Source organism: Arachis ipaensis, chromosome B10, assembly GCF_059453495.1.
Source record: "Arachis ipaensis isolate K30076 ecotype BB chromosome B10, ASM5945349v1, whole genome shotgun sequence".
In the NCBI taxonomy this organism is placed as follows: Eukaryota; Viridiplantae; Streptophyta; class Magnoliopsida; order Fabales; family Fabaceae; genus Arachis; species Arachis ipaensis.
Genome location: NC_142435.1, coordinates 130,089,034 through 130,161,122, shown reverse-complemented (window position 1 = coordinate 130,161,122; position 72,089 = coordinate 130,089,034). Strand labels below are relative to the sequence as shown.

The 72,089-nt window shown below is 34.0% G+C and overlaps 4 protein-coding genes and 2 pseudogenes across 5 annotated transcripts; 2 read left to right on the top strand and 4 right to left on the bottom strand.

Annotated features, from left to right (window-relative positions):
- Window positions 1-934: 934 nt before the first annotated feature.
- LOC107623140 (protein EARLY-RESPONSIVE TO DEHYDRATION 7, chloroplastic pseudogene) lies at window positions 935-2,155 on the bottom strand (annotated as a pseudogene). Its single transcript, XR_015880282.1, has 2 exons — window positions 1,351-2,155; window positions 935-1,150 (listed from the first exon to the last, which is right to left on the bottom strand). The product of XR_015880282.1 is annotated as a protein EARLY-RESPONSIVE TO DEHYDRATION 7, chloroplastic pseudogene (transcript).
- Window positions 2,156-11,514: 9,359 nt separating this feature from the next.
- On the top strand, window positions 11,515-12,555 carry LOC148581714 (uncharacterized; annotated as a pseudogene).
- A 24,886-nt stretch (window positions 12,556-37,441) lies between these two features.
- Window positions 37,442-41,221, top strand: LOC107623995 (protein EMBRYONIC FLOWER 1). Its single transcript, XM_016326416.3, has 5 exons — window positions 37,442-37,759; window positions 38,107-38,276; window positions 38,771-38,994; window positions 39,352-39,723; window positions 40,248-41,221. The coding sequence occupies exons 3-5, from the start codon at window positions 38,894-38,896 to the stop codon at window positions 40,291-40,293; spliced, it is 519 nt and encodes a 172-aa protein (XP_016181902.1). The 5' UTR covers window positions 37,442-37,759; window positions 38,107-38,276; window positions 38,771-38,893; the 3' UTR covers window positions 40,294-41,221.
- Window positions 41,222-43,621: 2,400 nt separating this feature from the next.
- Window positions 43,622-45,060, bottom strand: LOC107621105 (uncharacterized). Its single transcript, XM_016323143.2, has 3 exons — window positions 44,959-45,060; window positions 44,506-44,856; window positions 43,622-43,702 (listed from the first exon to the last, which is right to left on the bottom strand). Exons 1-3 carry the CDS (start codon window positions 45,022-45,024, stop codon window positions 43,622-43,624), a joined length of 498 nt encoding a protein of 165 aa, XP_016178629.2. The 5' UTR covers window positions 45,025-45,060.
- A 944-nt stretch (window positions 45,061-46,004) lies between these two features.
- LOC148581713 (uncharacterized) lies at window positions 46,005-47,154 on the bottom strand (the record flags this gene model as incomplete). The annotated part of the gene is made up of 2 exons (XM_088492404.1): window positions 46,005-46,066; window positions 46,617-47,154. Coding segments are annotated over 2 exons (600 nt in total), but the record flags the coding sequence as incomplete, so codon positions are not given.
- Window positions 47,155-47,393: 239 nt separating this feature from the next.
- On the bottom strand, window positions 47,394-49,574 carry LOC148581712 (uncharacterized). The gene is made up of 4 exons (XM_088492397.1): window positions 48,754-49,574; window positions 48,349-48,660; window positions 48,158-48,263; window positions 47,394-48,074 (listed from the first exon to the last, which is right to left on the bottom strand). The coding sequence occupies exons 1-4, from the start codon at window positions 49,416-49,418 to the stop codon at window positions 47,394-47,396; spliced, it is 1,764 nt and encodes a 587-aa protein (XP_088348523.1). The 5' UTR covers window positions 49,419-49,574.
- Between the last annotated feature and the right edge of the window lie 22,515 nt (window positions 49,575-72,089).

Genomic DNA, 72,089 nt, shown 5'->3' with positions numbered 1-72,089 from the left:
GAAAAAAAAAATTATATTTTTTGTTTTGTATTATTTAATCATTTTAGAAAATAGTAAATTAATTATACCTTTTAAAAATTTACTATATAACAATTAAATGATACACAGACAAAGGAGAGGAAGGTGGAACTGCAGAAGATGAGATATACTAGAGTACAATTGTGGTGGGTGTAAATGGGGTGGAATATTTTTTTATTTTAGTGGGCTTGAAATGCAACTCGTTATTTACATTGTTTGCACCTTCTATTGTCTACCTAGTAGAACTAGATTATATATACTATAAAACATACAACTATGTTAATTTAGTTATAAATTGTATTATATGTACATTAAAATTAATTATTAAAAATTTTTTAATTATATAATTATAATGAGTTAATATTTAAAATCGTCCCTGAAAGATACCCCGATCTCCATTTTGGTCCTCGAAAGATAAAGTTAATCGAAATCGTCCTCGAAAGATACACGACTTGGTCACGTTAGTCCTTCCGTCAGTTGGATGATGACGTGTCACGTTAAGTGCCACGTGGCACATGATGACGTGGTGGGTGATGCCATGTGTCAGGTCAGTGACACTTGATATGTGAAAAAGTTATTTTTAATCAAAATAGTCCTTAAAAGTTCATATGTAAATCATTTTCATCCCTAAAATTTTAAAAAATAATCAAATTAGTCCTTATATAATTTTTTTTTTATTTTTTCCCCAAAGCCGATTTTTTTTGTAACTAAATGTAAGTCGGTAGGAATCTGCATTCCACGAGTGAAATTAGTATGTATAGTTAAAAGCTCAAAATCACCCAACAGATAGTAAAAGTAGCTCAAATAGCTCAAAAGTCAGATTTAACTTTTCAAAATGGAATTACTTATTACAGTAGAAGCTTCAAGAGCTAAAAACATTGAAAAAGATGTACCGCAAATTTTAGTAATTCCATATGCACAATATCATAGCATAGTTCTTGATTAATATAGAAAGCAAAATCAGTATACTATGTACAGCAAAATCAGTATTATCCAAAATTTCATAAACCTAAGATGCACTCTGGTTCAGTCAGATAAAATACACCACAAAACTATGATGCAACCCACGCGGGCCAATGCTTCCAATATATATTTCAGGTCTTTTCTTAACAGGATCCAAGCCTTCAAGTACCTATGAAAGTTACAACTATATTAAGCCTGTGCCACTTCTAAAGCATATTTGGTGAAGCAACCCACAATAAGTGACAAGAAATACAGGCACTCAATTTTCTTTTCAACACAATAGCACATATCACTTCCAATATGCAGTTAACTAGTTTCATTAAATTGCATTATTAATCCAGATATGAACTAACTAAAAAAAAGGGGTACCTGGGTTTGAAGAGTGAAGAGTGAGAGATGGAAAGAGAGAAAGATGAAGAGAGAGTAGCAGAAGAATGGGGAAGTGGAACCCTATTGCCCCTTTGACGCAATCGTCAACCCATAGCTCAGCAGATCGGAACCGTTCTTATCTTACCCGCGGCTACGCTGATCTTCTTCGTCGGAATCGGAATTGGATTCGGAGCCCTTGGGAGGTCGGAAGGAGAAAAAGTAGTGAGAGTCGTCGACCTTGACGGCAGTTTCGTCCTTGGCGAGGGGCCATTGGATCTTGTCGGCAACGCAGGCGTAAACGGCGACGGCGCTGTCACCCTGCCGGAGGCGGATGATGGAGAAGTCGTCGGAAGCGAGCTCGACGCTGTAGTGGGTGTCGACGAGGTTGAGGATGGCGTCGGGGATCCTAATGAGGACCTCCTTGGTAGCGGCCGGTGGAGCAGACGGCGAATGAACACTGCCATCGCTGCTTCTGGTGTCATTTCGGGGAAATAGGGTTCGGACAAGGTCGCTGAGGTCATCAACGTCAAAGGAAGGGTAGAGAGAACTCTGCTGTTGATGATTAGGTTTTTGGAAGGATGAATTGGCTTCGAGGTTGGAATCGATTACTTCTGGGTAGTGAGAGTTTCTGGGTTTAGGTTTTTGGGAGAAGGAATCCATTGATGAACAGTTGTTTGTGATCGAAATTCGGAAACTTACCCCCTTTTGAAGATAAAACGGCGACGTTTCAACGCCAGTAGGCATCTACCAAAACGACGTCGTTTTGGTTCTTTGCCACCTTGGCAGTTAACGGACCACGTAAGCGGACGTTTGCCATCTCAACTGCGGAGATAACGGAAGGACGAACGTGATCAAGTCAGGTATCTTTCGAGGAGGCTTTTGATTAATTTTGACTTTCGGGGACGAAAATGGAAATCGAGGTATCTTTCAGGGACGAAAATGACTATTAACTCTAATTATAATATAGTTATTTAACTATATATAACCCATTTTATTATTTTATTGTATGACAAATTTATTATCCTTGAGATTATTATTTTAATTAAAAAATATAAAATAAATATATAATAACAAATATGTTATAACTATTTAATGTCAATGGAGTATTTTTGTTTACCTATTCGATTGAACTCAAAGTACGTTATTTACATCATCTTCTTGCATATATAAAAAGGTTGAAATTACTAATTCCGCCCCCTCTTCTCCCACTCTTTTTGGTTTTTACACCTCTCTTTTGATAAATGTATGACATTCACCTAATAAAAAACAATAAAATTAGTTAATAATAAGTCAATATAAATTTTAAATGTATGTACAAAATTTTTGTTTATTGATTATGAGTTAATTTTTGTTGTTGGCAATAACATATTTGATCTTTTTCAAATTGTAGTTTGATATATCTACTTTAATATATGCTAGTATATTATCTTTTTATTTATTAAATATGTTGTGATAATAACAAATGTGATATATATAATATAATGTATTTTAAGAAAAAATTTCTATACTAATAAACTCGACCTTCAATAAAACAAAGATATCAAGCTAAAAGGAAAAGGACACCCAACAAATAGAAGGGGAAAAAAAAGGTTTAGTTTACTAGTAGTAAAAAATTTTAACATCTTAGTTAAACCCAAAAAATAAAAAATCCAACAGCAAACATAAGTGGACAACTGAAAATCCTTTTACCCGAAAGCTGCTACCAATAACTCTTGTCTGGTTATCCTAATTATTGTAAAATTTAGGACGAGAGAAGTGTTCTTTTCCCAAAGTAGAGCATATCTTCTTCTTGTTGTGACCAACCTAATTAATTAAAAGGAGCAATGCAGAGCAACAATTTTGTTAATTTAAAAAACGAAAAGGGTATATAATTAACTAATTGTTTATTTTATAAATAATTCTCAGCTTCTTGATGCACATAACATAATTTCTAATTCTATTGTCATAATTCTAATTAGTTTTTTTTTGTTGTTTATAGTATTTTTTAATTCGACAGACTAAAACTAATATGTTATGAATTTGAATTCTATTTAAAAATTTGTTGAGTCAATAAATTGTTAAGATAAAATTTAAATTTTTGCTATTTATTTAAAAGAATAAATAAATCGATTATTCAACTAACTTAAATTAAGTATAATGTTGACTAATTAATTACTTGTTTATTGCTATTCAGAAACACTTTGCAAAGCCTAAAATCGCGCTTCAAGTCGGCATTGGCTTTTTGCAATTTGTATAATATGTACAATGGATTATTGAGTTACAAAATGAAAGAAACACTTTGCAAAGCTTAAAATCGCGCTTCAAGTCGGCATTGGCTTTTTGCAATTTGTATAATGTGTACAATGGATTATTGAGTTACAAAATGAACATTCTTCATACTATCTAGAATAACCATTCGAGTACTAGTGATAATAAACATCTTCCCAAAAAATTAAACTAATTTTAGGGCTCACCAATGATCGAACTCTTGACCTTTTAAATTTAGCGCTCTAATATTATGTATTGATACCACTCATTCTAAGAGTTTCAACTGATGAAAAAGGGTAACACTAATGATTATATCTCTAATACTCTCTAAACCTCTATTATACACATTGTATAAATATTCCATTGACTCCTCATACTTTCCCTATATCAATTTATTATTACTACTAGTCTACTACTACTACTTTATAAATATACAAAAAAACATACAGGTAATAGAGCTATAGTGGTGTCCTTTCCATCATTTATGCGATGGCCATAGAGCTTCATGACCTGACCACACTTCACACTACTCATGGGTCATGCCGGTTTTAGCTGTCATCATCGCCATTTCATTTCTTTTCTTTCTTTCATTAATTCATCCTACTCACATAGCAACAGCATTTTAATTTATGCTTGCAAAGACATTTATGCTATATTTACTTCCTTTCTTGTATTGGACAGCAATAAAAAATTGACTTATAATTTAAATGACATAATTTTTTTATATTTATTTAGAGATTTCGATTTAAATTTTCTTATTTTTTGATGAAAAAAAAATTCCTTTCTTATATTTAGTTGATATATAAATATATTAGTTTTTTAAATATATTCAGAGGCAAACAAATTTAGATATGGAATTAAGATGAGTAAAATATTTTAATATTATAATTTTTTAAAATATAGAAGATATACAAATCAGAGGGTTTTAGTATATAAATCAAAGGGTTCAATTTTTTAAAATCGAATGGTTCGGTTTTTGTACTTTTAAAAAATTAGTCCAATTTTTACTTCTTAAATTAATAAATCATTCCACATTTTAAAAAACACTACAGAAGCTCACAATTTGAAAAAACACCATTATTAATCAAATATCAAAAATAAAAATCGCACATTCAAACATAAATTAATTTTAATATGATTGCAGATCTTGTAATTAACTGGAGAATAATCCTGATATGGATGTTACAAATCATGGGTCATAACTCGGTATTATACGGTACAAATCGACTTAACGGGCTATAGCACATCTCAAATGATATAGCTTGGAATCCTAACGTGCGGTCAAATACGATAACCTTCGATTTGCTATTCAATGCGAACGGCTACGGAAGAACGTAACCGATCTACTCTAACGTAACTGATCTACTATACATCACCTATAAAGGTATGGCATTTTTATTTATGGGTACACTTGAATTCTCACAACACTAACTTAAGCATCGGAGTGCCTTTTGCAGGTATACTCCCCCTTTGTTCATACCCTCCGTGACATGATATCTCTCTAGACGAAAAGCTCGGACTTCCAAGACTTATAGCTCGGCGTTGGGGACAACAACTCGGCACTGGCTCTCAGAAACCGACTTATATCCAGGTTATTCACCTAAGAACAATTGGCGCCCACCGTGGGGCCGATAACATAAAGTCTTTCCTATTTATCGGCCTTAGTACTGTCACACGCATCCATGGCTGATGCGCCTCCACCTACGCCATCCGAACTTCTTCAGATGGTAACTGAGCTACAACAAATCAACCAACGTATGGCGGAGGTGAACTAACGCATGACAGAGAAAAATCAAAGAATGGCGAACCAGATTGCCGAATTAGCGAATACTCGGATTGAAAACAACAATGATTGTCGTGAACAACCAGAGGATGAAGAGCACCAATCTGATCTGACGCACGTTTCTGAAACAATTCGAGTTGAAGATACTCGGCCTCCACGGAATGAAGAAGCTCGGCCCCCGCAAAACGAGGACGGCCAACCAGAAAACGAGGATACCGGGCCTGATAACTCTGTGGGGCCATTCACAGCCGAAGTTATGAATTTCGAGCTACCAAGAAAGTTCACTCTCCCACTGACCTTAACCCCTTACAATGGGTTAGGAAACCCGAAGAAATACCTCAAAAAATTCAAATCCATAATGATCGTAAACGGTGCTTCCGATTCCGTCTTATGTCGTTGTTTTTCATCTTATTTAGACGGTCTTGCACTTGATTAGTTTTGTTCTTTGCCTGCAGATTCTATCTCTCATTTTTGACAGCTAGCGAAGCTCTTTGAGGATCACTTTGCTGGATCCGCAATCTACTTACATGACTCCGACTACCTGAACACCATCAAATAAGGCCAGAATGAAATTTTGAAGGACTACATGACTCATTTTAGAAAAATCGCCATGAGCATACCTGATCTCCACCCTGAGGTACATTTGCACACCATCAAGAGTGGGCTCCGACCAAGAAAATTCCAAGAAACAATCGCAGTAGTCAAGCCAAAGACCCTGGCCGAGTTCCGAGAGAAAGCAAAAGGGCAAATGGATATTGAGGAACTTCGACAGGCTCGAAGGGCGGACAAACCTTAGTACAAAGATGAGGATAAACCTCGGGACAGCAAGAAAAATTTCAAGCTAACCCCTTGTTATGAGTCATACACCCAATTCAATACAAAGAGGGACGACATCATCAAAGAAATCCTCAACTCCAAGCTAATCAAGCCTCCGCGAAAAGCCGGTACCTATAAGGAGGCAAAAAATGTCAACAAATCCAAATATTGCACTTTCCATCAGAAGCACAGATACACCACTGACGAATTTGTTATCGCCAAAGACCTCCTAGAGAGACTAGTTCGGCAGGGTCACTTGGACAAATATATCAATGGTCACATGCAAAGGCATTCCCCGTTTCCTGCTATCAATTGTTGGATTTTCAGAGAAACGAGTACCGGTGATGGGATCTGTGTGGTTACAAACCACACTAGGTGAGCATCCATTATCAAAAACTTTAGATGTCCAATATTTAATTGTCGACTGTTTTAGTCCATATAATTTAATCCTTGGCCGACCTTTTTTAAATTGGTTCGGCGCTATAGTATCTACAATTCATCTTTGTGTTAAGTTCCCTGTGCAGGACGACCTCATTGCGACCATTCACAGTGACAATCATGAAGCTCGCCAGAGTTATAACATCAGTTTGAAAAAACATAACCGACCTATGGGTCCGCATGTAAATAACATTTGCAGCACGGCCGAACTCCCAGCCCTTGCCGATCTAGACCCAAGGGCCGAGGCTCTCGAAAGACCAACCCCAACTGAGGACTTAGAGAAAGTTTATCTTAACAATGATTCTAACAAATTCACTTATGTAGGAACCACGCTAAGCTCAGCAGAAAAAGCTTCATTTCAAAATTTTCTACAACAACATGTCGACCTCTTTGCCTGGACGCCTGCTGACATGCTCGGCATTAGTCCATCAGTAATTTCGCACAAATTGGCACTAGATCCATCATTCTGACCAATAGCCCAGAAAGAAAGGAACCTCGGTCTCAAAAAGAAGCAGGCATCCTTAGAAAAAATAAAAAAACTTATCAATGCTGGCTTCATCCAAGAAATCTGTTTAACAACATGGCTGGCAAACGTCGTCATGGTAAAAAAGCATAATGGTAAATGGCACATGTGTGTTGATTTCACCGATCTCAACAAAACATTCCCAAAAGATTCATATCCATTACCCTCTATTGACTGTTTAGTAGATAATGCTTCAGGTTATCAAACATTAAGCTTCATGGATGCATATTCTGGTTATAACCAGATTCTAATGCATCCATATGATCAAAATAAAATAGCATTTATTACTGAATATGAAAATTACTGTTATAAAGTTATGCCGTTTGGACTTAAGAATGTAGGAGAAATGGTGGCCAAAATAAAGCTCAGTCACAGCCACCTCAACTACCTCTTAGAAATCTTCAACCAAATACGGCATTACAATATGAGACTTAACCCATAGAAATGCGCCTTTGGAGTATTGGGAGGTAAATTCCTCGGCTTCAGGCTCACTAACCGAGGAATCGAAGCCAATCCAGAGAAATGTCAAGCTATATTAGACATGGCAAGCTCACAAACAATCACAGAAGTCCAACGACTAACAGGGAGACTCGCTGCATTATCTAGATTCCTGCCTTGTTTAGCAAAAAAATCTTTCTATTTTTTCCAAATCCTACAAAAGAAAAACAACTTTAACTAAACTAATGAATGTGAAGAGGCTTTTACCAGCATAAAAAACATTCTCTCAAACCACCAATTTTACAAAAATCCCTTCATGGAGAAAAACTTTATTTATATTTATCTGTCACTGACTGGGCAATAAGTTCTGTTCTTATCACAGAAAGGAACAAACAGCAACAGCCGATTTACTTCATCAGTAAATTCTTATAGAATGCCGAGCTTCGCTATTCAAAGATCGAGAAATTAGCTTTGGCTTTAGTCTTCTCAGCTCGGCGTCTCCGACCTTATTTTCAAAGCCACGTAGTCCACATCCAAATTGATTAGCCATTAAGGCAATTGTTATAAAAATCAGAGCTAGCTGGCCGACTTGTAAAATAGTCTGTAGAACTCTCCGAGTTTGACATCAGATACCAAAGCCGAGGTCCAATAAAGTCTCAGTATATTGCTGATTTTATAACCGAACTCACCGTACCAAGCTCGGAGAACAATCCAACACAGTGGACTTTATATGTGGATGGAGCATCAAACCCCCAATGTTGTGGGGCCGGGGTGTTACTTGAAGATGGAAATGGTATAGTCCTTGAGCATTCCCTACATCTCTCTTTCAAGGCGAGCAACAATCAAACAGAATATGAAGCTCTAATTGCAGGTCTAAGGCTGGCAGCTGAACTCAAAATTTCACACTTAAAGGTATACTGTGACTCTTTGCTAGTCGTCCAACAGGTAAACGATTTCTTTCAAGTGAAGAACCCTCTATTAGCAAAATATTTGGATATTGTCAAAAACATTATTTCTAACTTCTCAAAAATTGAGGTCCTTTACATATCCCGTGAGCACAACAACCGAGCTGATATCTTATCTAAGCTCGCCAGCACACAAACACCAGCTTCTACTTTATATCAGTCTGTGCTACACGAACCGAGTATAAAACTAACCAAATGCTAAGTACTACACAGGAAGAAGATTAGCGTACACCTTACATAGAATATCTGAAGACTGGAGTAATGCCAGACCAAATCACTAATGGTCAGTGATTTTGCCGGCAGGCATCTTTCTTTACTATATATAACAATTCTCTATATAGGCGAGGATTTTCTTGCCCAATTCTTAAGTGTCTTTCCAAGTCGGAGGCCGAACTTGCGCTTGCAGAAGTACATGAGGGTATATATGGCACTCATGTTGGAGCTCGAAGCTTTTCATCTAAAATACTACGCGCTGGCTTCTTTTGGATAACTTTGCAATAAGATTGTAATAACAAAGTCAAACATTGTGACAATTTCCAAAAACACAGCCCAATCACCCACATTCCATCCGAGGAACTCCCCAGCTCCGAGATAAGTTGGCCTTTCAATCACTGGAGGCTCGATATCCTCGGCCCTTTCCCCCTAGAAAAGAGGTAGGTAAAATTTTTGGTCGTCGCAATCGATTACTTTTCAAAATGGATAGAGGCCCAACGCCTAGCCAAAATAACATCAGAATAAATGATCTACTTTGTATGGAAGAATATTATCTGCAGAATTGGCATACCTCGGCACATTATCATTTATAATGGTTGCCAGTTCGCCGATCACAAGTTTACCTCTTTTTTGCAGAATCTCAAAGTCAATCATCACTTCTCATCAGTAGAACACCTTCAAACAAACGACTTACCAGAAGCCGCAAACAAGGTCATTGATGCGTGAGCATCTTTCTTACCTTTTCCTAGTGAATTTGCATTTAATTTGTGAAGTTTTATCAAGAATTAATTATCTTTTAGCCACTATGGATACTACTTTGAGTCTTGTGCAATTATGTTTATTTCAGGTAGCATTCAGATGGATTTGATGGAGTTTCTGTAGAGAAAGAAAAGAAACCACGGAGCTGACCAGCGAGGAGCGACACGTGCGCGTGCTTGACGCGTGCGCGTGATTTGGAGCTGTCCATGGCGACGCGTGCGCGTACCTGACGCGTACGCGTGAAAAGCGAAGTTGCACAGCGACGTGTGCGCGTACCTGATGCGTACGCGTGACACGCGAAGAAGACAATCAACGCATACGCATGACTGACGCGTACGCGTGACATGCGCGACATGCAGAATTCGCAAAAAATGCTGGGGGCGATTTCAGGCCGAGTTTCGACCCAATTTTCGGCCCAGAAACACAGACTAGAGCCAGGGGATAGCAGAGATGCAAGAGAAATTCACACAAGAATGGTTATGCCTACTCCAAGTTAGGCGTAGACCCTACGAAGCAAGTGGTCCCCATCCATCAATTGAAGACATGTTGATTGCTTTAATTAATTCAGATTTAAACTTTATTTTATTTAAAAATAGGAAAAGATATTATTTTAGTTTTACAAGATAGATTTTAAATTAATTAGGATTAGATATAAAAGGGGTTTCCAACAGGGGATTCCAGCACAACATTATTCCATTCCAATTTACATTTCATCAGAATCCTAAATTTTCTCTTTGAATCATGAGCAACTAAACCTCCACTGTTAAGGTTAGGAGCTCTGTCTATTTGTATGGATTGATTCTATTGTTTTCTTTATTTTAATTCATGTTTTGATTTATATTTCAAGAAATTATTTTCGTTCTTTATTTTATGAACTTGGGTGGAACGGAAGTATGATCCATGTTCTAATTGAGTTCTTGTATAACTTGAAAAAGCTCTTTACTTGAACAATAGCTTAAAAACAAATTCTCCTAAATTTTAAATTATTTGAATTTAACGGGATACGTGACATATAATCCTTTTATATTTGGGTAATTAGGATTTCTGTGGCATATAAACTAGAATTAAGCTTCACCCTCCAATTGGAATTAATTGACCAAGGAATTGGCTGTTGATGAATTTTAGAGGAGACTAGGAAGGTCTAAGAAATTAGGGTCTAGTCACATATAGTTTGCCATGAATTGAATCTTGCATGATTAAAATAAATTAATAAGAAAAATCAATCCGAAAAATAGATAACTCTGAAGCCTTAACTGCCTTTTCCATATTTTATTCCTAACCTATTTACTTGCTCTTTTAATATTCTTTATATTGTTTAATATCTTTAAACTCTCAAACATTACTTTCTGTTTGCCTAACTAAGTAAATCAAGTAACCATTGTTGCTTAGTCCTTCAATCCTCGTGGGATCGACCCTCACTCACCTGAGGTATTACTTGGTACGACCCGGTGCACTTGCCGGTTAGTAGTGTGGTTATAAATTCCGCACCAAATTTTTGGCGCCGTTGCCTGGGATTGATAGTGATTAACAACTATTAGTTGTTTGATTGCTTAGATTAGGCGTCTTAGTTTTAATTTTATTTAAATTTTGCTTATTATTTTCGAAAATTTTTTTTAATAAATAGCACTAATATTTTTCCTTAATTTCTGAAATTAAGTTTGGTGTCACATAGTTAATTTTATTTTAATTTTCTTGTTTATTTTTCCTTTTAATTTTTGAAAATTTCTGTTTAATTTCAGTTATCATTTTTGAAATTTATTTATATATTTTATTTAGTATTTTTATTTTATTATTTTATACAAGATACCTCACTGGGACTTCTTTGCACTCTGACGTAGAGAATCCCATCTTTTCTTGTCTTCTATTTGTTTATGCGCAGGAACAGAGACAAGGAACCTCTTTTAGACCTTGATCCAGAACCTGAAAGAACTTTCAGGCGGCGTTTACAACAAACAAGACTTTGCAAGGGTGCAGAATCCAGTATGGATCATAATAATGCTGTTAATGCCAATGTGGCAAATCCGAATGGGAATGAAGAACAAAGGAGAGTACTTGGCTCTTACTCTACTCCTACTACAGATCTTTATGGAAAAAGCATTGTGGTGCCTCCTATAGCTGCGAACAACTTTGATTTGAAGCCACAATTGGTCACCCTGGTGCAACAAAACTGCCAGTATCATGGTCTTCCCCACGAAGACCCAAATCAATTTATTTCTAATTTTCTGCAGATTTGTGATACTGTGAAGACAAATGGAGTGAACCCAGAGGTGTACAAACTCATGCTCTTCCCGTTTGCTTTGAGGGATGGAGCAAAGTTATGGCTAGATTCCTGACCCAAGGAGAGTTTAGATACTTGGGACAAGGTTGTTACTGAGTTTCTTACTAAATTTTTCCCACTAAAGAAGCTAACTAAGCTTAGGGTTGAGGTTCAGACCTTCAGGCAGAGGGATGGTGAAACTCTTTATGAAGCTTGGGAGAGGTACAAGCTACTGATTAGGCAATGCCCTCCGGACATGTTCTCTAAATGGACCCAACTAGACATCTTCTATGAAGGCTTGGGTGAAATGTCCAAGATGTGCTTAAATAATTCTGCAGGTGGTTCATTACACAAGAAGAAGACACCAGAGCAGACTATTGAGCTTATTGAATTGGTTGCTAGCAACCAATATTTATACTCATCTAACAGGAATCCTGTGAACTCTGAGATTCCTCAGAAGAATGGTGTTATAGAAGTAGAAGCTCTTAATGCTCTTCTTGCTCAGAATAAGCTTATGTCTCAGCAAATAAGTCTGCTTACTCAACAGATGGATGGAATGCAAGTCTCAGCTATCAACACCCAAAACCCATCTCAAGAGATCTCTTATGATATGACAGGTAATTTTGTGCAAAATGATAATTATGATTATCCTCACTCCTCTTCTGAACATGTCAATTACATGGGGAGTGCTCCTAGAAATTCTAATAATGATCCCTATTCTCAGACCTACAATCAGGGGTGGAGAAATCACCCAAATTTTGGGTAGAGGGACCAACCTCAGAGACCTCAAAATTTCAACAATAACTCTCAGGGTGGCTTCCAACAGAACAATTACAATAACTGTCAATTTCAGTCTCAGCAGCAACAACCACCTCAGCAGGCAAACTCTAAATCCCAAGAAGATTCCAATTGGGAGATGATGAGGAGTTATATGAAGGAAATTAGAGCATCAATCAAGAATTTGGAGATTCAGATGGGTCAAATAGCCACAAGAGTTAATGAAATTGATCAGAGGACCACTAATAGCCTTCCTGGTAATACAATTCCAAATCCAAGAGAGGAATGCAAGTCTATCACTTTGATAAGTAGACAAGTGGCAAGTATTAAAGCACAAGTTAATAAGGAGCCAGTTGAAAAAGAAGATTGCAAGGGTATTCAATTGAGAAGTGGTAAAGTAGCTGGCTCTGAGACCAAGGTCAATGAAGAGTTAGTTGAAAAAGAAGCTCCAGAAGAGAAGAAGGAAGAAGTAGAGCACGTCCCTCCAAAGCGTGCAGACAACCTGTTCCCTGACTCTCTTGACACTTATCCTACATTGCCAAAGGCTCCTGAGTACAAGCTTAAAATGTCATATCCTCAGAGACTTCAAAAGGAGACCAAGGACAAGCAATTTTCAAAATTCTTGGAAATTTTCAGAAAGTTGCAAATCAATATTCTTTTTGCTGAGGTTTTGGAGCAAATTCCTATCTATGTCAAGTTCATGAAGGAGCTATTGTCAAAGAAGAAGCCTTTAAGGGGAGATGAGACAGTGGTCCTGACTAAAAAATACAGTGCTATCATTCAGAATAACTTACCAAAGAAGATGCCAGACCCAGGGAGCTTTCAAATTCTATGCACCATTAGGAGCACAACTTTTGAGAAAGCCCTATGTGATCTGGGGGAAAGCATAAATCTAATGCCCTTATTTGTGATGAAGAAGCTAAAAATCCAAGAGGCACAACCCACAAAGATAGCATTACAGATGGCAGACAAATCTATGAAGCCTGCATACGGATTAGTGGAGAATATCTTGGTCAAAGTGGGTAAGTTCTTCCTCCCAGCAGATTTTGTGATTCTTGACACAAAGGAGGATGAGAATGCCTCTATAATCCTAGGAAGACCATTCCTAGCCACTGGGAGAGCTTTAATTGATGTAGAAGTGGGTGAATTAATGCTTAGAGTGCATAATGAGCAACTGGTCTTTCATGTCTTCAAAGATATACATTCAACAGGTGAAGAAGAGAGGTGCATGCAGACTGAGCTTATTGATCCAACCCTTCAAAAACCCCTGATGATGCACAGCAAAATCTGCAGTTGGACCCTCCTTTAGTGACAATCAATAAAATTTCTCCTGACATCAAACCTAAGTTTGGTGTTGAGAATATATTATCCACCAAGGGAGAGGGTCCTAAAAAGAAAGTACCCAGGGGATGGAGAAACAAAAAGATCCCCACTGAAGGTTTCTCCCCAGGAATGAAAGTGGTGTTGACTAGGAATCCAGTGTGGATTTATATAGTAAACAGAATCCTCTCTCTAGAGCATATTGAGCTAATTTATGGAGACACAGAAAAGAAGTTCAAAGTAAGGGGTGAAGAGCTGAGCCCCTATGATCCTCCTCTTTAGAGGAGCTGACCGTCAAGCTAGTGACGGTAAAGAAGCGCTTGTCGGGAGGCAACCCGATAATTTCGTATCCTTAGTTATTTTTTGTAGTAGTAGTTTCATTACTTATTTGATTTTTATTGAGTTTTTACTGTTTTTCTAATCATGCAGCTATTTTATAACAGAAACCGAACACTTCAGGCGACACAAAAAAAAAACTACAAGCACACGACGCGCAAGCGTCGCTGACGTGTACGCGTCATATGTGTGTGCGTGAAAAATAAAATTTCACAGAGTTGAGTAGGAGTGGGGCTGGAACTGTGTTGGGCGCATAAGCCGCATCACGCGTACGCGTCCCCGACGCGTGCGCGTCGTTTGTGCAAATGGCCACCCATGCGTGCGCGTCCCTGACGCGTACGCGTGACCCTAAAAATCGGCGTCAATGAATGTTTGGGCAAAGAGTTGTGATGGCTTGGGGCTAGAAGTATGCTAGAGGCACAAAGTTGATCACGCGTACGCATCCCTGACGCGTGCGCGTCCTTTCCCCAAATGGCGATCTACGCGTGCGCGTGCCTGACGCGCACGCGTCATCTGAAATTAGGGCGACGCGTACGCGTCACATGCGACGCCCAAATTAAACCCCTCAGCGCCTGATTTCAAATCATCCACCCCCAATCCTAATCCTCTCTTGTTCTTTTATCATTTTATTCATCTTTCATCTTACTATTTGTTTTTGTTTTCAGTTCTTCTTTGCTTGAGGACAAGCAAACCTTTAAGTTTGGTGTTGTCGCTACGCTTATGGCTTTTCTGCTTACTTTAATAGCACCAAAGGGAGATGAATGTTCTTCATGGAGGAATGAGATGACCACTAGCATAGCTGAGGTGGTTGAGTTCCTTTCATTCTATTTCTCTTCCGTTCTTATTTTTTTTTGTTTTCTATTTTCTGTTGCTTTGATTGCCTACATGATCTTTAGTACTTTCAATTCTTAGAATTAGTTTCATTCTGTTAATTGTCTCATGTACCGCTCACTGAACTTGAATCTAAAAAGAAAAATAAAGTGATGTATTACATGAGAAATTGAGTTTATATTGAAGAATAGTCTCATTCATTCAAATATGGTGGTATTTTCTGTGACTCTGAATGCATGACATGAACAGTGCATAATTAAATTTGAATCAAAGAATGTTGATGTATAAAGAACAGGGATTTAGAGAATTATTATGACTTCTCTGAAATAAACAAAAGTTTAATCCTTGAAGCAAAAGAAACAGCATTGAAAAAAAAGAAGAGATATAAAAGCAAGGTCCAAGGTTCTGAGCATCAATGACTAGGGAAGTCAGACATGATTAAAAACTCAAAGAGTTGTTTCCCTAGTTATATTCTTGTGGTGTTCTTGTGTCAAGTAATCCTTGAGACAAAACATTTAGAGTCGGGATTAATTGCAATTAGAAGAGTATGCCAAAGGCTTTGAGCACCACTGTCTGGGAGTAGCTGAAAGAAAAATCAGAACTTAAAGAGAGTTTCCCAGTTAAGTGTTTGTGGTGTTTCTGTGTCAAGTGAAGCTTGAGACAAAATATTTAAAGTCACGGCTAGGCTCAAGGTGCAAAGCACCAAAGAAAAGAAAAATTGCTGTGTTCAAGGGTTAAATTGAGTTACAAAAGATCAGAGAATTCATAATATTATCCGGATTCTAATTCCGAATGACACTGACATTCTTCTGATTCAAAGGAGAGTGAGATGCCAAAACTATTCAGGATTGCAGTTGTAAACCCCACTATAAGAAGAGATATGAGCTTAATTGAACACGCACTCTCATGCAAATTCACATCCTAAGGTTATATTAGTTTAGTTGCTTAAGGACAAGTAATAATTCAAGTTTGGTATTGTGATGCGTGAGCATCTTTCTTACCTTTTTCTAGTAAATTTGCATTTAATTTGTTAAGTTTTATCAAGAATTAATTATCTTTTAGCCACTATGGATGCTACTTTGAGTCTTGTGAAATTATGTTTATTTTAGGTAGCATTCAGATGGATTTGATGGAGTTTCTGTAGAGAAAGAGAAGAAACCACGGAGCTGACCAACGAGGAGCGACGCGTGCGCGTGCCTGACGTGTGCGCGTGATTTGGAGCTGTCCATGGCAACGCGTGCGCGTACCTGACGTGTACGCGTGAAAAGCGAAGTTGCATAGTGACGCGTGCGCATACCTGACACGTACGCGTGACACTCGAAGAAGACCATCGACGCGTACGCATGACTGACGCATACGCGTGACATGCGCGACATGCAGAATTCGCAAAAAATGCTGGGGGCAATTTCAGGCCAAGTTTCGACCCAGTTTTCGGTCCAGAAACACATACTAGAGCCAGGGGATAGCAGAGACGCAAGGGAAATTCACACAAGAATGGTTATGCCTACTCCAAGTTAGGCGTGGACCCTACGAAGCAAGTGGTCCCCATCCATCAATTGAAGACATGTTGATTGCTTTAATTAATTCAGATTTAAACTTTATTTTATTTAAAAATAGGAAAAGATATTATTTTAGTTTTAGAAGATAGATTTTAAATTAATTAGGATTAGATATAAAAGGGGATTCCAACAGGGGAATTCCAGCACAACATTATTCCATTTCAATTTACATTTCATCAGAATCCTAAATTTTCTCTTTGAATCATGAGCAACTAAACCTCCACTGTTAAGGTTAGGAGCTCTGTCTATTTGTATGGATTGATTCTATTGTTTTCTTTATTTTAATTCATGTTTTGATTTATATTTCAAGAAATTGTTTTCGTTCTTTATTTATGAACTTGGGTGGAACGGAAGTATGACCCATGTTCTAATTGAGTTCTTGTATAACTTGGAAAGGCTCTTTACTTGAACAACAGCTTGAAAACAAATTCTCCTAAATTTTAAATTATTTGGATTTAACGGGATACGTGACATATAATCCTTTTATATTTGGGTAATTAGGATTTCTGTGGCATATAAACTAGAATTAAGCTTCATCCAATTGGAATTAATTGACCAAGGAATTGGCTGTTGATGAATTTTAGAGGAGACTAGGAAGGTCTAAGGAATTAGGGTCTAGTCACATATAGTTTGCCATGAATTGAATCTTACATGATTAAAATAAATTAATAAGAAAAATCAATCCGGAAATAGATAACTCTGAAGCCTTAACTGCCTTCTCCATATTTTATTCCGAACCTATTTACTTGCTCATTTAATATTCTTTACATCGTTTAATGTCTTTGAACTCTCAAACATTACTTTCTGTTTGCCTAACTAAGTAAATCAAGTAACCATTGTTGCTTAGTCCTTCAATCCTCGTGGGATCGACCCTCACTCACCTGAGGTATTACTTGGTACGACCCGGTGCACTAGTCGGTTAGTAGTGTGGTTATAAATTCCGCACCAGTCATCTTACATGATTTACACAAAAAACTTGGTGATGCAAAAGGCCTATGGGCCGAATTAATACCAGAAGTAATCTGGGGATACAACACTAAAATCCACTCCATAAAAAAAGAAACACCCTTTCGTTTGGTGTACGGATCTGAAGCTATGATACCCTTAGAGGTATCTCAGTAATCAACAGAGCTCAAATGGACGACCAACATCAAGCTCGGCAGCTAGACCTCGAAATACTTGAAGAACTCAAGGATGTTGCAACTCTTCGGCTCCGAGCAGCACAACATATCATAGCTTGGTGCCACAACACCAACATCCATCCCCGATCATTCAATCTAAATGACTTGGTTCTTTGGAAAATAGAGCAGGCCCGCCGACCACCATCACATGGAAAGCTCGCCGCAAATTGGGAAGGTCCATTCAGAATTGATGAAATCCTGGGAAATGGAGCATATCGACTCCAATCTTTGAATGGTACAACCATACCTAATACATGGAATGTCTCTTTTTTAAAATAATACTTTAGTTAAAGTCAGGGACAGGCTTGTACTCTTTTTCCTACTACCAAGATTTTTTTCAAAAGGGCGTTGCTTGGAGAGGTTTTAACGAGGCACGCGTACTTGTGCCTTTATAATCAAAGGTCATATCAATATATAATTCAATATTGTAGTTTTGTTCTGTCTTTTTACATACCTATCATTCTACCATTGCCTAAATTCACAAACCTGTCAAGTCGAACCTCCGAACTATATCTCAATTCCGATCAATGCTCGCCAAACCAAATTTTAAACACCGTCAGATATAACGATCAATCAAACTAATGACTAAACGTCATACAACACAAATACCTTAATTGTATTCCTGTCAACTAGATAATACAAATTCCTAACGCATATCATGCAACAAAATTAACTCAGCAAACAACCACATTCGGTTCACATAACAAAACAAACAGACAAATCCAAACACTCCATAGGGAGTACAAAATAACCAACAAGTATCCATAGTCAAATATAAGCTCCTTATACGAGCAAACAAAATCAAACCCAGCATAAAACAAATATGAACAAAATAAAGTTTATTATACAGCCTCTTAAGTGTTTTCATCCTCATCCTCGACTTCTCCATCATTATCAACCAATACCCCATCAAGAATAATCTTCCCTGATTCCATCTGGGAAAAGTCAAAATCAGGAACTAGAAACTTCGCCTGAAGCGAGGCACGCTCAAAACCCTCCACAAATGAATCTAGTATTTCAGTCTCTTTACTCTTCTCCATCTCTTTCAATCTAGCAGTAACTTCGATCACTTGACTCCTCATACTAGAAAGGTTGTTTTCCTTCTTCTTCAAATCCTCAACCTCCTTCGCATAATTCTCCTTCATTAACTCCAACTCTTTTTCCTTATTAGCTAACTTACCCTCTAGATCAGCAATAATATTCTTTTTTAAAGCTAATTCTTCCTTTATCAAATTCAAATCTTCCTTTTGACCAGCAAGCTTCTTATGCTTCACCTCCTGGCTTCGACCTAAGCTAGCCAACCGCAACCCAACAACCTAAACAAAAACACAGTCACATAACACAACATTATCAAATGAAAGTAAACCACACAATCATACCTACATATACTGGCCAATGGAAACATCCCCGACCTCATTGGCTAATGTCACATCTGCCGGCGACTGACAAACCTCGTCGGCAACGACCATATAGGAAAAATCCCTACCCCAAATAGAGGATCCGCCACTATGGTTGGCAACATCATGCAGTTTTTTTCTGATTATCCATAAATGAATGGATTTCCTCAATCGGAACCTCCCCTCCATTTTCATCAGAATCCTCGGATAAGTCAACAATATCTGATTTCCTTTTCTTAAGTATCACCTTCTTCCTTTTTGGGCGAGGTTGATTAACCTTACCCACACCAGCTCCCTTATCTGGTTTTGAAGTCCACCCTTCCTTTTCAGGATTTTTGCTTTTCACCCAAACTCTCAACGTAGCTGCAGACACCCCGGGATATTTTCCACCTGGAATACATACAGATCAACAATTATTAATAGCTCAAATCAATAACTACATAGCTATATCTGAGCACCTCACCTAGATAATCTGCAACGGCTTGTCTATTGTCATTCCACTGAAGTATATCAAAAACCGATATTAACTCTTTTTGGTTAACAAACTCTACCAAAAACTCAATAATGCATTCATTCCTCGGACTAATGGTCTCAGAACCTAATATATTTTGAGATTCTGAGCACCACCACAAAGGAAACCTTTTCCCAAGCTCCTCATCCAAATAAAAGGAAAACTCATTTTCAGCATACCTAACCTTCACAAACATTTCTTTAAACTCCTTGAAAGAGGACTTATACAACTTAAAAATTGCAAATCCTGGCGAACTATTCAAGTTCACCCAGCCACTCTTCCAAACACCCTTATCTTGAAACATTGAGAAGAACAACTCCAGAGTCAGATCTTCCTCCAGAAACTCCATCAACACCTCATAACTTCGTAGAAAAGCCCAACCATTGCGATGAAGTTGAGAGGGTGCGCAGTCCAACTGCCTCAACACCTAACATTGGAAATCTGTGAACGGAAGCTTCACCCTCAACTCTTCCAACACACAACTGAACATGTAGAAAAACTTGAAACCCTCCCCCTTATGAAAAACTCGATCATGAGCAGAACATAGCAGTAACTCTACATGCACACCAGAGCCTTTCCTAACTATCCTATTCACATCAATCTCTTTTACTGCATCTTCATCAACAAACAAAGAAACCCGTTTTTGAACATCCTCATTCACCCACTCATCCGTCCAGTCAATTTTTCCCTTTTTCTCTTTCTCAAAACCCATCACCAATGACCCAGGAAAATAACAGGAGAAGAAAAATAAACTGAAAAAGCTAAATAGAATAGGAAACGTACCTCTCTTACTCATCTCTTTCCCACAGACGCTTTTTTATAATAAGCAAGAAAATGTATCCCATTTGAATTCCAAAGTACTTAATTAACCATGACAAAACTGCTTGGATTTCACCAAACCATCCCATCAGTTACATCCACGATGCAGAAGGCCTCGGGAACACGCACATTTTCACATCCTCATTTAATCCATCTCTCTCTCTCTCTCTCTCTCTCTCTCTCTTTCTCTCTCTTAACTTAATTATTACCATTATTTCTTTAAAACTAAATTATTAATTATCCTTTAATAAAGCATCTTGATCTAGGGACTCCATAACTATCTTGTTTGCCGAGTTATAACTCATCATAAGCTCAACCTGCTTCATTAAAATTACCCACAGGCCAAACTTGGCGGCTATGATATGGCTGTTACAAATCATGGGTCATAACTCGGCATCATACGGTACAAATCGGCTTAACGGGCTATAGCACATCTCAAATGATATAGCTCAAAATCCTAACGTGCGGTCAAATACGATAACATTCGATCTACTATTCAATGCAAATGGCTACCGAAGAACGTAACCGATATACTCTAACGTAACCGATCTACTATACATCACCTATAAAGGTATGACATTTTTATTTATGGGTACACTTGAATTCTCACAACACTAACTTAAGTATTGGAGTGCCTTTTGTAGGTACACTCCCCCTTTGTTCATACCTCCGTGACGTGATATCTCTCTGGACAAAAAGCTCGAACTTCCAAGACTTATAGCTCGGTGTTGGGGACAATAACTCGGCTCCGGCTCTCAAAAACCGACTTATATCCAGGTTATTCACCGAAAAACAAATTCATTTTCGTGTTTAACCAAAATGTGATAGTCACAAAATTGCTGGGAGCATTTTCAAACTATAAGCCAAAGCAAAATTTTTCTTGCGATTTGGGTATTTTAAAATTAAAAAATAAAAACTATAAATCATTCATGGATTTTTATTTTATAAATTATTCTTCCATATTTTGGTAAAATATGAAAAATTTTAATATTTTTGTATTTTATTTTATATTTAAAAAATTCAACACATTAAAATGTTTATTGAACTGCTTTTATTTTTTTATTTTTTATCATTAATTAAAAAAAGATAAATTAAATACATATAAGTAGTAATAAGCGATTTGTGGCTAAATATAATATAGATATGTTCTATGTGGCTTTATCTCAATAGTTTTTTTTTTTTTGGTTAAAAATCTTGACTTAATTAAAGAAAAGTCATTATATTGTTGGTGGACTTAAAAAAATTATTTAATTAAGTAAAGAGAATCTAAAAATTAATTACAAAACATTAACAACTGCTGTAAAAGTATGATGAAAATAAATAATGAGAAAGTTTAGGGGCTAGCACTTTTATTAAAATCTAGCTAGCACTTAACCATCAAAAGAAAAGTAAGTAATTTCACACTATTAAAAATATTAATGATAACTAATTGATGGCTACAAATCACAAAATTTACTAATTCCTAGCACTCCTCATAAATAAATAAGAGTAGAGATTTATGTATGAGAATATAGAAGAATTATATTTTAATGATATTTCAATATAATACTTGGTAATATATGGGAATAAATTTTTTATTGCACAAAATAATACACAACAATTCAATATAATAGTTAGGATAATGTAAACTTATAAATTTGGTGTATCTCAATCTTTTTTTTATAGATAAAGGTTTTGAATTAAATAATAATAAGGTATTATTTACCTAATCTACTTACTAACTAGTGAAAATATATTATGAAGAGCTATGTTCCATTAATTGATAATGTTTCATACTCCAATATGTATGATAATGATCCATTATGACATCCATAATAATAATTGAAAGACGTTTGATGTAGGGAAATCGTCGGTTAGAAATTTTTTCAAAAATAATTTCGCTATAAGTATAGTTCCAAACCGAATAAATAACTCTCAATCAAAGTTTAATTTGTTTGTCACAAGTGCGGCAAACCCAATAAAAATTGAGAGTATTTAAATCTCGAATCGTCTCTCAAAAAATTGCAGGAAAGTGTTCATGTTATTGGTTATGAGAAAATATTTTTGGGGTTTTGAAATAAGGGACAAGAAATGTAAATAGCAAGAAAGTAAAGGAAACTCAAATGGTGAAAAGGTCTTGGCAAGGGTTGATGGTTAAAGTTCACTATCCTTGTCACTAACCACAACATGATAATTACAAGGATCATTCCCACTTTGTCATCTCCAAAATTAGAGGAAAGTCAAGTGAGTTTAATTGATCTTAGTCCATAAGTCCTAGTTAACTCACTAATTAATTTAGTGAGAAACTAGAGTCAATGAAAACAAATTATCAATCACTTAGACATTAGTAACTCAAAGTTACCCAAGTTACCAACCCAAGTCAAAAATACAAAAATCTACTCTAAAATTCAACCAAACATTTGATCAAACACTTGGTAGGCATAAAAAAAAGTATGTTAAAATAGCAAGAAATATAAATTTTACAACTACCCAATGCAAGAAAATGACAATAACAACTCAACTAAACAAGAAGAACATAAAAACATAAATTGTATTAAAGAAAATAAAAATCCAACAAGAGTACATAAACATAAAGGCAACAAAATAATGGAAATAACAAATAAAACTAAGAGAACAAAGATGTAATAACAAGAAATTGTAAGAAAACTAAATCAAAACAACAATTAAAAGCTAAACCTAAGAGAGATCTACCCTAAATCTACCCTAATTCTAGAGAGAAGAGAGAGCTTCTCTCTCTAGAATATAACCTAAAGCATGTTTCTAAAACTACTCCTAATTGCTTTCCATTTGTTCCCTCTTGAATTCTGCATCAAATAGCTTCAGAAATGAGTTAGATTGGGCTCTAGCAAGTCCAGAAATCGCCCCCAGCATGCTTCATTAAGTTGGTTACGTGCCGCTTGTCACGCATACACGTGGCATATGGCGATTTTCCAGGTCATGCGTATGTGTGGGTCACGTGTACGCCTCGCATGGCAGATTTTCAAAACTTTATTTCTTCATGAATTCTCTATTTTTGCATGCTTTTTCTTCATTCCTTCAACCCAATCTTTGCCTTCTAAATCTGAAATCACTTAACAAACACATCAAGGCATCGAATGGAATTAAAGGTGAATTAAATTTGACTAATTAAAGGCCTAAAAAGCATATTTTTAACCATTAAGCACAATTAGGAGAAATTCATGAAATCATGCTATTTTAGTGAATAAATGGGAGAAAAGTTGACAAAATCCACCAAATTCAATAAAAAATAAATTATAAAATTATGGTTTATCAACCTTTCAAGTATAGTTTGTTTCATAAATATCCATGATATAGCTGTGTTATTAAATGTAAATAAGTATCCTGTTTAGGATCTATCTTTATAGAGATCAGATAGATAACATACATCTACATTACTAACTAATTGTGACTTAGATCTATAAAGATAAAATAACCCGATATCGGTCGTTCCACGAAGATATCAAAACACATTTTTTATTCTATTCCAATAACTTCTGGTTAGAGAAGAAGTGTATCTCGCTAATAAGTTTACATCAAATGCTATATTGAAACATGCATTATTCGCAAGATACATTAGTATTACTATGGCACTAAAATATGATACTTTAAGATTAAGTATTTTTTCATTTTCTTCTTTTGGTCGGAATGGATCCTTCTTCATATCTAGTGATCTGACAATAATTATGGATTCTTACTAGATGTAATTCGTTTATATAAAAAAATTTTAAGACTTTTTTTTTGTATAATTCTTTTGATGAATAAATATCCCTTTTGTTACATACTCGATCTGAAAACTGAGACAAAATTTAGTTTTTCCAAAATATTTCATCTCAAATTCTTCTTTCAAAGTATTTATGATTGTTGGGATATTTTCAAAAAATCTAATGATATTTAAATAATCAACATACACAGTAATTATAATGAATTCTGATGCAGATTTTTTTTATATATAAACACATGGATAAATATCATCATTTTTGAACTTCTTTTTCATTAAATACTCTATAAGATGGTTGTACCATATCCGTCTAGATTACTTTAAATCATATAAAAATTTTTGCAACTAATAGATCGAGTATAATCCTCAAGAACTCTCTTTAGATAATTATGATATCTTTACTCCTTCAGAGACTCTCATATAGATATCACAATGACCCATATAGATAGGATGTGATTACATTCATTAGATGCATATTTAGCTTATGATATGCAGATAAGCTAATCAAATATCTCAAGGTAATTGCATCAACTATGAGAGAGTAAGTCTTCTTATAGTTTATGCCAGATCTTTGAGAAAAATTTTGTGCTACAAATCGAGTTTTATAGCGTACAATTTCATTATTCTCATTTTGTTTTCTCATAAATACCCATTTGTATCCAGTAGATTTCACACCTTCAGATGTTTAGACTACAAGTACAAAGATTTCACGTTTTGCAAGTGAGTCTAGCTTATTTTTTATGGTTTCTTTTCATTTTTGACAATTATGTATTCGTCAACTATTTTTTGTTCAAGATCATCATTTTCATGCATAATATTTAGCGTTATACATTATATGCAAATATATTGTCGATAATCATTTTTATTCAGTTATATTTTTCTCATGTAAAGACATAATTTATTTAGATCATATTATTTTGGCAATTTTCAGGTACCTGAACATATTTCAATGTTTTAATTATGTCATGATTTTGGACAACTATAGGTATTCCAACTATGTCTTTATCCTCTTTAATACGAAGAATATTTGTTTCTTTACCACAATTTTTTCCTTCTTTTACGAGAATTTTTATCTTTAGAACTAATATATATATATATATATATAATAATGGAAAGAATATAATATTCGAGGAGCCTTGAAGGATAGTTGAAGCAAAATCGTGAAATTAAAAGTGCAACACTCAAAAATATTGTTTACTTGCGTACGAAGAAAGTATAGGTACATATGCATATATATATATACACACACACATACACACACAATGAGAGTAGAGGGTCAAGGATACAAAATAATCAAACCCCGAGTTCAGCCTGCGAAATTAAGGGTGACCGGAGAATATTTACATACATACATATAAAATTCGAGTCCCGAAATACACAAAAAGAAATCCTAGTTCTCCATGAAATCTCTATGAGGTACAAAAGTAAAATAAGTTTATAAGGAGAGTTTTATACATATGAATATATCTAAACAGAACAAAATATAATATCTCAAAAGTCCCACTTCGCTGCAGAGAACTCCAGACGCCTAGTGAGGTGTCTCTCAATTTGCATCTGAAAAATATAAATATCCGTATGGAATGAGAACCGGAGGTTCTCAGCATGATAATAGTGCTGCATACATAAGATATATGGTCCCGAAAAAGCCAGAGGCAACCCTAAAACTCCGACATTCAAATTTAACTTAAAGTTTATAAATTGAAAACCATAAATAGGGTAAGTTATCTAAGGTTCTAAATCTTAACTAGACTCTAACTAAAACCATGGACTCTTCACCTTTCTCCAGAATCCTCCAAAACTCCGGTAGAACCACACAGACAAGCAAAATAAACAAAGACAAACACAAGTAGATTATAGATACAGCAGGAAGCAAATATAGCAGGTAAGCATAATATATAATCACATAGGCAAGCCTAAGTAATGCACAATCAAATAAAACACAAATATGCATATGATGTATGCCTTTCCTACTGGCCGTGAGCTCACGTGTCAATTACTTTGCTAGAACCCAACCCACCCAGTAGCTAGCCCGAATATCGTCTCTCTGACATGCCTCCACACTCTTGGGATAGTGCTAATCACACTCTCGGGATATAGTGCCTGCCACACTCATGGGATATATTGCCCGTCGCATTTCCTGGGTTAAAGTATTCCCACACTCTTGGGATATAGCGTCCGCTACACTCTCGGGATATAGTGCCTGTCACGCTCATGGGATATAGTGCCCGACACACTTCCCAGGGTAAAGTGCTCCCACACTCTTGGGATATAGTGCCTAACACACTCATGGGATATAGTGCCCAACACACTTTACAAACAGAGAGAAAACTTAAACATACTCAATCATCAACAATCTCAAATCAGGCCTCAATTATCATATTCATCCATTCAATATCATTATGCCCCTATTCATCAATTACATAACATTTCCACATTTCTCCATCATAATTCATCATATCTTAACTTTCTGCACTTCCAAGTTACCACTGCTTTTTATAGTTTAATCTCTTCACTATACTTAAAACTAATATTTAGGGTCTAAAAGAGTAAAAATAGAGGTTTAAAGGTTTAAAATCATGTTTAAAACATGTGCTTCGGGTGCACGCTGAGTATGCAAAAATTTCTCCATGTCTCGGAACCACTAATTAGCCTCCAAAGCATTGACATTTCCGTTAAACTGAGGTGGACCACTCTTAAAGAAGTCAGGAAGGACCATAGACCTATAATCTTGTCCTACGTTACTTGTACCAGGACCAGAGTACCCGTCTTGATGTCCTCGCGCCGGTTCAATTATAAGACTTTCTCTCCGAGTATCTCGCCCAGATCCGTGAGATACCATTTGGTTAGGGATGTCAATGGGGCAGGGTGGGGGCAGGGGATGCCTCCCTGCTCCCCGTCCCCGCCCCCAGAATTAATCCCGTCCCCACCCCATTCCCTGTCATGGGGGATAATTGTCCCCATCCTCGTTCCCTGCGTTCCTCGCAGGCCCCATTCCCCCATCTCCCTATGTTTAACTTTCATATGGAAACTATAGTAAAAAATATCAAAAAAGCAAAAAACAAACTAAAAAATATTATTACAAACACACAAACATATCTTATCTAAGATTATAAGTCCAGAAATATAATATAGAAAATCATAGTCCATAAAATAAAATTTTAAAATATAACTTTCATTATAAAGAAATCAATAAAATAAAGTCTTTAACATCAAATATTATTTCATTGTTAGCATACAACTTCCAACAAACATCTCCATGTTCTTTGTTAAAACAACAGAGACATAAATATGTTAACATACAGTAACGAGAATGGAAGCAAACACGCAGACACAGAAATGGAGAGGGGAAGGATGCCACGCCTGAAGAGAGAGAATGATGCGGTGAAGCTGCCATGGTGACGGCGCAAGAATGGCCGGTGGCGAGCTGTGAGGGTTTTGAAGTTTGAACAAAATGGAGAGCGAGTGAGTGACTGGAGTCTGGAGAGTTGGGGCTTGGGTAGGAATAGAGAGTTAGAGACGGCGCAGCAACAAAGGTGAGAAGGGAAGATAGGGTTAGGGTTTTTTAATGGGTGAAATTACTTAAATACCCCCTATGTTAGAAATAAAGTAAGGGTATTTAAGTAAGTTTAACAATTCGGGAAATTATCGGGGATGGGACGGGGATCCCCGCTCGGGTCCCCGCGCCTGTCTTGGTGGAATTTTTCTCCCCATCCCCATCCCCACGGGGAAAATTCCCCACCATCGGGGCCCCATTCGGGGTGGTTCCCATGGGGATCCCTGCCTCCTGGGGATTTTGACACCCCTACATTTGGTCCCTGTTCACACCAAACAATTGATATCAAAGTGATCAGTCTCAATATCTCAAGTTTAGTGCTTTAGAGTCCCAAATGCATGCTCACGAACAAGTATGCTATACATATTAGTCAGATATCCTAAGTAGCATATACACAGAATACAGAGTATGTCCCAGAAGTAGAGTCAGTCCATCCCTCAGGCTCTACAGGAACAAACTGCTCTGATACTATAATGGAACACCCTACCACACAGAACTTTACACTTAAGTCGTAAAGCTGAGGTGGTGAGGTATTATGACCTCTAAAATAAAATATATACATAATAATAGTTGAAAGAAATTTATAATGAGAAGCCTTGAAGGAAAGTTTAAACAAAAGTCGCAAACTGGGAAACGTAACGCTAACGTAAACGAAAACTTGCGTACGAAGAAAAGTAAAGATACCTATATATATATATATATATATATAGCAATGGAGTGTCAAAAGATACAGGATATCAAGCTCCTAACTCGTCCTGCGAAGTCAAGGTTGGCCGGAGAATATTTACATATATATATATGTACAATCCCAAGTCTCCCAAAATACTTAAAATAAACCCTAGTTCTCCATCAAGCCTCTATGAGGTACAAAAATGAAACATACACAAAGGAAGTCTAAACATAAATAGATATATACACATACATAGCCCAAAATTAAAATACATCAACCGATGTCGCCTGCAAATGAAACTCCAGACGCCTAGCGAGGTGCCTCTCGACCTGCATCTGAAAAAGACAACATATGTATGAAATGAGAATCGGGGGTTCTCAACATGGTAATGGTGCCCACAAAAATAATATATAAGGTCCTGAGAAAGCTAGAGGCAATCCTAGAACTCCATCACTCAGATTAAAAACGTAGAGTTATACTTTAAACCAAAAACCAAGTGAACTATCTATGGTACTTAAATTCTAGTCCAATTTTAACTTAACACCTCAATCTCTTCTTCCTCCAATCGTCCAAACTCCAGTGGAACTACCCTCGTCACACCTCTGTCATACGAGGGGTCTCTCAGTTGCACAGACATACAATTCAAGCAAGGAAAGCACAAATAAGATACAAATAAATCAGATAGAAGTTAATTATAGTTAAGCAATTAGGCAAACCAATATAAAAGCATACTCAAACAAATCATACAAATGCACATGATGTATGTCTGTCCTACTGGCCGTGAGTTCACGTGTTTGTTATACTGCCAGAACTCGACACATTTTGGTAGCTAACACGGATGCCGTCTCTTGTCTGCACATCTTCAGGAGGCATAACATCGGGAGATTAGTGTCCTACCACCTTCTCCTGAAGGCAGACACCAGGGGGAATGAATCGGGAGACATTACAAGAAAATGAAATATTTGTAACAAAAAAATTGTATCAAATTTAAAATTATTACAAATTATAGTTTTTTTGTAACAATAATTAGTTATTGTTACAAAATAAGAATATTTTGTAACAATAAAAAAATTTGTTACAAAATATTTCAATATTTTATAACAACTTGATTTCTTTTGTTACAAATTATGTTGGCTTTCGTATCGAATTATTATTTTGTTACAAAATATCTATTTGTTTCAAAAGCTCTAAATATTTTGTAACAAAAAAATAATTTGTCACAAAATTCAAAGATTTTTTGTAACTAATAAAAAATTTTGTTTTAACATACTAAATGTAAGACTTTGTGTAAGGCCTAGAAATTTTAGAAGATCTTATTAAGAGCTAATTTAGATTTATTTATCATTAAGTATTTTAATCCTTGAAATTATTTTATTACAGATAATTAAAATAAATTTTGATTAATTAAGTTTAAAATAATTTAAGGTTTTACCTGATTTTATAATTATCAAATTATTTTTTATATTTAAATTATAAAATTTAGCAAATGTAAAATAATAAGAATTTTATACGATTCGATTTAAATAATTGAGATTTCAAAATTTAATACTAATATTTTTATAAATAAAGAAAATTAATTATATTATCTTATAATTTCAATTAGAGTATTTGATTTCAAATCAATTAATATTTTGATACAAGAAATAATATTTTAGAATAATTTTAGAGATTTTTAATTAGTTTTCAGATTAATCCAAAAACCCCAATTTACCCAAAATTCCTAATTTCACTTTTGTCCCAAATTAAACCCTAACCCCACTCATCTAACCCTAGCCACCATCCATTCTATTTTACCCTAATTAACCTACGGAAGAAAGAAACAAAAATGAAAGGGGAAGGAGAAACAAAGGAAAGGGAGAAGAGAGAGTGCTTGGGATCAGAGAGGAAGAGAGCGACGGAGAAGAGAGGGATCGGAAGGGAGGGGACCGCGTCCTGCCGTGCCGCCACCGCCACCCCGTTATTGTGGCCGTCGTGGAGCTAAGTCGCGGAGAGTTCACGAGCGAGAGAGAGCGACGTGGAGGGCGAGAGTCATGAGCCTGGGACAGCCGTGACCGTCACAGCACCGCCATCCTCGCGTCAGTTACCGCCGCTGTCAGTAATGAAGTCCGCCGCCGCCATCCACACCTCTGTTGCTGTCAGAACCGCGCGCCGCCGCTGGAAAGATCTTCGTTGCCATCGTTGAAGCGAACAAGAGAGAAAGAGACGTAGAAGGAGGAGCCGTTGAAGCGAGCTTGCTTCTGTCATGTCCTGCCTAGCCACCGTCATCGAAGCCTCATTGCTATTGATTAAGGGTTTTATCGAGGAGCTCAAGGATAACGCGCAGAAGTTGAGTGGAGCCGTCTTTCCACTGCTGAAGTCATGCTTCGATTTCTGTCCTGTTCTGCCCGGATCCATTCTCTATTCTGGAACTGGAACTGCTGTTGCTGATGCTGAAAACTGTTGTTGAGGTATTGAATTAGATAGTTGAATTCTTGAGGATGTAATATCATTATCCGTAGTCTGTAATTTCGCTTGATCTTGAGTTTCAATTGATGATTCTGCTTCTGAATTTCTGATTTCGTGTTTTCTGTGGTGTCTACAATGGAATTCTGGATTTGAATTTTTGCTTGAAATGCTGATTCTGGACTTTGATACAGTGATTAATAGAAAATTTTTGTTGATGAACTTTTCTGGATCTGGTGCTGAGATGATAATTTTGGCTTTGAAATTTCTGAAAATAGATTGCTCCAGCGTTCTTCATAATACTTTGCCAAATAAAAAGCATCACGAATAGTTTTAGGATCATCAAAGATAATTTCTCTATGGATATAAGTTTCCAATCCATTGAGAAATGTCTTCAATATTTCAGCAACATTCAGATTTACTCTTTGAACATAACAATTATGATTGGTGCTGAGATCATTGTTGCTGCTGCTCCAAGAGGAAAGTTGTTGCTACTAGGAATTAAAAACAAACGAAGGGTTTGTTGCGTTTAATTACCAAGTTTCGGCTAATTGAGGTAGGGGATTTTATTTTGAAATTAACTATAATGCCATGGAAGTCTAGGATTTAATTTATTAGAACTTCTGATTAGGGATATTGTTTTTGATTATCAGAACTTGTGAATATTAGGGCTGTTGATTAGTGTTCTGTGTAGTTTTTTTTTGGTTTGTTACTTTTTTTTTACTTGTTCTGATTAGTAATTTAGTATTATTGGAACTTCAAATTGTTACTTGTTTTTTTTTTTAATTTGTTCTTAATTTAGTTGATGCTAGATTGATGCCCAACAAAATTCATTCATAATAATAATTATTTACATGTTCATACCATCGATTGAGTTGTTACTCTTGAGTTGTTATTCATGATTGAGTTCATACCACCACGAACTGTTGATGAATTCTAACAAACAGCACAAAATAAAAACTGTTACTGAAACCACCAAAGATATTTGCCTCTTTGTTGCCGGCATGGGACTTTATGCAGAGTCTAAAAAGGTATGTAATTTCCGTCATCCAGCTTGCTTCATGATCATTGCGTTTATTTTTGGAATTCACTTTGAGAGGTTTATGAATCATAAAATTGTTTGAAGCTCATGAATGTATATTAACATGAACTTTCATATTCATCCAAATAAAGTAAAACTTTAGCTGGATTATGTATAAGAATTTTGACTTTCATGAAAAACCACTTTCAAGTTATTCACTGAATTAAGCTATTACACATTTTTATTCCCTATTTTCTTTAGGTAAGTTAAGTCTTTCCCTTTAGAGAGTTCTATATTAGTATACATTCTATGGAGGTTATTGTCAGTTGTTTAAGATAAATTTTATTCATTAATCATGTCAGATGGTGCTTATCGGTCCCTCCTTTAGAAGGTCGTACAAACGAAATAATTAAAGTGATGTAAAGTTGGTACAACAAAAAGTTATGACAATAACAAATAGTATCTTATTGTTTAGTTATTCCATATATTACCTATGCAACAAATTGCATCAATGCAATCACTTAAGAAGTCCTCTCGTGGCAAGTGGTAGAGAAAACCTAAAAAAAATAAAAATAAAAAATATTTAAAGACTTGGCCTTATATGTATTCTTATATATTTCCAGAACTACTCCAAATGTTTCACATTATATTTGTCACTTTGCCTTTCATTATATTACATGATCATCACTCATTTAAACATCATTCAATGTTGTGTAAATATCAGATTAACAACAATTTTATACTAACTATCTTTTTATTATCACATTCAATTATCTTATAATAGAAGGTATTTCATTGTTACCCTCTTTTTTTTCTCCTGCAGCTATTCCTTAAACTACTTGATTGTCTGCTAGAATACTACTCCTATGTATTGCTTTACTGGTAGTCCTGGCTTCACTAACTTCTATAAGGTAATAAATAAAGGCAAAAAACAAAGATGTTCCTAAACGTCTTAATTATTGTTCTATTGTTTTATACTTTTATGATATTTAATAAATTTCTTAAACTAAAATGCATGTTTAGATCTGAGTCATGATTATTGTATCAACATGTCCTATTTTATTGTACTTCTCTCCAAAGGTTATTCATGATAAAAATTTTAGAGTTTGTATTCATTGTTGAATAATACGAGTATAGTTTTTTGTTTTTTTCTGTGATTTTTAAAGGAAAAATAAATCTTATTTTTTTAAGCTAGTGTTTTTTGTTTGGCGGTCTTTTCAGGTGTGTGGCACTTATTAGAACTTCTCCATGAGAAATGAGAAAGGAGCTGTATGAACATGATAGAGTTTGTAATTTGTAGTTTATATTTTGGAGATTGATAATTCCTTATTTTTCTTGTCCTATGTATCTATTTAGTTTATTAGGGTTCTTCAATGTGTCTTGTTAGTTTGTACTTTAAAGTTTATATGTTGAAGATTTATAAAACAATCTTAGTTAATGAAAGATATTTGAACTATCTATGTTATTATATATTATATAAATGTTGAATTGTTAAGTAAATTAGTTAATATATTAATTAATTAAAAAATATAATTTGATAAATTATGTGTGTAATTTGTATTAAAAAAAATTATTACAAAATAAATAGTGTTTTGTAACTAAAGAAAAAAAAATGTTACAAAATCAAGTTATATTTTGTAACAAAATTTTATGATAGGAAAAAATAGATTGTCACCAAAAATACCTTGAAGATCAAAATTTGTTACTACTTTTGTAACGACTTTTGGTTTTTTGTATCAGAAAAATTTGTTACAAAATATCACTTTGAATTGTAACAGTTCCGTTTTTTGTTACAAAAACTTTTTGTAACGGGACATACTGCAATGACCCCTTTTTTTGTTACAAAATCCTTTTGTTTCAAAATTTCAATTTTTTGTAACAATTTTTTTGTTACAAATATTGCTTTTTCTTGTAGTGAGATTAGTACCTTACCACCTTCTCCTAGTGAGGCCATGCCATATTAGTCGGGAGATTAGTGCCCTACCACCTTGCAGATAGAGAGAGAGAGAATGTGAGGAAAAACGTCGAGGGATTAGTGCCCTACCACCTTTCTTACATCCCACACAACACAACCACAAGGAATGCGAGGGAATGAATCGAGGGATTAGCGCCCTACCACCTTCCACATGTCCAACACATCATAACCACAGAGAATGCAAGAAAAAAGATCGAGGGATTAGCGCCCTATCACATTCTCCACATCTAACTAATAAATATCATCATTTCCACTAATTATGTCTCATTCATTTGCACACTTCATCAACCACAAATCATTACTCAAAACCTTTCTTCACTGTCAAGTTAACACTCCCTCAAGGTTCTCCCCTTTCACCAAGATTAAAACTAAGTAAAAATAGAGGTTTAGAGGTTTGGAATTATGTTTAAATCACAAAAATACAATATTTTTGAAAACAGGGTCCCACGTACGCATGCCATGTTGCATGTACGCGGGGATGTCATTTACCCCACTTGCGTACGCGACTATTGTTCGCATACGCGAGCCCCCCTGGATAGAGGAGAAGTCACGCGTCGCGTGCCACTCACTCTCATACGTAGCTTGCAAAATTCATCTCTCACGTACGCATGCCCATACCCGCATGCGCGAGAACGTCTGGACAGAACTAAACGTTTGCGTCGCGTGTGTGCTCGCGTACGCATGCCCCTAAAAATGGTAAAAAGCTGTTAAGTTATGCAGAAAGTACTTTTATACTCTAAACTTTCGATGTGCATAACTTTTTCGTTAAAAATCATTTTTAGTCCGTTCTTCAAACGACGTAAACTTCATGGACCTAATTTTCATTCAAAACAAGTTCAGAAAATGAGGGATTCTGAAAGTCGAATTATGGCCTGCCGAAGTTCGATCAAGAATCAAGTTTCTTTACCTCTATTTTGACAACTTCTTAACTCAATTACCAATAACCGAAGCTTCAAAGCATTATCAAAACAAACCAAACCATATCTCAACACTCCTCTTTCACTCCATAATACACCACCTATATAATTTCTTAAGATTAAGCTCCAACAATTCATAATCAATACAATTTTATACTCAATCATCAATGTATCATTATTAATCATCAAAATCATCATTTCACCAAAGATTACCCACATTAATCAACACAAATTCATAACAAGTTCAACATTTTCATCATTTACTAACCATTAACATGCTAACATAACCCAACATATCCTATGGTCATCTAGCCTATATTTTCACAAGACATTACATATTATCCATAAGAAACCAAAACTATACCTTGGCCGATTCCTCCTTGATGCCAAAGCACCTCAAATATCTCTGTTCCTCAAGTGTCCAAAGCTCCGAATCCTCACTGAACGAAAATTCAACCTCCACAGTTTGTTTTCTAGTCACCGATATCACAAAATTTGTCTCCAAAATATATATCTCACTCTAATTCCACATAAATACCACAAAATCAAACTAGGGTTTATAAACATTAATGGTTCACAAGAGTTAGGGGTTCCTTACCTTATCGACAAATCCACAAGGCTAATTTGATCCTAAACACCAAAATCACATAATCTCTCAAAATCAAAATCTCAAATTTTTTAAATTAGGGGGAGAGTGGCTGAGTGAGAAATTGCTAGATTCTTACCAAATTATTCTGTGAATTTTGTAGAGAATTCTGAGACAAACGTGTGGCCACTGATGACTCATCAATTGGAGCTCCGGATTGAAAGATAAGTGAAATTGAAATTAGAGCAAGAGTTTGGGAATTTACTTACGTTCTTCCCCACTTCTCTTTAGCTTTTAGCGTGCTTCTTGATACGTGAGCATCTTTTTTGTATTTTTCTTAGCAATTTACATGTGAATTTGCTATATTATTATGAGATTTAGGTGTTTTAATCTACCATGAAAGCTACTTTGAGTTATTTCGCAAATTGATTTATTATAGGTAGCATTCGAGCGAGTTTAGCAGAGCTCAGGAGAGCAAAAAGATGAAGAAGCGCAACAAGAGGTGACGCCAAACGCCATGTCATGGAATAGGGGTGCACATGGGTCGGGTGAAGCCGGGTTTGATGTGACCCAGATCTGGCCCGAAATATACACCGGGTCTATTTATTAGACCCGAACCCGGCCCTAGACCCGATGAAACCAATATACTTTCGGGCCACAATTATACCGGGTGAAAACCGGGTAAAAACCGGGCCGTTAACATTACATTACGTTGATACCTTTTTGTAAGCTAGCATGTAAAAAAATTCAAATTTCCAAGACTCCAACTATTAGTTAACATGGTAAAATTCACTTAGAAAAATATAACAAGAACCAACCCTTCTTCAAAATTAAAGCATAACCACAATCAATACTAATATTGTCTAATAATACCAAATATTTAAATCAATACAAATAACACAATCTTATGTATTAGTCTAAAGTCTTATGTATTCTAAACATAAAACATTAATTTATAGTCTTATAATGACTAATAACACAAAATATTAAGGTTTACAATACTTAAATTCCACATAAGAATAGTCATGATCTATCACTAATAATACAAAATATTAATTGTGTATGATGACCGGGCCGACTTCGGGTGACCCGAGCTATGGCCCGGACCCGACCCGAAATAATGACCGGGTCTATTTTTGAGACCCATACCCGACCCTAGACCCGATGAAATCACACCAAATTAGTCCCTAAAGTATTCGGGACCGGACCGGGCCTTCGGGCCGGGCCGGGTCTGTGCACCCCTATCATGGAATAAGGGAGTAAGGGAGATGGTGATAGTGGTAAAGGTGGTGGTGGTGGTGGAGGGTGAGATTGGAGTTTACAAATGTAAAGGTATTTTTGTTCATAAAAAATGAAAAGGACGATTTTAATACCAAATGAAACGTTGGGGACGATTTTAAATCCAAAATAAGATTAAAGACGAATTTAATTTTGACCTTAAATCTTAGAGATCAAAACAATACTTATCCCTAATTTTTAACGATCAACTAACGTAAAAACAATTTTATTTGAGCCTTTTCATTTTAAATATAAGAAATACTTGAAAAAAATTAAATAGCTACTAAGAAAAAAATAGAGAAAATACTCTAAAACTATAAAAATTTATTATTTTAGTCATTATTTTTAGATATTAATTTAATTATTTTAGTCTAATAATCTAATAATATATTTTTAGTCATTTTAAATATTAATGGTTAATTAATCCTCAAACATTTTTCAAAAAATAATTGACGACATGAATAAAATTAAAATTTATTTTAAATGTATTAAATTAAATTAAATATAGTTTTTCTGAAAAAAATTATAACTTTGGATATAAAAGATATACTTACTTGCCAATGAATAATAGCTCAAATGTCATAATTTCCCCATACTCAATTAAGAGGTTGCGGATTCGAGTCTCATATCTTTAGTTTAAAGAAAAAAAAGATATATTTACTTTTTTCATAATACAATATTCTCATTTTATTTTTTTATATTTTTCCTCTTAATTTTTTAATATAGGGACAACAAGGATCCTTTGTCCCAAAGACTAAAAAGACAGTAAAAAAGAGAAAAATTCTCTCTCCAACTCTCACACTTTCAGACACGCACTCTTTCTCTCTCTCACATCCCGAAACAATCGAAAGCCCCATCTTTTATTTCTCACTCCTGCTCTCTCCTCACTTTCTCTCTATAGGGTTTTCGTGATTTTCGCACTCAAATTCTTCTCTCTGAGCTGCGAATCGCATCGCCCAGCTCAGCTCGGTGCCTTATCGGAGTATAGCTCTATCAAACGGCGTCGTTTTATGGCTTAGCCGTTGAAGAATCGATGACCAGCTTCGCTAGAGAGCGAGATCGAGTGCCGTTGCCTTCAGGTGAGTTCGCATGCGCCATTCTTCGTCGTGGTTCTATTACCCCCTTTCTTATCGCTTCATTTTCGGTTCATTATTCCGGGTCGATCTTGACCCGGTTTTTCAGTTACTGACAACCGCGTTTTTCGAATTCGGGTTTGAGATATTAACTTGACTGTACTGTTTATGCTGTGTCCACTTCGGCTCCCGACCGTTTCTTTTTTTAATTTTTTATTTTTCCATTTTCTGGTTTTACTTTATTGTTGTCGTTTCGCGCTTTTTCTAATTATCTTCTCTCCCACTGTTATGTGTACTTTAATTTCCTGATTACTGATTAATTTGAGCTAATTATGTTTAATGCGTGATTGCAGGTTGCGCTTCTGAGCCCTAATGTTCCCAATTCGCTGGTTGTTTGGGGTCAATTTTTCTTTCTTGTTGGCTCTTTGGCGTGTTTTCGGGGTGATTTTCTTGAACCACTTCCCAAACAAGCTGGTTATGGTGGTGAATCTTGCGATGGTTGAACTTCTTGTGAAAACCCTAGGTAATTTGCTTTTTGTCTTATGAACTTCGTGTTCGTGTGTTTTGTTTCTTGCGTTGTGCTTCTATCATTCAATTCTTGGTTATGAGCTTCTGTTTGTGTTGTTTTGTTGAGTTGAAAGCTAGGGTTTGTGTCTCTCCGGATATTGGAGGTTGTTATTTTATGTGATTATTCACTGTGTATGGCGCTTTTGTTGGTAGTGGCTTACTTTATGTTTGTTTTTGGCATTGTTTTAGTTGTCTTTCACTTAAGTTTGTAGGTAGATTTGCATGAACCCTAATTAATAGTTCATTAAAGAACATGGGTATGATGTTATCACATCATATATATTCTACTGTATATTGTATATATATATACAATATATATATGTTATTTCTGGTGTTTTCCTTAAATGTGTGGAAGTCCGTGACTCTTATGTGATAAATAATGGCTTCATTTAGTTCTTATATTCTTTTCACTATTTCAAAATTTGATTTGGATTTGCTTTGTGTGAATAGGGTACATTGGATTTGTTGCTCTTGCTTCTTGAAATTCTTGGTTTTTTAGTGTGCTTGCGTGAATGGCTGGTTGTCGGGGCACATTTCAAAGTATATCCTAGTAGTATTGCTGTTATCGAGTTAATGATGGGGTCTTTCGTCCAAGTTAACTCAATCTCCATAGATCTTGCCGATGCTATTGGGGATAAGGCATCAGCTGGAAAATGCCAACACTTCTCGATACGGTAAGCATTGATGCTTATACCATCTTATTTTCTCAGGAAGAAGGTTTCGGAACTTGAGGCTATTAGATGATATCATAATGTGATTTAATTTTATTCATAACATTTTAAAGTTGGAAGCAAATTAATTAATGGCTGGTTAATAAATGGCAACAAGGATAGGTTGAATTAAGCGGTTCATATCTAAGTATAGAAATTTGTGGTTAACATAACTATGTTTGAGACTGTTTAGTAATTAACTTTGATAACTCTCATCATTTTCTCTCAAAATTTAATGAACCTTTCTAGAAATCAGAAATAATTTTTTACTTCCCTTTCAGAACCCATAACACCATAATATCTGATTTGGTGATGCTGCAGTGGTTATGTATCTGAAATAAGAAAGAAAGACTGGAAAAAATGTTGGCCATTTCCAGTAAATGAGTCTGAGGAAAATCCATCGCTTCCACCACTTGATGTACCAACATACAGATGTTTTGGTTGTGAGAGCTGTCATCAAGAAAGTGTAACTAAGGACATGGATAAAGATGGCCAAACAGACTTTAATTGTTGCAGTAGCGGTTGCAAATCTGATACAAACTGTGGTAAAGCAGCTGTCAAGTCACTGATAAGCAGCTGTCAAATATACATCATCTTAAAAGGAAAGATAGTGAAATCAATGCTTTTGGAGGGCCTAGCATTCCTTCTAAACACACAAATTCTATCTCTGCAGGAAAAGGAGCTCATCTTGAAGTAAGTAGCTAGTTAAATCCCCACAGGATGCTTTTTGATTTCATATTCTGTCAAATGAGCATAACTGAAAATGAATTTTATGTTATGCTAATTTATTATCATTCTGTGAATAATCTCTGAGATGTTTTCTTGTAAATAACTAAATATTTCTGCTGCAGTTATTTTATAACTATTTATTTATTTTTGGAAATGAATTGTTAATAGCCAATAAAACTTTGAATGAGCTCATCAAAAGAGATTTAAGTATAAATGAACTGAGTATAAATATGATTCATGATTGGGCATAATGGTGTCATTTGATTCATGTAGGCGACTCCATCTAGGGGGATAAGACTTTCTTATTGTATTTGTTATTAATACCTAAATTTCTTTCTTTCTTTCTTTTCTATTATAGTATATATTCCTTTGGTTGTTTTAGACGTCACATTGTGTGCAACATGCATGAATGTCTAATAGTTGGAATCTTGAGACAATCAAGTATTAATAGCAAACATGTTTATGAGAAGATTATCAATTCTTTTCAGGAAATCGCAGGTGCAAGAATCAAAGAGAAACCTGTTGAAGGTGTAGAGAATCTAGGTAGTATGAAAAGATACGGTGAAAAGACAACAGAGTTATCCGAGGCTGGAACATCGATGATATACCGATGGAAATTGTGGAACTTATGGCAAAGAATCAATACGAGAGGTGTATTCCTGATGTTGAAAATAGAAGTTCGAAGTTGGAAAAATCAACTGTTAGAAAGAAAACAAATGACTTTCTTGCAGTGCCATGCATGAGATGGGGGTGAGGTTGTTAAAAGAGAGTCACAAGGATAAATCTCATGGAATACCTAAGAAACACAACATGGTAGAAAGAGAGAATTTGAAGCCTTGCAAAAGAAAGTCGGTTCACTATTTTTCAATTGATGGAAACAATTTGAGTATGAATAAACTGTGTCCACCCCAACTGCCCTTTGAATTTGAAGTTTCCCGATCCCAAAATAAGTCACTAAGTGGATTCCAGTTTTCACCTATGGGTCCTTCTCACCAGCTTGATAGTACTCGAGGTGGCAAGTTTAATTTGAGTCTTGAAGAGTGTGGATCCTCTAATTTCGAAGTATAGGAGGATGTAGTTTACATAAGATAATCTTACAGCAAGATGGTGAGGCTTCTCGTACTTTTTGGACATCTTTGACTCCAACCCATATATATCTTCCTAGGATATGATCACCCAAAAGGGTTGTTTCTCACGCTGCCACTAGTAAGATGGACATGACTTCACTCAGGTCTAATTTACTTCATAAGCAGAACATGAAGAGACATGTTGATCTTAACTATATAAATCTCAAGGTTGCTGGTCTAGATAAGTTGAATAGGAAGTCCTGGAACTTTCCGCAGAATAAATTGTGAATATTCATATCCTTGCAAACACAAGGGAATGGATCATCATCAAAATTTGAGGGGTTCTCTGGATTTCTATTCCAATGAAACAATACCTGCGATGCATTTACTTAGCCTCATGGATGTAGGAGTCACGTACACCATTAATGTCAGTGGTATAAATGGTGAAATGCTTAAAAGATCTCCTTGTCCTGTTGATTGCAATAAAGGTAAAAACTAAATTGGTCCCTGAAAAATTTTGGTGCTGACAAAATAGTACTTGCCTTTTGTTATTGACGAAATGGTCGTTGAAAGATTTTAAAATTTGACAAGCGTGCCTCCGAGCTTGCCAAAGTACATCTCTGGCGAGCACGATGCTGACGTGGCCACCATATTTTAATGATTTGGCAAACCCCCCAACCCTAATCCTTCCCCTCCCCAATGCACTCCCCCTCTCCCTCCCCAACGGATTCTCTTGCTATCGCACTCTCACGCTCTTGCTTTCTCGTCGAACAGTGTGAACACGAAGATCTTGATTCGGTCCTTAGGCTTCATCGGTGTTCCTTTGTTACTCTGTGCACGTTCTATCAACCCCGTGTTGTAGATCTTCGCATTCTGCATTCTGAGGAGTAGCAGTGTTGCCACCCTTGGAAGGCAAATATTGACTCTGTAACCATTATTTATAACCGTTATTTCCAAGCTTATGTTTCCAAACGCTAGAGCATCAATGGCGGATCTCGCAGGAAGGTAACAATGTCAGTCATTATGGGAACGAGGTTCATGGCGAAAGTGACGAAGGAAGGAGAGAAGGAAGAAGCAAGAACCGGCATGCTGTGTGTGACCTTAATCTTGCGGTCAAGTCTGTTGGCGTCAAGGTGGTCGTCATTGTTGTCTACTGTGGTGGTGAGGTACTCTCGCTGACGGCGATGGTGATGACGAAGGTGGCAGGCATGAAGGGGAGGAAGCGGGTGAAGAGTCAGGAGTGTGCAGCGGAGATGTCAGAGCTAGGCCCATAGTACTCAGAAAAGGCAACCCTCTGGTTATTGAGGAAAAATTATTTGTCAGAAAAACCACATAATTGTTTTCTTAGCTCTCCTACCTTTGTAGTTTTAGTGATTTTTAATTGTTGAATTTAATTATATATTATATATTTTTATAATTAAGATGTACGGTTAAAAATGACTTAAACACCGTTATACTGTTACACTTAAAAAATTTTGAGAAAAGGACAAATAGATCCCTGGCCTTTTGTCTCGCGGACATTTTCGTTCCTAACCATTGAAAAATACTTTTAAGTCTCTAACCTTCACAAAACATGGACGGATCAGTCCCTAACGAAGGTATTTGGACGGATCAGTCCCTGACGGAGGCATTTAGACGGAGGGACTGATCCGTCCAAGTTTTGTGAAGGTCAGGGACTTAAAAGTATTTTTTAATGGTCAGAAACGAAAATGTCTACGGAACAAAAAGTAAGGGACCTATTTGTCATTTTCTCAAAAATTTTTTAGTATCGCATTTCCTTTATAGTACATCGCGTCTACGGTCGTTATCAGCAGACTTTTCTTTTGAGAGGTTATTATTAATTTATTAGTTATGTGGTTGTTTCTTTCTTATATTAATTTATTCAGAGTGGGGAATAAAATAAAATAAATGAGTTTTCTGAATCATAAGTAAATGCGCGAGCGTTGATACATATATATGAAAAATTTTATGGCGACACACTACAAAAAAAAAAGGTTAAAATGGCGGTTTTTTATGGGAATTACGGCGGTTATAACCGCCATTATGACCGAAAACGGCGCTTCCAAGAAACGCTGGTATTCTGGGCGCCATTCTGGTTATTACGGCGGTTTTCAGAAAACCGCCGTAATAACCAGTGGATAATACGGCGGTTTTTTGACGGTAATAAGGGCGGTTTTAACCGCCATTTTAACCAGATAAAATGGCGGTTTTGTTTTTGTTTAAAACGGCGGTTACGAACCGCCATTTTTACCAAGATTTAATAGCATCCTTCTCGTTTAAAATGGCGTTTCTAACCGCCGTTTTTACCTGGATTTAATGGCATCCTTCTCGTTTAAAATGGCGTTTCTAACCGCCGTTTTTACCTGGGTTTAATGGCATCATTCTCGTTTAAAATGACATTTCTAACCGCCGTTTTTACCTGGGTTTAATGGCATCCTTCTCGTTAAAAATGACATTTTTAAACCGCCATTTTTACTTGTATTTGATGGCATCCTTTTCGTTTAAATTGGCATTTCTAAATGTCGTTTTTACCATGGTTTAATGGCATCCTTTTTGTTTAAAATAGCATTTAAAATGAGATTGAAACTACGTATTTAAAGTGACATTTTTAGAATCTCATAATAACCAAAAAGCATAACCTTAAATCAAACATCATAACAAGATTTTTAATTCATACATAGTCTCCGAAAATAAAAAATCATAATCCAAAAACAAAGTATTAAAGATAACATTTTTCAATAATGTCTTAACATATATCTATAATACTTAATACATAAAATCTTTATCATACAAGATCATGCTTCTTTGTTGCTCGCTCCAGAAGACCTACTTCCTAACTCTCTTGGTGATGGAATCTCACTCTTTTGATCCAATCCCTACAACAAAAATATAATTATGAGCACAATAAAAAAAGATATAAAACTAAATCTAAAACTATTAATATGAAATTATTCAATCAAAAAAGAAAACTCACATACACTAACACAGTTTTTTATTTCTTTCCACCCAACAATAATCTTAACAAATATGGGGCTAACTGAAAGAATATTACACATGGAATAAGGTATTAAGAAGCAATATAGCAGTATTAGTCTTTTGTTGGTAGGCTTTTAATTAAGAAGCAATATAGCAGTTTAATTAAAAAGTTAATTTGATATTGACATGTAAGACATTATATTATATCAAGCAATAAGGTGCATGGGATCAAGATATAAATTGCTAAATCCGGTGAGGTCCAAATTAAAGAGGACCTACTTGCTAAATTTAGTTGTCGTCCAAAGGAGAAAGACTGCACAAGATACTGACTTTTCATGCCATCATTCAACGTTGAAGATGGAAAAAAGAGAAGAAGCTAATGGTAGCAATTTTAGACTTTTATGAGAGAACAAGGAATAACAGGAGTTAACATTATATTTTTCTTCTCAAAAGTAAAAAATGATTTGTTGACTTCTTTATTCCTAGGCTCATGGCATCTAAAAAAACTAACAGAAATATTTAAGCCTCAACAAAATTTATTAAGAGAATAATACTGCCCATCTTTCCACTTTGTTGGTAGGCTTTTAATTAACAAAGTTAAAGCTAGCTTTCAAAGTCAAATTTTAAAATTGACCCAGATTCCCTTGAGAGTCCAAATATTACACATGGAATAAGGTATTAAGAACATAAATTGTATTTGTACCTGTGAAATTTGTTGAGTAGGAAACATTCCAGCCAATTCCACTGGAATTTTACCTCCTTCCTTAGAAGCAATATAAGATACTAGCGCTTGCAATTGCGCTTTAACGGTATCCAACTCTTCTTGCACATTTGGACCACAAGTAGATGATGTGCCAGCATCATTTGAAGAACCTAAATTCATCTGACTAATTCTTGTAGTGTTGTTCTTGAAAGCAATTGTTGGAACAGCTCCCATGCCTAAACCTCGAACACGACCAGGGTGCTCTTTCCCAAGAACTACTCCAAGAGCATCAAGAGGAGAATTAACGGTTGATTCCACCGCTTGTTGACTGCTATATGCTTCAATCTTCTCCTACATATATAAAAAGAAAGAGAAAGAATCAAACATAATATTATCTTATAAAAAAGAAAGAAAAAGAAATACAAAAAGTTACTTATTGCACTTTAGTCTTACCGCTATTTCTTTAGCCTTTTCATTAACATAACTTCCATCTATTTTCTTGTGAGTGATGTCCCACATTTGAACCCTACTAACTTCTTTTCCCGTCTCTTCCGTCTAAAATTCAAGAAAAGTAGAAAGACTCAATCAAGAAATATATCATTCAATAAAAAGTATACATAAAATTAAGTAACTAACAGCAACAATTCTCAGCCAAACTAAACATAAAATTAAGAAATAATGGCAGCAAACTAAACATAAGCTGAAGATAGCAGTTCTCATCCAATTCAAACAAAACCATATAAATGATTACCAATTCAGCCTTTCTTCTTGCAATTGATTTAGCACCTGAAGTATGAGGAATTATTTGTTTTTGCCGAATTTCTTGATTCCTCTTACAAAGATTCTGCAAAATAAATTTGGACACAATTAAATAGAGTCAAACATGCATTCAACATATAACATGCATTCAACATATCACTGGTTCATTACCAACTCTATATAAAATAAAAGACGAGCAGGCAGCAAACTATAACTAAAGGCTTTTTATTACCAACTCTATATAAAGGCCTTTCACAACATTCCATATGAATTTAATATCCTATTTACAGCAGCAAACTATATAAGGCTTTTTAGTGGGACAACATTTAACTAGGAAAGTAAGTACTTACCTAAGTTTCAGGCTTCAAACGATATTCTATGAATAAAGCCCATTGATCAAGAGCAATATCTTCTGGTGTATTATTTATGATCTCGGTTTTACTCAACCTCGGATCATAAAACTCATTCCAAAGCTTTATCCTATGTTCCCTCCATTTTTTGCCAAGCGATTGGAGCAGAAATCGTTTGGCCAAGCTATCACACACTTTGAAGCAAAATTGAGCCTTTAATATGGAACAAAGAATATATATTAACTAAAAAATATAACTAAATAATGACAAAGAAATAATCTTTAGAGTTTAAGTAATCTTTTTACTTGGAAAAAAATATTCCATTGATTTTCAAAAAAGCTCTCTGGAATGTCTGACCACTTATCAAAACTGATTGGAAATGCTACACAATCAGTGGCCAATTGCCCACAAACTCCTGCAAGGAGTCCGGCTGCTTCTCCTATTGCTGCATGCTGTCTATCAAAATTGACAACTATGCGCAAATTTTCTGGCAAATTATGCACATCTTTCACTAATAAATGAAGGCGTGTAGTATCTTCATATTCATCTAAAATAGATAAATAAATATAAATAAATGAGTAATTGAGCGACTAAAGAATAAAACATATGATGATAGATATATATTATAAAAGATTGATTCTTGTGGAGGGTATAATGTAACAGCTACATATATAATACTATATATTATACATCAGAATTCAAAATCAAGGTGAAAATAGGCTAATATTAGTAATATCCACTGCAAGATAAATATCATTATTAAAACAAGAAAATACTATAATATAAACAAGTTGGATCAAATGTATTTGCCATCCGTATAAGCCTCAGCCACCAATATACAAATTGAAACCCAATAGGCCAATATCCAATATTTTCTTCGGTTGTGTTGGGGGCTTCTTATTATATTAGGTTGGGCCTTTAAAAAAAGAGAAAATAAGACAAGACCATATAACCCAATTAGGAGCTGTCTAATTCATTTAAAAAAGAGAAAATATTACATACCTATGGCATCAACAGTCCAATAATGCTTAGATTCACGCCCACGTTTACGTTTAGGTTCGGATGGATGCTCAGATATAGTTGGAGCAACTGATGATGGCTCAGAAGAATTTGAAGCTGCCGACTTGTCTCGGGAGGAACTTGCAACTGTTGTCGACTTATCTCGGGAGGAATTTGTAGCTGTCAACTTGTCTCGAGAGGAATTTGAAGCTGCCAACTTGTCCCGGGAGGAATTTGAAGTTGCTGACTTGTCCCGGGAGGAATTTGCAGCTGCTGCCGACTTGTCTCGAGAGAAATTTGCAGCTGTTGCCAACTTGTTTCGGGAGAAATTTGCAGCTGCTGCGGACTTGACTTGTGATGCATTTGAAGCTGCCGACTTATCTCGGGATGAATTTGCAGCTGCTATTGACTTGTCTTGTGAAGAATTTGCAGCTGCTATTGACTTGTCTTGTAAAGAATGTGCAGCTGCTGCTGCTTTAAGCAGATTCTTGTACCTCTTTTGCTTTGCCATATCTGCATAATAGATTAAATAAATAATTAATAAATATTTATGTAAAATTTACAAACAAAAGTTAAATTGAAAAAGAAGAAATGTAGACAAAAATTATTAATAAACCACTTTGAAGACCTGGTTTGAAGACCTGGTTTGAAAAATAAATAATTAATAAACCACTTATTAATAAAACTCACCTACTTTACCATCTTTGGCTTAGCTCAATTTGAAGACCTGGTTTCATACACGGTGATTCTGAAAGAAACTGAATTAATTTAATATAATAACTATTCTGACATGTGTTCGTCTTCTCCAATGTCATTATCTAGTAGTTCATCATCTACCTCATCTCTTAACAATGATAGATTATCACCATTTTCAAATAAAGAATCTAAGTTTTGCTCTAACCATGGCTCATTCTCGCATGCTTCATCATCTTCATTTCCCCCCATATCATATGAATCTCTTGGCTTCAAATGCATGACAACACTCCAATCTTTATTCACTTCATTATTGACAAAATACACCATTCGAGCTTGTGAGGCTTCAATATACGGATCATCCTCCTCTTGGTCACCACTGTGTATTACTTGTGAAAAATTAACAGAAGTAAAACCCCAATTATCCTTTCTACAGCCCCGTTCTCTAGTGGTGTCAGCCCATTTACATTTGAATAAAGTAACCCGAAATTGGCCATTGTAGTTTAGTTCTATAATATCTTCTAGTTTGCCATAATATGACAAATCAGCATTCCTAACATCAGCATCACTAGCGCTAGCAACACAAGGAGTTGAAGACATTAAAAAAACTCCACTATTCTGGGTCTTTAACCCATTGTCTCGATTGGTAGTTCGAAAGGAGAACCCATTAATACTAAATGTAGAAAACCTCTTGGCATATCGTGATGGACCCCTTGCTAAGTATCTCAAATCCTCATGCACAGTATTCATAATATCTGGGTTCATAAACTATTATGATAGAACAATATATTAGTTATTATATCCACAAATACTAGCTCAATATTAGCAAAAAATATCACTTCTCTATTTACCTGCGCAGGAAACCAAGTAACAAAATCTTTATTGACTCTTTTTTCTATCTCTACATTTGAAGGCCTTCTACCCTTAGATCGTCTTCGTACAAAATCTTTGAAGTCACTGTCAGATATGAAAGTTTAACTCTTAACTAAATGACTATTTTCAAGTAAATAAAAAATATGTATGAAAATCCTTAAGCACTTACTCAATGAACGGTTTGACATATGGACAATTTAAAACCACATATCGATGTGCTTGTTTTTTTTCCATAGGTGACAACTCAAATACTGTGAAAGCTCCCTTTGAGTTTCCTATTTGTGGAAAAAGGGAATCCACATGTGTACTATAATTATCATCCGGACGATCATCAACACGTGGTGGCCTATTAAATCTTGTCTCAATCCCTTCTAAGTATCGAGAGCAAAATGTAAGAGCTTCTTCAGCCACGTATCCCTCAGCTATAGAACCTTCTGATTTAGCTTTGTTTCGTACATAGGACTTCAAATGACCTAAATACCTAGTTTGTATAATTAAGTGACAGGTTAAATACCTAAGCAAGATATAACTAAATGATAGGTTAAATGAATAATGATTGAAAAGAGATATTTACCTCTCAATAGGATACATCCACCTATAGTGTACTGGTCCTCCGAGTTTTGCTTCATCAACTAGATGACAGGTTAAATGAACCATGATTGTAAAGAAGGAAGGAGGGAACAACATTTCTAAATGACAAAGGGTAAGGATTATTCGAGGTTGGAGCTTCTCAAGTTCTGTAAGACTTAAGCTTTTAGAGCACAACTGTTGAAAGAATGAAGACAACTCTATTAGCACTGCAGTAACTTTATCTGGCAGCACATTACGTATGGCAATGGGTAATAGTTGCTGCATAAGAACGTGGCAATCATGGCTCTTCAATCCAGAGAGCTTTCTTTGCTTCAGGTCAACACACCGTGAAATATTACTCAAGAGACCATCTGGTACTCTAATATTCTTTATAGTACGCAAGAATATATCTTTCATGGAATTTGACATTGTGAACAAAGATGGATGATATCTCCCATTTTCATCTGGCCATAAATCTTTTCTTATACCCATTTCTTTAAGATCCTTACGAGCTTTGAGATTATCCTTTGACCTTCCAGTCTCATTGAGCAAAGTGTATAACACATTGTCGCAAACATTCTTTTCAATATGCATAACATCTAGATTGTGGCGCAATAAGTTAGACTCCCAATAAGGAAGATCAAAAAATATGCTTTTCTTCCTCCACATCCCCGATTCATCTTCTTCTTCAACAACTTTTCATCGAGTCCTCTTACCTTTACTTGCCTGTAGTTCCTTCCCGAATGAAACATTGATGCCTTCAAGTTGTTCCAATATTTCTGACCCTGTTAGTGCTGCTGGAGAATCCCTCAACTCAACTTTTCCGTTAAATTTTGCACGACTTAGCCTAAACTTATTGTATAGGCAATGCTATTTATTTTAATTTTTCTCATTTCTTTTATATGGATACCAAATAGCAAGACTACAACACCAGTAGGCCCCCTTTAAATCACAAGAACACAAATCCAATTAAGGCAGCTAGGCCCTGATCAATAACAAATCCAGTCAGCTAGAACAAGGGAGAACAGAACCAATAACTGCATTAGTACTAAATCATAGTACCAGCAATATGTACTATATCTGTAATTAAAATAATAACCATACCTTGTGGATTTAGGAGGAACTTTCGATATTGAGAGTTTATCAATGTCGCTTACTACCAATTCTTTTCAGGAGTACCACCACAGTCACTGCAACAAAAATCTTTATGCTGCAAATATAAGAAAAAATAAACAAGATTGAGAATAAGCATGGCACAGTAGAATAATTTGAATAACAAAGTTAATTTAAAAATAAAAGTAGCTGCTTCTACTAATTTTCATGATGTGCAAAAAAAGATACACTCCTTTTGCATATTGATAATTCATTTTCGGTGCAATTGCAACAAGAAGAAGTATCTATTGGAAGTTGGAAACAACATCCAATATGTGCAAGATTAACATAGTAAAATAAAATTAATCAGGAATATAATTATAAAGCTATAGATGCAGGATAATGTAACAGTTTTCAAATCATACCTCTGATTAACCACCAGTGTAAACACTAGAATGCTGATGTTACATTGTCATAAGGGTAAACCAAATTTATAATGGTTCAACAACATAGAGACCAGTAATTATTATTATCAACTCAAGTTAATTAGTTCTATAAAGATTTAAGCTATAATTTAAGCTATAATTTACAAAACAAAGCTGGAAAAAGAAGAAATAGCACTCACATCTATGAAGCTATTCCCCTGCGCTAGGTTTCCATCATCAGACACTGTCCTTATCGAAATTCACATCACATTTTAACAGTTACAACAAATTTTTGAGTGAGAAGTGAATCCAAAAAGAAAGAGATATATATATATATATATATAGAGAGAGAGAGAGAGAGAGAGAGAGAGAGAGAAAGAAGTACCATCAATGGAAGGAAAGGGAGAACGAAAGAGAGGCACTAAGGATTTTGGCAGAGAAGGACAGCAAAAAGCTAGAGGAGACCTCACCGGAGGAGATCATCGGAGGAGGAGGAGATCCCGCCGGAGGAGATCGTCAAGGAACGCATAGGATCGGAGATCGCCACACAATGGAAGCAGTAGTGTATGCAGGCATCTTCAGCAATGACCCAGTGTTTCTGAAATTAGGGTTGGAATTGGACTTTTATATATATGGGAGATACGGCGGGTTAGAACCGCTGTAATGACCCAAAATGCCACCAAGAACAAATCACTTAACGGCAGCAACAAAAAACACCACAATATCCAAATATTATGGCAGGTTTTTAAAACCGCCATATTATAAATGTCATTTTAAACTTTTTTTTTGTAGTGACATTAGTTTTAGTGACTAATATAAATTTAACTTATAAATAAAATATTAATATATTTGACTTATAAATAAAATATTAATATATGACAAAAAAATTAAATTTAAAATTAAAATAATTTTTTCTTTCTTATAATTTTTATGATCAAAATAATTTTTTAATTATATTTATAATTATTATTTTATTATTATTTTTTAAAAAAATAATTTTATTTTTTTTATAATTATTTTTACTAAAATAAAATTTTTTATAATTATTTTTATTTTTTAATTATTTTTTATTATTATTATTTTTAATAATTTTTTAAAAATAACACCAAAATTATTTTTATTATTATTTTTACCAAAATAATTTTTTATAATTATTTTTTCTTTTTGTAATTTTAGAAAACTAATACCAAAATGATATTATCTCTCTCTTGTAATTTGTATGATTATTTTTAAACTAACACCAAGAGAGAATATTATTTTGGTGTTAGTTTCTCAAAATTACAAAAAAAAAATAATTATAAAAAAATTTATTTTAGTAAAATAATAATAAAAGTAATTATAAAAAATTATTTTTTAAAAATAAAAGTAATTAAAAAAATAATTTTGGTATTAGTTTTAGAAATTATTAAAAATAATAATAATAATAAATAATTAAAAAATAAAATAATTATAAAAAAATTATTTTAGTAAAAATAATTATAAAAAATTATTTTTTAAAAATAAAAATAATAATAAAATAATAATTATAAATATAATTAAAAAATTATTTTAATAAAAATAATCATAAAAAATTATAAAAAAGAGAATCATTTTGGTCTTAGATTTAATTTTCATAACATGACATGTGTTAATATTTTTTTTATAGGTCAAATTTACAACACTTTAATCACCAAAACTAATGTTATTATAAAACTCTCCATATATATATATATATATATATATATATATATATATATATATATATATAAAATAATTTTTGTATAGCCATCTATCACTTTTGCTTGTTATCTAAAAATAAATCCACACATATTTTGATACAAACAATAAAATATATAATTGTTCTAATGTTCTATATTGTGGAGGCTAGAGAAATAAAAGAGTCCAAAACAAAATCGATGATGAAGAAAGTTCCTTCTACGGTTCTACTGTTAAAATTAAGTTGATCATCCACTATTCATGAAATAATCCTTAATTTCTCGAATTAATAGTTAAATTTGTTTTTAAAATATTTTTTATTTTTTAAATTAGTCATGAAAAGATTAAATTAGTCATATTAGTCTTTGAAAGATAAAATATAGATTAAATTGATCTTTCGATTAATTAGATGATGACATATTATATTAAGTGTCACATGGTATGATGATATAGTAGGTTAATGTCACATGTCACAAAATGATTATGGTTGACGTATCAGGTTAGTAACACATGGTATGCCACATTATATATAACATGTCGTAAATTTATTTAGAGTCAAATTGAATTATTAGTCTCCAAAAGTATATACGTAATTATTTTTATCTTTAAAATATTAAAAATTGATCAAATTAATTTTTATATAAATCTCACTTATTTTTTTCATAATATTAAATTTTTAATAATTTTTAATATTATTAATTTTAATATTAGTTTTTAGACCTTAAAAAATAAAATTTTTTTTACATAAAATAATAAAAATAATTAAATTATTACAAAATTATTTTGTCATTTGTATTTTCAAATTTTAGTTTTTACATTTTTTATTTAAATAATTTTATCAAATTATTATTAATTATATACTTAAAATTTTAATTTTTTGAATCTCACTAAATAAATATAGTAGTTATTTTAAAATTTAAATCTTTTATATTTTAAATTTTTTAATTTTTGTTATTGTTTAATTTATGTGGTAGAACTCAATAATTAAAAAACAAAAATGCTATTTGGACACCAAAATCAGCCACCAATATATTTGTGTATAAATACATACATAGTTTTATTTATTTTCTATGTGTATTTGTATTCCAACATGTATTTTATATTGGTGGCTAACTTTGATGTCTGATTTTAGTGTCGTTGAAAAATCAATTTGTGAGATCACTCGTTGAATCTTAGTATCTTAATGCAATTTTTTAAATATTATTACTAATTAGTTACTGCCATTTTTCTATGTCTTTTCAATTGTTAGTTTTTTCCTATCTTTTTAAAAAAAAGTTAACTTGTTAAAAAGAATTTTGAACTAAAACAAATATAGAAAGATGAAAATAGACAACTAGTGATACATTGGACTAAATTTTGGGTAAGATATAAAAGATTACAACTTTAAAATAATTATTATATTTTTTTAGATCAAAATTTTTAGTATATAATTAATAATAGTTTGACAAAATTATTTATATAAAAAAATTCATTACAAAATAGCTAGAATTTAAAAATGTAAAATCTAAAAGAGGAGTGCTAGGGGTCAGCAGAATTTGTGATATGTAGCCATCAATTAGCCATCATATGTGTTTTTAATGGTGGGAGATGATATCCAATGGTATAGGATTACTCATTTTTCTTTTGATGGTTAACTGCTGGCCAACTTTTAATAAAACTGCTGGTCCCTAGACTTTCTCAATCTAAAATAAGAAAATAACTTTATAATAATTTAATTATTTTTATTATTTTATCTAAAAAAAATTTGTTTTTTAAGGTGAAAAATGAGACTAAAATTAGTAAAATTAAGAAATATTAAAATTTTATATTATAAAAAAATAAGAGAAATATATATATATATATATATATGGGGACTAATTTGATCAATTTTTAAAATCTTAGGAATTAAAATGACTTATGTATGTAAATTTAGGGACTATTTGACTCTAAATAAATTTATGACAAGTCAGATAATAACACGTGGCATATGTGGCATACCACGTATCACTAAATCTGACACGTCAACCAATCATCTTGTGATATGTGGTATTAACCTACGATGTCATCATGCCATGTGGCACTTAACATGACACATTATCATCACTACAAGAAAAACGCTGAGTACTGTTGGATTTACCGTTGGATGTATAAAATAATTCTGCCACTAAATAGATTACCGTTGTCCTTGTGTTGCCGGTATAAACGTCGCCGAAAATTGCTTACTGTTGGATTTATTTTGTCCGACGCTAATTACTGGCGGATATTCCGTAGGTCTTTTCAATAGATTTGGCGAAATTGTATCGATGGTTACTATCGGATAAATTCGACGGTATTTTTGGCGTCGTTTCATGTATTTAGGCGCCATTTTACCATGGAATTTTATCCGATGGTAATGTTAAATTTATAAATCCTAAATTTTTTTGGCACAATTAAACCACAATTAGAAGCTTCTTGTTAACACAATTGTTAGCAGAAATTTAACGTCGTCAGAAATCAAGAAATAATTTTATTTAAAAATAAATAATCTGAATGAAATAAAATATCACAAATATAGAATACAATGAAGTAAAGATAAACAAAAATGCGTAAAATCCTAAATCCTACAGATCCGGGTAGTCTTCATTGTCGTCATTGGTGGCGGCGGCGTCGTGGTCCCCCTGCTGAGGCGGTGGAGGAGGTGCTACCGTCGATTCTCCACCAGCAGCGTTGCCGTTGGAATCGGCTGCAGCACTGCTGGAACTAGTAGCACTGTTGCCTCCAGCGCGCATCTGCTGGCTGTACTCCTCCATCTTCTGTCACAACCGATCAAGATACTCTAGCTTCTCCATCATGTCGTAGCTGATGGCATCGCATGTAAGAATCTCTTGATACCTCTGCTTAGACTGTTCCTCCTACTAGGGAAGCTCTTGTGTTAGCTTCTGCACCTCCTCCCTCAGGTCGACAACTTTCTGGGAATCAGCAAAGTTAGTGGTAGAGGCAGACGCAGAAGAAGCCGCCAACGCAGAGTAGCGGAGGCCACTGACAAAGAACGACCCCAACCCAAAGCAGCAATTCTTGTGGGGGTTCAGAGGCGGTCTCATGCCAAATCTTTCATAATGGGGCGCAGACCGCTCATTAGCAAATCTCTCATTGTTTGCCTTCAAAGTATGGGTATACTTGAAGGTCTCCGTTAGTGTCGCCTCATAATCTAACGACTTGGATTACAAATTAATATATCAACCAACCAACAAAATAAACGAATAAATTAAACAATGATAGATAAATATAAGCATGAACCAAGATCTTAATTGTAATTTCGAAAACATAATTCAAGTAACTTCTAAAACATTAAACAATACCAAAATTCTTACCAGTCTGGTCTTTGTCTTCATGAAGGTCGTCAATCCACCCGTATACCTGGACGACTTGGGCGAAGCCTTATTAGAAAAGTTCGTCAGATGGCGACGCTTAAACCCCTCATTATCACTAAAATAAGCCTCTAAGTCACACTTGATGTTTGGCCGGATCCACCTCATCAGGTGGTCTTTTTCCTGACGAACGTCGCTCATCATCTGCTGAAACCACTTGGCGGCGCGGTGGTTATAGGTCTTCCTGATCTTGACATTGTGTTCTGTATCTCATATAAATTTCAACTACACAAAGTGATTCACAAAGATTAGTTAGTCGGAATGAAGTACAATTCCTATACAGTTAAGTAATTCAAACGAAATTGGGTTCTTACCACCCACTTCTGAAACCACAACTCTCTCACATCAGCCGAATCTGCGTGTAGGTCGGCCACAGATGGTCGTACATGGACTTAATGACCTCTGTAATCTCCAGTGTGTACGTATTGGGATTTGGTGCAAACCTGTTAGAGAAAAAACCTCACATTAACAAACACATAAGATAAACAAATTTAAGATAAACAAACTTGACATAAAAAAACTTAAGCTAAACAAACTTAATATTAAAAATTTGAACTCACGACTGCATGCCATTGGGTCAAATCCTCAGTTGAATAACAGACGGTGGTGGAGGGGCATCCTGCTCGGGAGCATTGGAGGAATCACCCCCTGCGGGCTCTGTCATCACTGCATCTGCAAGGGACGTAGTAGTAAGAGGTACCCAGTTTGGGTTTGGGACCATGATGAATTGCTGGTTTAATGGACCTGTCTGTTACATCACAGGGGGTAGCCGGGGTAGAGGGCGATGATTGGGCAGCCCTGGAGAATTCGGTAGAAGCCCGCCCTCTACCACGACCACGTGACCCCACTCGACCTACCTCTACTTTCTTTCGTCAGGTTTGTACAACGAATATATTAATACATAAAAATCTTACAGTGCAAAGAAGAAAAAGAAAACAAGAATAAGTAAGCAGAAAAGGAAAGAAAAAGATAGTAACATAAAATTGGATAATGAATGCAGAGCAAAAATTAATATAAATAAGTATTAAAAGCTAGATTATAATATGATACGTGTTAATAATAGGACACATATTTTTCTCTTTTAATCAAATCTATTTTGAACCAGATTTTTATTCCTGATTTCTTGTACATCAGGCATACAAATAAAATAATTGTTTAAATCCAAAAACCAAGCAACAAAATATAAGAAACAAGCAAACTAAATAAGTAAAAAAAAAATAATCATACAAATAGAAAAAGGAGCACCCAAAAAAATGTTATAAATTTTTGAATATTATATGCATAAGAACATATAATAACAGAATACCCAACCCATGATGAGATTATTGAAGCTATATTCTTTATTATTTTTTTTCTTTCATCGGCAATTGAAATCATAAAATTTAAAATGTACCACCACAATTATATAAGAATATACAATAACAAACATCCAATTCCTAACCACCTAAAATCAACTAAAATAAAAATTAATCTAACTAAGCTAATTACGAAAAATCAATTAACTAAATGAAATTAAGATTAACTAAACATAAATTAAAGACAAACTAATTTAATAAAAACCCCTAATCACTTAAAATAAACTAAAACAGAAAATAATCTAACTAAACTAATTACTAAAAATTAACTAATAAACTAAATAAAATTAAGATTAACTAACCAGAAACTAAACAAATTGAAAAACAGATTCAATGAACTTGGAATGCAAAGCAATTAGAAGAGAGAGAAGACAGAAGTGGGCGGCTCGAAAAGCGGTGGCAGTGGCCTTTTCAGCGGCGTCAGGGCAGCAGTGGCAGGAACAGAGTAGAGAGAAGGGTACGTTTTGAGCAGCGACGGTGGCAATCTTTCCAATTACGGCAGGTCAGGGAAGCAGCAGTTGGAGCAGCGGCAACAGGGGCTAGAGAGAGACTGAGAGGTGAGAAAGAGAGAGAAAGAAGGGAAGGTGAGAGATTAGAGAGAGAAAACGAATTCAAAATGAAGGGGAATAGGGTTTGTGGTTCAAATTTAGGGTATGATTACCGTCGGATTTACCGGCGGATTCATCCGACAGTAACGTTGTGTGGGTAACCAAAACGCAGTGTTTCATTAATCGTGCCTACTGCCGGAATAATCCAACAGTAACTTCGACGTTACGATTGGCACCTATTTGCCTAGTGTTTCCGCCAAATATTTACGAGAAACTTTACCGTCGGAAAAGGTTATCCGTCGATAATTATTTGGTATGTCGAATCTCACAACAAAACCGTTACTGAATCCGACGATAAATTTCGTTGCTACGCTGCGACACTAAATTCGACAGTACTCAATTTCTTGTAGTGCATGTAACTAATGGAAGGACCAATTTTACTTACATTTTATCTTTTAGAAACTAATATGACTAATTTCATCTTTCAAAGACCAATTTAAAAAAAAAAAGATATCTCAAAGACAAATTTAACTATTTACCCCTAATTTCTCTCATAAGGTAATATATATATATATATATATATATATATATATATATATATATATATATATCGGAGTAAATGCCCAAAATGGTCCCTGAAATACAAATCGGTATTCAATTTAGTCCTTGATTTTTCTAAATGACCAACTAAATCCCTTAAATTCAGAAACGTGCATCTCCATTAGTCCCTCGCAGAATTGCCGTCTAAACGTTGCTGATGTGGAATGTTAATTGCCATGTGGACATTTCAGCTGTATGCTGATGTGTGCCAAGGTTGAATTTGTTTCAAATTGGTATCTGAAATTGCCTAATATTACCCAAATTAGTCCATTTCAATTATGAAACCCTAATTGTCTTCTCTTCTTCAAACTATATGCTACGTTCTTCTGTTCTTCGACTAACTATATTACCCAAATTGATTTCTTGTCTGTGTGAGTGATGATGGGTGGTGGCGAGAGAAGCCAAAGTAGCTCAAGTAGGAACAACTCTGAAGGCAGACCTTATGGCAACAAAGGAATGCGAAATAGGGGAGGTAAGAACGCTATTTTATGTAATTGCGGGCTTCAAACGGTGATGAAGCACTCAACAACGGCAGAAAATCCTGGTAGACCATTTTATGGTTGTCGAAACTATGAGGTAAGGTTATGGCTGTGAAGAAAATGTTAAGATGGTTTGAGTTTAAGTTTGGATTCACCTGCATTTTTTACTTTGCAGTATGGAATTCACTGTAATTTTTTCGCTGGGCTGATGGATGTGAAGAACAAGTTTCTGCAACACTCATTCCACTAGAAGTTTTGCATGAGTTAAGTTGGAGGATGACAAGCTTGGAGAGTGATGTTAAGACCGTGAAGATGATGACAATGGTGCTGCTGGCTTTTGTAGTTACTTTTGGTGTGTGTTTAGATTTTAGTTTGTTGGGGTTTATATTCAACAAATGATGATTATGTTATGAAATTTTAAATTTCTTAAGTGGTATGTAATGTCTTGATGAAGATGGAATGAAATGAAATGAAACACTAATTTGACATGAGTTCAACTCTTGATGCTACACTTATTCTGCTAAAATTGTGTTCAACCAAACCAGAAAGAGATAAATCACAACATGAACTAAACCAAAAACTTCATTAATTTAACATAACTAATTCCGAAACATGGAACAAGTGTTGTTTGTGCTAAAGCACATTATGCATAACATACTATCACAACCCAAAACATCATAGGCCATAACAACATTCAAAGGCCATGCATACAAGTTTCAAAGGTTAAATTACAAAAAGACAACATTGTTTAACCATAACATTCAGCTACAACAACATCAACTCAAAAAGCCACTATACTTTGTGCTAGTTAGACATTTTTTCTTGGTGGGTTGAATCCTGGAGTTAGAACAAATTTCAAGAAGGAGGTCAGTTTTTCAGAGGTTGCTGCACTAGCTCCCTGAATAGTCTCTCTTGAAATCTCAGTTGGATGTAGAGCAGCCGCAGCAGTGGATGAAGTTGTCCTCTTGACAGGGAGTTTGTCTATGCGTCTCTCACATTTAGTTCTCAGATGCCCTTTCTTGGCATTCTTTGTAGTCTTTGCAGCCTATGATATCAATAACAACAATACAAGTGTCATTATATGGATTTGTTTGTTTCCATATTTATTAACTCAAGCTCTAATTTTGATTAATATTTTTAATACTATTACTACCTGAGTTGTAGGTTCTTGTTCAGCTCCTAGACCCCTTTCAGCAGAAACTTCTGTTTGAGTATCAATTTGTCCTCCTTCAGCCCCAACCTCACATTCTTCAGTAACAACCTCACCTTCGTTACCTTTAGAACCAGTGTCACACTTATTTGCAGCATCTTCGACAGCCTTTGCAGCAGCTGCTAGCTCATCAGCCTTTTGTTTCTTTGCTATTCTACAACTCCTTGTTGTGTGACCGACATCTCCACATGTCCCGCATGTGAATTTGCCATATTTTCTCTTCAATTTTGTTGCTGTGCGCTCTTAGCTCCCCCGAACAGGTGCCTCATGTGCATCTTTTTTTCTTGCATAATGTGATGGCCTGCCACGGGGTTTGCTCCTTACAGGTGGTAAGCAATAGAGGTATTCTGATGTTTCCCACAACTGTTGGCCTCTTACCGGGTTGATATGGTATTCATAAGTTTTGTTGTATGAGCCCATTGTTAGCCATGCATGGACATAATTCTCGGGTCTACTATTCATGACTGAAATTACAGCTATTGCATGACGACAAGGTAACCCTAGCACATAATAAATTTGAGTAACTAAGTGTGTTGATAGGTATACTACGGTGCAATTACACAAAAAATAAAAACAATCAAACAAAATAGTACTTACCCGATAACTGCCAAGACCTGCAGCTACATGTTTGGTTTCCCAAATCAACCACCACATTATGTGGTTCACCATGCACTTCAAACATCACTTCAGCCGCATCTCCAGACCACATTGGTATATAATACCTGCTGTAATGCCTTTCCTTTGCAAGTCTACTTTGTTGAATCGGAGGTAAGTGTCCCACATGGCTAGAGAGTTTCAGTTTGTTCCTTGCCATACTAGTTATGGCATACCTCCTAACCTCCTCCAGTAAAGTCAAGACGGGCTTGCATCTGTATGGTTTGGTGGCAGCGTTGAACACCTCACACATGTTGTTGCAAACATTGTCAACCTTTGGAAAGTCCTTGTAGTGAGCCCTGGTCCACGCCTGCCTAGGAAACTTGTCTAAATATGCCCACGCTTTCTCATTCACCCTCTTTATAGACTGCATATGTCCGTTGAATTTCTGGACAGTCATTGCTCTAACACACTTCCAAAGTAAACTCTTCAAGTGTGAGTCCTTCCATTGTTTCTGAAAGTTTTGCCAAAGGTGCCACGCACAGAAGCGGTGATGCGCACCTGGCATAACTTCACGCAATGCTGGGATTAAACCCTACAAGATAATAAAGTGGTCACCTAAAAACCTGAGCAAATAACAGATTCTTGATTTTTACCATATATATAATAATAAATTGAAAAATAGGGTCTAATTTAAACTTATGCGCTTAAGGATTCTCAAATTCTGCAATTGAAATAACAATAGTATACTAAATGAAGTTGATTGCATAAAAAATCCAAAATAGTCCTTCGAATTTTGTTCATTAATCCAAAATGGTCCTTAAAATCATTTATCGTGCCTCTAATTGAAGCACATAGGTTACCTTCTGCATGTCAGAGACGAAGCACCAACCATGCTCTGTCTGATCTCCAATGTCTTCATGCAAGAGCTCCAAGAACCACTTCCAGTTGTCTTTGTTCTCAATATGCATAATTGTCCATGCAATTGGGTACACATGATTATTCGCGTCCTGACCCATGGCGCACAGCAGCCATCCTCCATAATAGGTCTTCAAAAAATCCCATCAAGTCCTATCAAGGGTCTACAGCCACCCACAAAACCTTTCTTGCATCCATGCAAACACACATAAAACCTTTTGAAGACACCTTCTCCGTTAGGCATTGGACTAACACTTAACTTGACAGTTGAACCCAAATTAGATCTCAACAGCTCCTCTGCATAATCTCTGAGTTTAGCATATTCTGCAGCTTCATCACCCCTCACTATTTTTCTTGCATCACCCAAAGCTCTTGTAATTGTAGTCCTAGACAGTTGTATTCCAGTTTTTGCTTTAAAGTAATTAAACACCTCACAGTATCTAAAAGTTGGGAGCTTCCTAACCTTCTTAACAAGTACATCAGTTACCCAAGACCTAGTTGCACATCTATTCTTGAAAGTTCTCTCACATGTATGATCATCATTAAAGGTCTTAATCTGCCAACATCCATTCGGCTTGCTATAAGAACAAAACACCATTCAGGGACAATCTTCATTCTTGTATACTACCCTACATCTAGTAGTATCATTTTTCTTGTACCTTACACCCCTACCCTCTTGCAATGTATAATTTCTAACCCCTTTCTTAAAAGCATCCCTAGTGGTAGACTCCATACCTAGCTCTAATCTCACATGTCCAAACTTGGCAGTATCATTGAAGATGGGATTCGCAGCTGGGTCTGCTTCATCTTCAGAGTCTGGTGGAGTCTTCAGTTTATCAGATTTCCAGCTATCATCAGAAAAAGACACTGCCATACAGATTCATGCATTACATCACTAACAGAAACATAATAAAATCAATACATATGCACATTAATTATAATATACGTTACATACATTGCAAGTTTTCTTCATTCTCATCATCATCTACCTCCTTCTCATAATCAGATGCATCCATTGATGGGGGACGAGAAATATCTTCATCATTAATAACCTTCTTCTTGCCTTTTTCATTGTCACTGGCAGTCTTCCTTTTTCTCCTATCGCTGGTAGGACCAACATCATCATTGTTGTCACTGCTTGAGTTCAGAGAGTCAAGTGGCATGTGTGGCTTGTATAAACCGTCCTCTGCAGACTCATAAGAATCAGATGAGCTATCAACATTCAAGTGAACTGGCTCCTTACTTGCTTGTTTTCTCCAGCCTTGTGATCTTGTGATATACCTTCTAGGCATTTTAGTAGACGTGTTGAATTTAAAGTTAATAGGCTTGGATTGTTTCTTTGATGCGCTATTTTTTTTTATTTGTGCATTCTTGGTTGAAGGAGTGGGTTGAGAGCAAACTTTCTGAGATACGGGTTTGGATGTAATGGGATTTGGTTGGGATAGAGATTTAGGGGACTTCACTTGTGAACATGATTTGTGGCCATTAAAATTGAGGACAGTTGATTTTCGTAGACTGGGCTTCGAGGGAGTGGGCTGGGAGGCAGTGGGCTGGGGGGCAATGGGCTTGGGAGCAACGGGCTGTGTCACACTGGGCTGGGAGGCAGTGGGTTGGGGGGAAATGGGCTTGGGAGCAACGGGCTGTGTCACACTGGGCTGGGAGGCAGTGGGTTGGGGGGAAATGGGCTTGGGAGCAACGGGCTGTGTCACAGTGGGGTGGGGGCCAGTGGCTTGGGGGGCAATGGAGATGGGGCAGTGGGTAGGGGACAGTGGACTTGGTGCAGTGGATTTCAGTTCAACTGGAATAAAGGTAACTGGTTCTTCAAGTTGACTTAATATTGTGCTGGTTTTCTTCACAGATTCAACACCTTCTACTCTATCTTCTTCCATGCCTTCCATTCCGACCTTCTAGCCTATAGCATGATCCTCCTTAGACAAATCCATTACATCAATTATCTCAGGAATCGAAGTTCCGTGCTCAAAATAGATGTGGATGACGTTGTTATTCTCATGGCAGTGCTTGATCATACTAACAAGATCCTGGTCCACTTTCAATCTCCTAAGACCAAATTCCAACACATGTTTAGGCTCCAGATACCAACATGCTTCAGCCTTAGCATATCCCAATTCTCTATAATAACCTGTTACCGTAAACACGTCAAGAAAGTCTTCATCAACTCCAACCCATTCATCATACAAGTCAGAAGTGTAGATAAAATTCCCCCAGGATCTGCTTCAAACACTCCACCATGGTGAAAAACAAGTTTCAATCGATCAGGCATCTGAAGTTTACAGCATAATACACAAAACAGACAGGATTATTCATTTTATCGCAAAACAGCCATATTGCAAAGAACTAGAAATCAAACTATATTTGTAATAAGAATACATATATTTACTTCCTATTGACTATAACTTAAACCAGACTATGATTTATGTGGTTACAAGTCTAATATTAGAAACCCTAAACCCTAACATTTGCGCCATCAACAACCACAACATTCTAAACCACTCCCTTACATATACAATAACGCATTCACATATAAGTATCAAGAACCCTCAATGAAATACAAAAAATGGAAAAGAATGATCAAGTTGAACTGTTACCTCTCACCGTCGGCAGTGTACAAAGGTGATGCTTGGTCGATAACTTCTTCACTGACCGCAGAGAACAGATTCTAAGGATGATCCTCGGCGAGGAAACGTTGAGTGGGAAGTATGGGAGAATGAACGGACGTAGGAGAAGAGAGAGCTTTTCTGAAATTTTGGTGGGAAACGTTGAAGTGGAAGGGGGGACCAACAACAATTGTTTATTCAAAGGGGGAGAAGATGTTATTTCAAACGACGTCATTTTACAGACTTAGGGTACCCACTACTCCAACGACGTCGTTTAATGGAATGTACATGGCAGTTAACGTTCCACATCAGCAACGTTTAGACGGCAATTCTGCGAGGGACTAACGGAGACGCACGTTTCTGAATTTAAGGGATTTAGTTGGTCATTTAGAAAAATCAAGAACTAAATTGAATACCGATTTGTATTTCAGGGACCATTTTGGGCATTTACTCTATGTGTGTGTGTGTGTATAGTTGTCAAAACCGGAGCGGTGATCCAACTGATCAAGTTACTATGGGTCACTGGATCACTGGTTCAACCGGTGGGTCATTGGTTGACACGGATCTATATAAATAAAAAATAAAAAATACATATTTTTACTAATATTTTAAAAAGATCTAGTTATCCCAAAACAACATGGAACAGGAACAATAAGTATTTTGTTAATTTTACTCTATCATAAATATTTTATTTTGTTTTTATATTAAAATAACTATTATTTTAATAATTTATATCTATTATATTATTATATAGTACAAGTATTTATTGAAAAATAATATTAATAGATATTATATAATTATGAAAAGAAAAAACAAGTGAATTTATAATTATTATTATTATTAAATAAAAATATAATTAATTTAAGAATGAGTGAGTTTTTAACTAAAATTAAAATAAATTAAATAGAAGTAAACTATTTGATGAAAGATATCTATATATATTTAATAATTATGTATATAGATAAATTCTATCTAATTTTTTCTAAAGTAACATGTAATTTAGCCTTTATGATGTGTCACTTTCTAATTGGATATTATCCTAATTTAATAACTAACTATACTTGTAATTTGATTTATTTTAATTTAATAAGAGTTAATATCTTAACTATAGTTGGATCATTTTATAATTAAATTATTATTTAAAATAGATAATTGTATAATTTATTAAAATTTTTTAATAATAAATTTAATTTTTTTCTTAACACAACAGAAAAGTAAAAAATTAAACAATTTTTTTTTTAAATTAGGTATCCTAACTCTCTTTTCATAATGACTTTCACTACTCTCTCCAAAATTGAGTTAATTGAAATGCAAATAGATAATTAGAATAATAAGTGCTTCATTAATTTTAAATAGATAAAAATCTAAACTTCTATTTTAATAATAATTGAAATAATAATTACATTTGAGCACGTGACAGGAGACCGATGCTACTGTCAAATCTTGGAATTGGAAGAGAAGATAGTGATGAGCAAGATAGAAAGTGATGTCATTTGAATTGTAACTTTTGTTTGGTGTGTTAATGAAAAAGGTGAAATGTGTGGTGAAATTGGTGGCCTTGCCTATTTTTTTTGCAAAAAATATAACAATTTAGTCCTATAATAAATAAGGAGTGTTGATGACTTGAACTTTCAAATAAGAAAAACTAGAAGTGTTCTTTCAAAAAAGAATGATTTAAATTTTGAAAAAATAAAAATAAATTTAGTTATTAATATTTTAATATATTATATAATTATTTATTTTAAATAATAATTTAATTATAAAATAATTTAATTATAATTAAGATATTAATTTTTATTAAATTAAAATAATTCAAATTATAAATATTGTTAGTTATTAAGTTAAAATAATATTTAATTAAAAAATAATACATCATAAAGATAAATTACATATTATTTTAAAAAAAATAGAATAGAATTCGTCGTGTATATATATATATATATATATATATATATATATTCTCATCAGCTTTGTATCTCACTGGGACAATGTTCCGGAATAATTTAGATATAACACAATTATTTACATATAATTTGAATTGAAAAAGAGACTCAGACACTATAACCGTATATTACTATATAAAGTGATGACTTCATTAGATGTACCGTTCTTGAATTAATGAGTGTTAATTAATTAGTTGACAATAATAATTTCTCCTATTTTAAAGTAATTATCGTTTTAATGTTCTTGATACAATGAAATACTATATATTTTTTGAGAACATAACATTTTTTATTCTTATAAAATGTCTAAATAACACTTTTTTTTCTATTTTTAAAATATATATATTTTTATAATAATTAAATAATATACACTTTAGTCTATTTAACTAAACTACTTTTAAATAATTATTTTAATTATATATTAGTAATAATAATAATATGAAATATATATTTATTATTAATATAATAAATTTAACTTATTTATAATATTTTAACTTGTTACAAGATATTTAATTTAAAATTTTTAACATATTTCATGATTAATGATAAAATATTAAAAATAAATATAACTTATTACTTTAATAATAAATATATGATTATTATTATTAATATTACATAATATAAAATATTTTAAATTTTTATAAAAATATTTAATCTGAAATTTTTATATATTTTATGATTAATGATAAAAGATTATAAATAAATAAAATATATCATAATAACAAATGTATTTTGTATTATTATTTTTACTACTAAAATAATAATATAATAAATATTTCTAATCAATAAATTACTATATGTACAATACAAAATTTAAATCTTGACACTTGTTTAAGTGGATTAAAATCAAGAAAAAATATAAAAAAATTAAACGGCCTTAATAATTATTCTTAAAAGATAATGAGACTCTCAACAAAAAAAGAATTTGTCAATTGTAGTTAGTTCTTAAGGAATAAATCAATAGTTTAATATGTCATGTAGGCTTATTCCATTAATAATACAAAGAGAAAATATTAATAGAGGGTTAATCAGTCTTATAAAAGTAAAAATCAAGAACCGAAAATGATTTTTTTTTTGTTGAGGGTCTCGTTGTCTTTTGATATAATTGTTAGGGATCGTTTAAAATTTTTTCTTTTAATTTTATAATAAATATCGAATCTGGTCCAGTCTATTTGTACACATTAAAAGATAATTTAATTTTTATTTAAAAAATAGATATTTTAGCTTTTAATATTATTATTTTAGGATAGAGTAAAGTATCATTTTTATCCCCAATGTTTGGGGTAAGTTCTATTTGTGTCCCTAACATTAAATCGTCCTATTTGTATCCCTAACGTTTATACAAGTGATTCAATGTTATCATGCCGTCAATTATACTAACAGATCAGATTGTATTTTTCAATTATTCTTACTTGGATGTATTCATTCTCAATTAGGTCTCGCTTGAATGTGTTTGATTTCAATATTGTACTCACTATTTGTGTTCAGTTTCAATTATGTCCTTAAAAATGTGAATTATGTAAATGTTGTAAGGATTAGTTTTAATTTTTGATGAGCTATTATTCTGGGTGGATCATCGGTTTTGTCTTAGACATTTGTATTCTAACTTCAAGAAGAGATTTTCAGAACTCCAACTAAATCCCATTATCTGTAATTAATGACAGGATAACATTGAATCACTTTTACAAACGTTAGGAATACAAATAGAATTTTATAAATGTTAGGGACACAAATAGAACTTATCTTAAACGATGGGGACAAAAACAATATTTTACTCTTTTAAGATAATACGAATTATCTATTTAAAATCTATAAAATAGTAACAAATTTTTTAATTTTGATCTTCTGTAAAAAAATTTTACAAAATTAATTTTTGTTATGATAAATTTTTCAACAGAAAATTAATATTATTCCAAAATAATAATGTTAGGGGCCAAAAGTATCACCTATAAAAAATTACATTATCTTTTATAAAAATAGATAGAAATCAAATTAGATCTTTAATCTTAATTTTATGATGAGAAATATTAGAGAGTTATTAAAATTTATTATTTTGGATCATTATTTTTAGCTATTAAATTAATTTTTTTAGTTTAATAATCCAACAATATATTTTAATCTATATTTTTAAATATTAATAATTAATTATTGATAAAAAATAATAAATTTTAATAACTCTTTAACATCTTTCTTTTACTTTTTGCATTGGGAGGCAGGAGGCTTAATCCGAGTTCATTCTTAAATAAAATTGTTTACTAAGTATATTGTATTTATTAATCAAATAAATTTATTCTTTATTTTATTATATTTTATATAAATAATTAAAATTTTAAAAATAACATCTAATTAGGTTAGCTTTGTTTTCACGAAAAAAAAAAAACACAAAATTAAAGTTTATAACCTGCTACTTTGTTTGTTACATCAAATAACAGTGAACGGATTAATATTCGTCTACCTTCATGACAAAATTTATTCCCCATATATACAAACTAATATGCAGTAGTAGATTTCAGTATTTAATATTATATATTAAAATAGAATAAATAAATGAAACCTTTTTTTGGGTTATATAGATGCGTCATTTTATTTGGATAAAGATATGATTGTAGAACGTGGAGAGGAAGGATGGTTTTGGACAAGTGAATTTTTGTACGTCCTTTTACTAATTTTATTATAGCCATTTTTACGAGGAAGAAAATTTTGTATATATATAAAATGAAAAATAACACTTAATTTATTTTAAATAAATAAAAATAAAATGACATATTCTATGTAATAACTATTTTTATCCATCCATCAAAGAGAATTTACTTTTATTTTTTTCATTGTTTTTCTTTTTCATCATAGCAGCACCTTTCATTATATATATAATAATTGATTTCATTTATTTCATATGACAACATGGGCCATATGCAGACACTTTCCTGTATGATTATGAACATAGGGCCCTGTCTCATTAGGTTGGAAACAGACCAAATTAGCAAATAATTAATCCCTGAAAATTACTGGTCACATCATTGAATTAATTAGTCTCGAAAAATTTGTTATAACAATTTAATTATTATTCGTGATATTACTTTAAGAGAAAGTATAAGAATAGTATTTTTATTAAAATTTGGTCAATATTTAATTAACAAAAAAAAATGAATAATTTTATAATATTAAATAAAATTTCATATCATTAAAAATATTAATAATGACTAATTAATAGTTATAAAATATAAAATTTGTTGTCCTTAATATTCCTCTTACTTTAATTCTCCAGAAACTTTCTAACGCATCAATTTAATTTTAAAAGATGAGATCAATTTGATCCCTTTTTTCCCTTCATGGATTAATTTTAATGTTACATGAATCTTTTTAAGACTAAAATTAAAGGATGTCATATGTATCTTTTTATATTCACATGTATATATTGAAAGTAACATCAATAATAACTCTTGCATTGGAAATGGATCTTCTTCAATTTTTTTAACATTTAAAAAAATGAAGTGTAATTTTTCATTTTTAATTCTATAAGTAGAACAAAAAATAAATATAAAAAAAATAATAAAAAATTAAATTTAACATTAGATACCATTCAATATTTTTTTTTTCTATTGGTGAGGATCTACTCCCCTCTTAGATTATCAATTTTAAAATTTCACATTTTAGATTAAAACGAAAAGTTGAGATAAATATCTAAGAAGTCTCAATTTTAGACAAAACAACAATCTATTTTATTAGTTTACACCTTGTTTTCTCTCCCTTCGTAATTCACAGTGTTTGTCACTTGCACACTATTCACGAAATTTGAAATAAAAATATTAATTACAAATTATATTTACTAAAATGTCGTTATATAATAATTAGTTTTAATATGAATATTTTATTTTTAGTTAATATATGCTGCATTGAAATACGACAATAGTATATAACAAATACTATGCACCAAAAAGAGGCATAATAAGTAATGATAGAATACAGATATTCTTTTCTACATGACAAATACATTCTCTTTATCGTTGATAAGTTTCAAATTTATATCCACGTACAAAACGAAAAGAACAATTAATTAAAGAGACATAATAATAATAATAATAATAATAATAATAATAATAATAATAATAATAATAATAATAATACAAAAAGAGATATCTAATTAGATAGATTGCAGTGTGCATATATATTAGAAAATATTATTATTAATTAATTGTGTATTTAAATTATTTTTTAATTAATAAAAAATGCGTATTTAATTAAGAAAGAGATTGGATTTGCCTTTTCCGCTTTTCGTTAGGTATATAATTATTATGAACACATGGGAAATATTCATTGGCTCCTTGACTATGCGTAATTTTTTAGGGCGATTATTATTATTTCTTTTATGTGTATACTATACATAATGTATAATTTATAATAGCTGTATCTGTTAGACCCAGTATAATTGGTTTGTATATATGTGTGTGCTGTGTGGATGTATATAACTGTGTCTAGTTACATAAATTAGGATGTGTACCAAATTGGTCAATTTTCATGTGGTTTTCTAGGGGTATAATTTTTCTGAATTTTGTAGTTTATGATTTTTGGTTCTATAATATCTTATTTATGGACGTTAGTTGTTTTATCTTTTTATATAATCCTGCGTCTTTTGTTTATGATTTTGCATATACATTCTGCCGGTCCTAGAATTTTTCGAATTAGCCATAGATTTTAGGGCCATTTTTTTTAAAGTTTAGCAGGGAATTAGTTATTAGTGACAAAAATAATAACAAATAAACTCCATTGTTAAAACTTAAAAGTGATTTTGCTAATAGTTAGCGTCAAATTTTAAAGTCGGTTACTAATTTGTAATAAGAAACAGTGACAAATTGTTTAATAAAATTCATCACTATTGAAAAATTTCGTCGTTAATTTTTTATTGAAATGCGTTTTTTGGCAAAAACTAATTTGCAATGGACTTTTAAAACAAAAACGTTGCTACCATGAACATACCCATGTCGTTTGAGTTTACTAATTTAATTTAAATACAACCGCTAAGTAAAACGTCTGCAAACAATTCCCACCATACGGTGCAAGAATATAATAACGAATTTTGCAACAAAACAGTTTATCTGTTGCTAAATTCTAGAAAAAAAAATTTTCCAAAATTTTCGTCACTATTTAGACTAAGTTTATCACTAATTAGTAATTACTGATGGAAAAAAATTTGTCGCTCAAATTCATCAATAATAAAAAAGATTTGGTATTGGCTATAATTTTCAATTTTGCATATCTTATATGTAGGCATTATTTACTACTTTTTTCATATACATTATGCGTTATTTTTCTAGCTATTTGCATAATTTTTGTGTACTTGTGTTGTTTCTAGATTTTTATATATCTTATGCATTCTTGTGATCTTACCGTATACATATATATCGTCAGTCTAATATGAATTCTGAGTATAGTTTAGAGTTTGAAAGCAATAAAGAGCCATGAAACAACATCCAAAATAAGGTTTATATACTTTCAATTTCCATACTTTGTATACTACATTCATTTTGGTTGAGTTTCAGACCTTAGGATCAGAATGCAATAAAAATTCTTGAAAAAATTTACAATCAAATTTTGTTCTGATGGTCTATATACTCTATGGTAGTTCACAACAACATATTCAAGGATAGTTCTCAACCTGTGACTTTAAGGATATATCAAAGACTTATAGAGACACTTACAATAGTCTATTTAGTAAAGGAGAACACCGAAAATGGACTAAAGTTAAAGGATGTAAACTTTCGAAGTAAACAAAACAACTCTCTTCTATAATTGTGGACTATCAAAAAGTATACTTTTTATACTTAAAATTATCGAATAATTTAAAAGAAAAATCCTTAACAATATTTAATTTAATTTAATATTATCTTTTCTTCTATCAAAGATCTCGAAGCCACAACCTTTTAAATGAGTATAAAAAGACTATGTCATTTAAACTATAACTCATTATCAATTTAATATTATCTTTAACGAGTTTTAATTTTATCTATATCAATTTTTTGTAGTCAACATTTAGTCAAAGCTTTTTTTCAAATTTACCCTCCTAACCCTAAACCATGATTGCCATCATTCTCAATCGTTCTTACTCCTCTCTTCTCTCACCTCTCAAAACACATTCACAATCACAACCACTACCAATATAACATCAACAACAACCGCCGTCAACCCCATCTATCGCTGCCGTGGCTACCCCCAACAACAACAATAATCACCACCCCTTCATCCAGCACCATTGTCTTCATCTCACGTTTGTCGAGCATTCTAGCTATTTGTTCCTAACTTGTCGTCATTATCATTGTCATTTTTGTGTCAATCCTTATCTTGCCATGGTCTTCTTTCTGCAAGTTTAATTTGCCAAGCACCGCTATTTCTGTGCCCTATTGCCCCTCCTTTGTTCTTCTCGTTCTTCCCATGTCTCCATCTTTCTGGCTTTTTCTTTTTGCTTTGCTCACTCCTCTCTTCCTT

Coding starts and splice junctions, on each gene's coding strand:
- LOC107623995 (XM_016326416.3), top strand. CDS start 38,894: ATGATGGGGTCTTTCGTCCAAGTTAACTCAATCTCCATAGATCTTGCC. Junction 38,995..39,351: donor TGCCAACACTTCTCGATACG/GTAAGCATTGAT, acceptor GTGATGCTGCAG/TGGTTATGTATCTGAAATAA. Junction 39,724..40,247: donor GAAAAGGAGCTCATCTTGAA/GTAAGTAGCTAG, acceptor AATTCTTTTCAG/GAAATCGCAGGTGCAAGAAT.
- LOC107621105 (XM_016323143.2), bottom strand. CDS start 45,024: ATGTGGGACATCACTCACAAGAAAATAGATGGAAGTTATGTTAATGAA. Junction 44,857..44,958: donor AAAAGGCTAAAGAAATAGCG/GTAAGACTAAAG, acceptor TTATATATGTAG/GAGAAGATTGAAGCATATAG. Junction 43,703..44,505: donor CTACTCAACAAATTTCACAG/GTACAAATACAA, acceptor TTTTTGTTGTAG/GGATTGGATCAAAAGAGTGA.
- LOC148581712 (XM_088492397.1), bottom strand. CDS start 49,418: ATGTGGAGGAAGAAAAGCATATTTTTTGATCTTCCTTATTGGGAGTCT. Junction 48,264..48,348: donor TATGTCAAACCGTTCATTGA/GTAAGTGCTTAA, acceptor CATATCTGACAG/TGACTTCAAAGATTTTGTAC. Junction 48,075..48,157: donor TTACTTGGTTTCCTGCGCAG/GTAAATAGAGAA, acceptor CTATCATAATAG/TTTATGAACCCAGATATTAT.